Here is a 68,062-nt window from a genome sequence, read left to right as displayed (position 1 = left end):
GCCATACACACTATAATGAGAGTGATCAATTAAGGTGAGCTATTAGCAGCAGGAGAAAAAAACCTTTTTATATGCTGGCTAGTATATATTATGCTGATAATGACTACCTACAGTACACTTGTTTTAAACATTCAAGTGTATATTTTAAGCACAAGCCTAGCAGTAATATAGCCTAGATTGGCCTGCACCTTTACTATATTCCTGAACACTTATGCTAAATATCCCATAACACCTTGCTTCAGTTGACGGAAGCCTGGTCTGGAATAGGTAGGAAAACTGTCAGTATCAGGCCAGATGGGTATTTCTTCATAACAACAGGAAAGGCATTGCCAACACGGGCAGGAGATGCCTTCATCCCCCTTAGTACCTGGGATGTATGTACTGAAAACAAAGACAGTGCATGGGAACCTGGAATGCTTGGGGCACACCATGGTCCCAAAACAAGCAAGGCAAAAAGCTGACTAAGTAAATGATGTATGCCGTACCTTTTTTGCTGGTACAACAAGTATGAAAAGACTACTTTAGGGGTGTAGCTTGCGGGGCATGCCGTCTGCTTGCATGTAACATGGCTGCATGGAACTGGTCTTCGGAGACTGGTGTCATGTCGACCTTTTTTCCCAGTACTGTATTAATAAACCTCACTGACATTGGTTATTTGGTCACTTAAGTATATTTCTTACTGAACCGAAGTGTGATCAGGCAAATGACTATAGAATTTATCAACAACGTAGAGCAATCTGACAAACCTGACAAACCTGAAACTTGCTTAGAAACTGTAAACAGACACTTGAGTGCTGAAAGTCATTATCATGAGACCCTCCCCGAGGCAAGGAGAGAGAACATCTAGGGCAGGCTAAAGAGGGACACATTCCAGCCTACATGCACAAGGTATGGAAAAAGTCAGATCCCAGGAGATGATGCATATGCAGCCAGAGGCGCACGGTGTGATACATGCATGAAATATGGACATTTTGCAGCTGTTTGCTGCGCCAAAGTTGTAAGGGGGTTGACTCATATTACAGACAATTAAAAGCCGTTGTTTGTGGGATCTATCCCTTGTGATGATACAGAGCCTTCCTGGAGGGTGAACCTGAATATTCATGACGTTAAAATTGACCCAGGAGCTGACGGTCACAGTCATCTCAGAAGGACTTGCCTTCAACCCCTCCCAGAGTTGAGGTCACCTGTCACAGCTCTCAGAAGCCCTGAGATATTGTGAACTGCATGGGCCAGTTCACCGCAGAAACAGCTTACAAAGACATGGGATCAAAGGACCACTGGCCAACAGCCTTCTCAGCCGCAGCCTGCCAGCCATGATGAGCCTCGTGGGAAAGGTGGAAGACCTCAGTGGAATATTTGATGACCTACGTTCCCTCTAAGCTGTGTGGCCGCACAGTTGCCTATTAAGTGCTGTGCGGGTGCTCAGGGCTGCAGTGGGGAGAGATGCCTCTGCCCCGGACCTGCCACGGCGCCCTGCCCCGACCCAGCCCAGCCCCAGGCCTGCTGTGACTGGGGGACAGGTGCCCCTCCCCTAGCCCCGGACCTGCCACAGCGCCCCGCCCTGACCCAGCCCAGCCCCAGATCTGCTGTGGCTGGGGGATAGGTGCCCCTTCCCGAGGCCCGGACCTGCCACAGCGCCCTGCCGTGACCCAGTCCAGCCCCAGACCTGCCGCAGCTGGGGGACAGGCACCCCTCCCCCAGCTCCAACTTAGCCTGGCCCTGAACCTGCCGTGGATGGGGAACAGGCACCCCTCCCCCAGCCCTGACAGCCTGGCCTGGACCTGCCGTGGCAGGGAGAGGCGCCTCTCCCTGCCAGCGCAGGTGCTGCTGCAGGGAGAGAGAGTGGGGGGGCCCTCTCTTCCCACAGTAGCCCCAAGGAGCCCTACTGCAGCCCAACCCCTCATCCCCAGCCCCACCCCAGAGCCCGCACCCTCAGCCAGAGTCTTCACCCCCCTCCCACCTCAACCCTCTGCCCAGCCCTAAGCCCCATATCTCTGGCCCCACCCCAGAGTCTGCACCCCCAGCCAGAGCCTTCATCCCCCTCACACCGCAATCCTCTGCCCCAGCCTTGAGCCCCCTCCCACCCTCCAAACCCCTCAGCCCCACCTCCGCCACCTGAATGTTTTATGTGCACCGGTATGGAGGCGATGTGTCACACATCGCCTCCATATTGGTGCACATAATGAAATTCATTCCGCACATGGGTGTGAAAAGTTAGAGGGAACGTTGTTGGTGACACTGGACTTTTGAAAGGACACCCCATACAAATCACCTTACGAGACAATGCTGAACCATACCGTGTACATACACCTCACAGGATTCCTATCCCGTTACTGCATAAAGTGGAACTTGAGTAAGAGAGAATGGAGCGGCCTGGCTTAATCTAGCAGATCTCTGAGCCAGCAGCAGGCTGTGCCTCTGGGGTACCAGTTATAAAGAAAAATACAAATCTGTGTGGATCTTAAAAGACTTAATGAAGCAATTGTGAGAGCAAAATCTATCCTCCCGACGGGGGATGATTTCCTCCCCAAAGTGAAAGGAGCTACAGTATTCACCAAGGTGGACGCCTCGAGTGGATTCTGGCAAATTTCAGTAGCCCAGCGGTACTCAAAGTTTTCTACTGGTGACCCCTTTCACACAGCAACCCCCACCCCCTTATAAATTAAAAACACTTTTTTAGAAATTTAACACCATTATAAATGCTGGAAGCAAAGCGGGTTTTGGGGGGAGGCTGACAGCTCACGACCCCCCACATAATAACCTTGTGACCCCCTGAGAGGTCCTGACCCCCCATTTGAGAACCCCTGCTGTGCCAAAGAAAGAGCTAAACTGACTACATTTACCGCACCCTCAGGGAGAGTCTACTTTTTAAGATGATCTTTTGGGATTACCTGACATTTTCCAAGGAAAGATGGCCAAACTGCACACACAGAGTTGTTGTCTGCATGGACAATATTCTGAGGTATGAACCTTCGATGGAGGACCGCAACAAAACCCTCAACCAAGTCCTAACCCTGATCAGCCAGTCTGGACTGAGCCTAAACAAGGAAAAATGTGTTTTTCGCCTACCCCAAATTGAGTTTTGGGGGCAGACAAAGAAAGATGGAATCAGCTGTGGCCTAAGTGGGGTGTTGTTGCACTAAAACAACTCGGAGTGAAAGCCACTTGCATTTTGCCCTTGCACACTTACAGAAGCAGAAAAACGATATGCACGGATCAAGAAGGCGTGCGTGGGAAGCATACGGGCACGTGAGAACTTCTACAGACAGCTGTGTGGACTCAATTTGTTTACACTGATAACGGACCATAAACCACTTAATGGAAAAGATCGGGATCAAGCACTGCTGAGATGCCAACGTCTACTGCTAAGCTTAATGTGATTTAAGCCAATTGCTAGATATGTTCCTAAGAAAAATCTGGTGGTAACTGATACCCTGTCACGGAGCTGAGTGTTGCACTCAGCTACTCGTGAGCTCGAAGATGACATAAAGGCATATATGGATGCTATGGACACATACAGACAAGTGTGAGAAAGGAAATTACTCCAGCTATGAAAAGCAACCTCGACTGACACTCCACTTCAGGAAGTTCTAAGTTACTTTAGGGGCGGCTGGCCGAAGCGTCTAAAGACCACCAAAGAAGTGAACGGAGACTACCTTGTGGTGCGTGGACAGTTAAGTAAGTCAAATGGGCTCATGGTTAAAGACAATTGCATCGTAATTCCAAACAAAAGGAGAGGAGAAATCCTAAACCTCCTCCATGAAGGACATCCAGGATTAACTAAATGCCTTGAATAAGCCAAGCAGTCAGTGTGGCGGGCCAGGCACCAGCAAGGACATAAAGTATTTGCATGTGAACATTGCAGAACTAACAGACCAACAGGATGCAAAGATTCAGTAACCGCACCTCTACCACACAGCAACGTCTGCTTCCTAAGCAAAGGCAAGAAACAACACGTCATCTCCAGAGGTCTCGCTCGCTATAACCCTCTGAGCACGGCATACCACTCCAAATGCACTGAACAGCTCTGCAGAAAAATTGAGGAACCACTTACTGCACACCCCCATATTCCAGAAGGGACTGTCCCACCTCAAACAAAAAGTCATCCCATGGTCCCACGCCCTGGAAGAGAAAACAACCAAGAAACTTACCTGAAAATCACGCAAGAAACCCAAAACACCTATCAAAAAAAAACCGGACAACAGCCATCCAACAAAATCAAAATGTGGAGCCAACTCCAGCCCAAGAACACCACCTCTGGGAGAGACCGTGGCACCAGGACCCACCACAGGGCCACTAAAAGACACCCCGACATTGTCAGTTTATCAAGACTGCCCCTAACTAGAGCTGAGTTACCTTTACTCCCTAAGGGGACTGACCTTCTGCCCCACCACAGCACCTGATACCATACTAACGTGGAGAACTAGAAAAATTCTTCCGCCGACTCCGCCTCAAGGAATTCTTTCACAACAGTGATGATACAACCGCCGATTACCACGTCCCCACCAACAGTCATAAGCAAAAAGAATGGTCTGACGGGACACCCCACAACGGACAAAAGCACACTCTTGATCATTACGTTGATTGTTTCAGGGAAACAATTGACTGTGAGATCCTTAACAGACATCACATCCAGCACAATCTCTCCACCTCCAAGAGGGCAGCTATGCAGTCCCTGAAATCCAATCACCAGATAGTGATCAAACCTGCTGACAAAGTGGGCACCATCATAGTCCCCAACTGTGATGAGTCAACCAACAAGGCCAAATGACAAACTCTCCGACACCGCCTACTATAAACAACTCAAAGAAGACCCCATGTCACAGTTCATCCAGGAATGTAAGGATATCATCCAATCCTTCCCCAAACCACTCCAAGAGAAACTCTACAAGCTCATCTCTCAAGAACCCACCCCAGGGACCAACTACCTGCTTCCCAAGATACAGAAACAAGGGAACCCAGGCAGACCCATCGTATCTGCCCATGGCACTCTTACAGAAGGAATATCGGGAGTCATTGAAACCATCCTCAAACCACTCACCGCACAAAGGGCCAGCTTCCTCCAGGACACAGCTGACTTCCACCACAAACTCTGCAGCATCAGCAGCCTCCCTCAGAAGAACACCATGGATGTCAAGTTGCAGTGGGGGAGGTTTAGATTGGATATTAGGAAAAACTTTTTCACTAAGAGGGTGGTGAAACACTGGAATGCGTTACCTAGGGAGGTGGTAGAATCTCCTTCCTTAGAGGTTTTTAAGGTCAGGCTTGACAAAGCCCTGGCTGGGATGATTTAACTGGGAATTGGTCCTGCTTCAAGCAGGGGGTTGGACTAGATGACCTTCTGGGGTCCCTTCCAACCCTGATATTCTATGATTCTATGTCACCTCCTTACACACCAACACCCCTCACAATGAGGGCATCGCCACCTGCCTCAAATATCTACAAGACAATGGGACAGTCCTCAGATCTGCACCCTGAGCACATCGCCAAACTCCTCTGTTTCATCCTCACCCGGAACACTTTGTCCAAACCGTGGGAACAGCCGTGGCTACTAGGACGGCTTCCCAATATGCCAACCTCTTCTTGGGCCACCTCAAAGAATTTCTGAACCAGTGCATCACAAAACCAATGATACACCTGAGATACATTGATGATATTGTCCTACTCTGCACAGATGACCTAAACTCCCCCATAGATTTCAACCACAACTTGAACAACCCCCACCTGTCCATTCAACTTGCTGTGGGACACTCCCATGCCAACATCAACTTCTTGGACACCACACTCAGCTTCAGCCATGGAACTCGACTGGCTAGCTAACTATATATAAGAAACCCACAGATCCCAACACCTACCTTCATAGATCCAGTAACCACCCCAAACACACCTAGAAATCTGTTCTCAATAGCCAAGGCCTCAGATACCACAGAATATATTCCGAGGAGAAAGTCCAGGACACCCACCTTAACACACTTGAAAGTGCCTTCACCAAACAAGGACACTCCATGAGAGAAGTAGATCGCATCATGGAGCAGGCCCCCCAAATACTCTGAGAGAACCTGCTTCAGTATGGAAATAAAACCCCCCCGACCGCAAGCCCCTAGTTGTCACCTACCCATATGGAGTATCATCAAACAACTACAACCCATTCTCAATGGGGACCCCATCCGGAAAGAAATCTTTTCCGAACCTCCTGTTCTGGCCTTCAAACAACTTTTCAACCTGGCCAAACTCATCAGAAGCAAGCTCCCCATCTGCCAGGACCCACCAACTCAAAACGGCACCAGGCCCTGCCAGAACAACAGGTGCAAACCCTCCAGACATATCACTACTGCTACGAAGATCAGCACCCCCCCAACGCACCTTTCAAGATCCACGGGTTCTATACATGCCCATCACAACCCATGGTGTGCCTCACCCAGTGCATTAAATGCCCCAATAGCAACAATGTGGGGTGAAACCAGTCACTATGCTCTTGAATGAACTCACCCAGGAAAATGCTCAAAGACAAAAACACGCTGTCACGTGTGGACAGACAAAACGATTGCTCCATATCTGACCTGTCAGGCCTTGTCCTGAAAGGAAACTAGCCCAACACCTTCGAAAGATGCGCCTGGGAGCTTAAATTCATAACTTGGCTAGATACTAAAAATCATAGTCTTGATAGAGACACTGGCTTCATGGCTTCTTACAACAATCTGTAACCCGCTAACCCTCCTTTGTCCTGTGACTGCAGAGGTGTTAACAGGCCACTCTACCTTGAATGGTCCCATACAATATGTGTTAACTCCTTATGCTAAACGATCTGTTCCCCCTTGTATTTGCTGTCACATGCTGAGTACTTTTCCCTGCCCCGAAGAAGAGCTCTGTGTAGCTTGAAAGCTTGTCTCTTCCACCAATAGAAGTTGGTCCATTAACAAATAATACCTCATCCAGCTTGTCTCACAAAGACCTTCAAAGAGATTAGTTGTAGATGTATGTGAATTCAGAGAACATCATTACCTGGTGGCTGTGGACCATTTGTCTAGATACATAGAAATTGTGGACTTGAAAGCCAAGGCATGTCCCAGTGTTCCTGAGAAATTGAAGCACACTTTTGCATTCCAGAACAACTGGTGGCGGGGAACCGCAGCCAAATTCCAAATGAAATACGATTTTGGTCATACTGCTACAGCCCACGTGACCCGCAAGTGAACAGAACGGCTGAGAGAGCCGTCAGACAACCAAGAAAATCCTACAACAGTAATCATAGAATCATAGAATATCAGGGTTGGAAGGGACCTCAGGACGTCATCTAATCCAATCCCCTGCTCAGAGCAGGACCAACCCTAACTAAATCATCCCAGCCAGGGCTTTGTCAAGCCTGATCTTAAAAACCTCTAAGGAAGGAGATTCCACCACATCCCTAGGTAACCCATTCCAGTGCTTTACCAGGGTTACCTAAGAAGATCCAGTCCTTGCTCTTTTGAGTTCCAGACCATCACTAGGAGAGGCTACTGGTTATAGTCCAGCACAACTCCTGATGGGGAGACCAATCAGATTCAGAACTAATGGCCCAACTTTGGGAAAGAATCAATCTCCAACGTAGCCAGACGTGAAGAAAGAGTAGCCAAATCAGAGAAAAAGGCTAATTGACCTTAAGGACACTTTTACAACAGGTGTCAGTCAGAGAATGGCCGAGTCTAGAACCTCGTGACCCTGTTCATGTCAAACTGGGTGGTGGAAAAAGATGGACAACTCCAGCTGTTGTGAAGAAAACTAGTTTGGCACCCAGATTGGAGGTGATCGAGACCGACCGCAGAAAGTTCAATGGAAACATAAGAACATAAGAATGGCCCTACTGGATCAGACCAAGGGTCCATCTAGCCCAGTATCCTGTCCTCCGACAGTGGCCAGTGCCAGGTGCCCCAGAGGAAATGAACAGAACAGGGCAATCATCAAGTGATCCATTCTCTGTCGCCCATTCCCAGCTCCTGGCAAACAGAGGCTAGGGATACCCTCCCTGCCCATCCTGGCTTATAGCCATTGATGGACCGATCCTCCATGAATTTATCTAGTTCTTTTTTGAACCCTGTTATGGTCTTGGCCTTCACAACACCCTTTGGCAAGGAGTTCCCCAGGTTGACAGTGCGTTGTGTGAAGAAATACTTCTTTTTGTTTGTTTTAACCATTGATATCTACAGTTTGTTCCTCAGAAAGAACAATCAACAGAGCAAACTCTACAGATGGCGGATGCAGAACAAGGAGAAGACTCAGGGATTCCAACCCGACCATGGCCGGCAGCTAGTGGCCAGCCAAAGGACCCAGGTGTTATGTGTTCAGGTCATGGAATTAGCAAACCACTACGATTCAGAGACGCTTACATGGTGTAAATATCGTAAATGGCAGGAATGCAGAACTTAAAGGGGGAGACGGCATGGAAAGTTAAACCATTATACAGATAATGTAGGCGAGGCACCTCATCCGCCCGGTTTCTCTAAGGTCCTGGGAGCAACACAGCTACACCAACTCCGCACACAACAGTGTATTTTACCGTTCGGTTGCTAGGGGGCCGGTGTGTAAAATACCTTATATAAACGAACCTCGGCCAGACCTGGCAGAGCATGAAAGGATCTGCTGATGAACACAGCTGGATGTATACACAAGCTCAGCTGCCAACAGAATTCTGGCTTGTCCCCTACAGCAGGGGTTCTCAAACTTTTCTTTTGGCAACCCAGTTAAAGAAAATTGCCGATGCCCACGACCCAACGGAGCTCAGGATGAGGGGTTTGGGGTGTGGGAGGGGCTCTGGGCTGGAGCAGAGGGTTGGGGTGTGGGGGTCAGGGCTGCAGGGAGGAATGAGGGGTTCAGGGAGTGGGAGGGGGATTTGAGCTGGGGCAGGGGGTTGGGATCAGGGCTCTGGGCTGGGGGTGCAGGCTCTGGGATGAAGCCGGGGATGAGGGGTTTGGGGTGCAGGAGGGGGCTCCGGGTTGGGGGGGGGCTCAGGGCTGGGGCAGGGGATTGGGGCACGGGCTTACCTCGGGCGGCTCCCAGTCAGCGGGGCAGCGGGGGTGCAGACGCAGGCTTCCTGCCTGTCCTGGTACCGCAGACCACGCTGCACCCCAAAAGCGGCCAGCAGCAGGTCTGGCTCCTAGGTGGAGGTGTGCAAGTGGCTCCACGTGGCCCTCACCCACAGGCACCGCCTCCCCCATCACCCATTGGCTGAGAACTGGCCAATGGGAGTGCGGAGCCAGTGCTGGGGGCGGAGGCAGCACGCGGAGCCCCATGGCCCCCCCTCCTAGGAGCCGGACCTGCTGCTGGCCGCTTCCGGGGCACAGCGCGGTGTCAGAACAGGCAGGGACTAGCCTGCCTTAGCCAGGCAGCATCGCCAACAGGACTTTTAACGGCCCAGTCGGTGGAGCTGACCAGAGCCGCCGCGACCCAGGGCCTGACATTTCGCGACCCGGTACTGGTCACAACCCGCCGTTTGAAAACCACCGGCCCTACAGGAGCATGACAGGAGTTGTAGTTCACCTGGCCCATGAGCTCCCTGGAAATACATTGAGTCTTGGGGCGCAGGTAGAGGGGGATTGTGTAGGAACTACATTTCCCAGCACACCCTGGCCTGGAGCCTGTTGCATTGTAGGAGTTGTAGTCCAGGAGCCCCCTGCATTTGCACAGATTTCCTTCTGCAGCCATGAGCAGCTGCCCTTTGCCCATGACTCTCTTTGAACGTGAATCCCAGTTGCTGTTGGATTCCTTTAGCTTCCCCCTCCCATTTCTGGCAACCCGCGGTGGACTCAGATGCCTGGTGAACAGCTGGGAGGAAAATACTCTGGGTGAAAAACTGGCATGTCACCCACCCAACCATCCTCTCCTTCCATTCACCCAAAGAACCCACTGGCCCCAGCTAGACTTCACATCTTCTCATGCTGCTGTGGGGACAATTGTGCCTTTAGGGGCTGAGCTTCCCAGCCGGAGAGTCCAGGCGGAGCACTGCACAGACAGTTGGATGCAGGCCCAGAATAAGTCAGAGCTCTTGCAATGATCGGATACGCTGAGCTCCAGATCAGCTAAATACCTCGGAGGAACTGGGCCTGAGAGATCACTGAGCTACCAAGAGCCAGCAAGAATCAGGGATATTTTGGTTCACTGGCAATTTTGAAATATCAGGAACCAAACTATTTCACGTGATGCCGTAAATGAAAAAGTTTCAGCAAATCAAAAAAGTCAAAAAAGATTCGTTTGGGGTTCAATGAAACGTTTTCTGTTGATCCTGAGCTCTTCAAAGCCACTGGGTTTTTTTTCCCCCTGAAACGAAATAAAAGGAAATTATTGATCTGAAGTCATGTTGAATCAAACCCTAAAACAAAACCCCATCAAAATGTTCCGGTTTGATGTCCAGCTTTTTAAAAACGTTTCTGAAATGAGTTTAAAGTAAAATGACAGGACGTTTTTAAACGCAACGGGGTTGCAAACCAAAAAACAAAAACCAAAATGTTTGCTTTGAATTGAGATTTTGTACACAGTTTTGCTTCGCTTTCAGGACAGTTAAAGGAAAGTTCCAAATGGGGAAAATGGTTGCCAACGAAAACTCATATCTTTGCTGGACTGAGATTTTGAAAAAAGTTTTTCATTTTTTGCAGACTAAATGATCGGAAATTGTGACCCATCAAGTCAAACACGGGAGCTGATTTGCTTTGATTCCGGTTGGTTTGGGATTTTTTCCAGATAAAATCACAGGCTCCTTGGAGCCAAAAGGGAGTTTTGAACAGGAACATGGAGGTGATTTTTTCCCAAGTCCCAGCTCTTTAAATGTTTGGGGATTTTTTTTAAATAATAAACTCACAGGAACTCAAACCCAAATGACCCAGAGCCACAGATTCTCAGTTTAGGGGGGACCCCGCCCCAGATCAGTCGATGGCACCTGCAGGACCCAGGGGTGCCCCGAGTTTTCCTGCTTGAGCCAGAGCAGAGCGTTCAGCAAAACCTCCCATCTTGAGGTCAAACTTGACAGTGATGGGGCATCCACCACAGCCCCTGTTATTGTAGGGTCACTGTGGGGCTAGGGGAGCTCACACCCCACCCCTGTACCCTGCCCCCCCTCCCGCCCCGATATCAATTCCCCTTCTGGCCACAGAGGGGTGCTGTTGTCTTGGGTCTCCCATAGAACACACCCTGGCTGGTACATTGACAAGAAAGGGCCAGGAGCCAGGACTCCTGGGTTCCATCCCTGGCTCTGGTTGGGGTGCGGGGTCTAGTGGGTTAGAGCAGGGGGGTTGGGAGCCAGGACTCCTGGGTTCTATCCCCAGCTCTGGGAGGGGAGTGGGGTCTAGTGAGTCAGAGCGTGGGGCCTAGGAGCCAGGATTCCTGGGGTCTCTCCTCAGCGAGGGAAGGGGGGCTCTAGTGGGTTAGAGGGGGTGGGGCTGGGATACCTGGGTTCTACCCCCCTCCTGGGACGAACCACCCCCCCTTTGCTCCCTTCCCCCTTAGCTCCTGGATGAGTCCCCGCTCTGATACCCCTCTTCCCTGAGCCCCTGCTTATGGCAAAGAATGGTGCATGAAACAGGAGTGATGAAATTCACCAGAAACTGAAGTGAAACTGGCCAGACCGTGACTCAACCTGGGGGGAAAAAAGGAAGTGAGAGAAATTACAATCCAGAACTCCTGGCTCCCAGCTCCCCTGCTCTGACCACTAGCCCCCACTCCCCTCCCAGAGCCAGGGAGAGAACCCAGGAGTCCTGGCTCCCAGGCCCCCTGCTCTGACCACTAGCCCCCACTCCCCTCGCAGAGCCGGGAAGGGAACCCAGGAGTCCGGCCTCCCCTCCCCCAAGCTGCTGCCCCAGGGCTGTGGTTAGTTTGAGCCAGTTGCAGGGAGAGGGGCTGGCTCTTTGTTTACAGGGGCGGGGGAATTATCCGGCCAGTGCTAAGTGGACTGAGTTTCACCTGGGGGTGATGTCACGGGGAGTGGGCGGCGGGGGGAGGTCGGTATTTAACCCCCCAGGGAGGTGCCTGCCCGCTGCTTGTTGTTGCAATTTGCGGGACTGCGGCAGGGAGGCCGTGTGCTGGGGCTTGGGGGGGAGCCAGACCTTGGCGAGAGTTACTGCGGAGAGACAGGTTAGTGAGGGTGGGGGCTGGGAGCCGGGACTCCTGGGTTCTCTCCCCAGCTCGGGGGGGGGGGGGCTAATGGGTAGAGCGGGGGGGCTGGGAGCCGGGACTCCTGGGTTCTCTCCCCAACTCGGGGAGGGGAGGGGGGCTAATGGGTAGAGCGGGGGGGTCTGGGAGCCCGGACTCCTGGGTTCTCTCCCCAGCTCGGGGAGGGGAGTGGAGGCTAATGGGTAGAGCGGGGGGGCTGGGAGCCAGGATTCCTGGGTTCTCCCCCCTGGCCTGAAAGGGGAGTGGGGGCTAGTGGGTTGGGGGGGGGGGGCAGGACTCCTATTTCATGCTCTGGCCGAGCAGTGTGTTTGTGGGACCATGGGAGAAGCAGGCGTTAGGATTCCTGGGTTCTACTCCACCTGTGTGCACCAAGCAGTCTCCCGTGCCTCAGTTTCCCCTGCCTAAAACGACCAAATTCTTTCCCCGTACACCGGGGCTTGAGCCTGAGCTGCTGTTTGTGGCCGGGGACACAGAGACCCGCGGGGCTGGCAATGCCCACCCCCTGCCCCCAACCAGCCCACGTGTGCGGCGCGGCTATGGGACAAAGGGGCCGCTCTCGGGGATGGGAGACGGGGAAGGCTGGGATCGCGCTGCTCCCCTCCCCCCTCCTCCGTTTCATCTGAAACTGCCTGCCCAGCGGGGGGGGAGTTTCACAGAAACCTGCGGACAATGGGGCTGAGGTGAGAACAGGGGAGGGTCTTTGTCCCCGGGGGCTGGCCGGGCCCGAGGCGGGGGCGAGGGGGAAGGGGTGATCACTGGGCTGGGGGCGGGGGCAGGAGCTGATTTGTCTCCCCCCCACACACACCTTGCTCTGGGTTTTTACCTGTTCCTGAGCCCCTGGGCTGGTGCCGGGGCCGGGGGCGGTTTGGAAAGGAGCCTTGCGAGGGGCTGGAACAAATGCAGAGAACCCAGGAGTCCAGGCGCCCACCCCCAGCTCTCACCCACCAGACCCCACTCCCAGAGCTGGGAGAGAACCCAGGCGTCCTGGCTCCCACCCCCGACTCCGCTCCTTCTCCCTGCCCACCCCGGGGGCTGGGATGGAACCCAGGCGTCCGGGTGCTTGTGGAAACCCTGCTGCGGGGTCCTGGGACCCCTCACACCCCGCCCCCGTGTGGGAGCAGCTCCGTACCGTGGCGGGGAGAGGGGGGGCCTTGCCTCCGGATTGGGCTTGTCTCTCTTGTCCCCTGGGTAGCCAGGGGCTAACCCAGCCCGCCCAGGGTGCGGCTCACCCCCGCAGCGGAGCTAACCCAGGCCCCGGGGGGGGGTGCCAGGCCCCGGGGGGGGGGCGTCCCTGGCCTGGCAGGAGTTGTGGGCCAGCTCCCCCGCTCACAGCCCGCTGAGCCAGAGGTATGGGCGGGGGCTGGGCGACTTTCTGTCGAAGCCAACTGGGGGGGTGAGAAGGGCCCAAGACGGGGCGGCCCAAGACGGGGCTGCCCCATCCGGGCCCATCTCTTCCCCCCCCCCACGGCTGCATCTCCCCCTTGGGGTCACGTCTGAGCACTTCTCCGTCACACGCTCTACAGCTGCCAGCAGATGGGGGGGGGCCCCCCAAAAGCCTTGCTCAGCCCTGAGCCTGGGGCGCAGACGCAGCTGGCCCTGGGGGGCGCTTGCCCTCCTTGGCTCTCCCTGCCCCCGCTGCGGGTGGGGGAACCCGGGCTGATGAGGCTCAGGCCGGGAGGGGGAAGCCCGGGGTGGGATCAAGGCAGTGGGACAGCGAGATGCCCCATCCCACCCTGGGGCAGGATGGTCCCCACGGCGGGAGCCAGTTGGGTTGTAGAAGCCAAGTTTCGGAGGGAAGTTGCCACGAGTTGATGGAGGTGGGGATCCGGGCCAGGTGGTGACTCACTGAGGAATGGCCAAGGAGGGGAAGGAGAACCGGACTAGTGGCAGGCGTGGGCCGGAGATGTTCCCCTGCCCCCATTGCCACCCACCCCTAAGCCCCCATCTTGGGGTCACTTCAGGGCAGCCGTTGTGGGACGGGGAAATCTTGAAGGGGTGCAAGCCCCTTCCAGTGGGACATGGGGGGCGGGTGAGGGCACCCTTGGGGGTGATCCTGCCCCAGGTGGGGGCGGGTGAGCCCAGACACCTTCAGGAGTAATGGGGGCTGCTGCCCTTCCTGGCTGGTCCAACTGAAGGTCCTTCAGTATCCGCTTCATGCTAGGGCCCAGCCCAAAGTCCCACTGAGGGTGAAATTGCAAAGCAGGGTCTCTTGAATGCTGTGGGGCCAGATCCCCGCAGACCTCCTGGGGGCCCCCCCCCATGTTGAGTTCTTCTTACCTCCTCCCCGCCCCTCTCTCTCCCGGCAGGCGCCTTCCCACCCAATCATGGCTTCAGCGGGTCTCCAGATCTTGGGCATGGCGCTCTCGGTGGTGGGCTGGCTGGGCTCCATCATCTCCTGCGCCCTGCCCACGTGGAAGGTGACGGCCTTCATCGGCAACAACATCGTGACGGCGCAGACCATCTGGGAGGGGCTGTGGATGAACTGCATCGTGCAGAGCACGGGCCAGATGCAGTGCAAGGTCTACGACTCCATGTTGGCGCTGCCCCAGGACCTGCAGGCCGCCCGCGCCCTCACGGTCATCTCGGTGCTGCTGGCCCTGCTGGCCCTGCTGGTGAGCGTCGTGGGCGCCAAGTGCACCAACTGCGTGGAGGACGAGGGCGCCAAGGCGCGGCTCATGATCGTCTCCGGCGCCGTCTTCGTGGTCTCCGGCCTCCTCTGCCTCATCCCCGTGTGCTGGTCGGCCAACACCATCATCCGGGACTTCTACAACCCGCTGGTGTCCGAAGCCCAGAAGCGGGAGCTGGGGGCCTCGCTCTACGTCGGCTGGGCCGCCGCGGCCCTGCTGGCTCTGGGGGGCGCCCTCCTCTGCTGCACCTGTCCCGAGAAGAACCCCAACTACAGCGCCCGCTACACGGCCGCCGCCTCCCAGCCCCGCAGCGACTACCCCAGCAAGAACTACGTCTGAGGGGCCTCTCGGTGGGGGTGGGCAGAGGGTGGGGGCCCCAGCCCCGCAGCGGACTCCCGGGTGCAGAGCTCGCTGGGTGGGTGCTGGGACCGCGTCTGCAGCGTGGAGGGAAGACGGAAGCTAAGCTGCCGGACCCAGGGTCTCCGCCATTCGTGGTGGCTTCGCCTTAGCTTCTGGGCCCCACCACGCTGCAGTGGTCCTCAGCCCACACGGTCCGCCAGCGTCCTGCTGCCTTCCAGCTCTTCTCCCCTCAGATGTGGGTCGTCTCACACCCCAGTCCGGCTCCTCTCCGGCCCCGTTCTCCCCTCCCTAGGCCCAGAACGTCTCCTGATGCCGCCCAGCTCGAGGCCCTGCCCCGTCGAAGGGCTGATCGCTGGAAATTAGAGGGTTATCTTTGGGGGGGGGGTCAAATAGAGCACCCCAAGCCTAGCCTCTGCCTCTAGAGGAGGATGGAAGTTGGGTTGCCTAGTTTTAACCTTTGCATGTGTCCTACATAGTCCTTGGATATTTTTCATAGCATCTGCTTGTTTTTATAGATGACCAATAAAGTATCTTGAGATTTTTTGTACGTAGCAATGGCCTGCGGTGCTCCCTGGAGGGGGGATCTGTCTGAAGCCCGCTGCAGGGACTGGTTTTTCCGCTCCCTTCACCCCCTCACCATTAGTGCTTTCAAATGCATCTCTCCATCTGCTCCAGGCCCGATCTTCTACGGCTTGTAGCTGCTGACGGGAGGGTGCTGGAGTGGAGGGAAGTGACTGGCTGATAACTGGGAGGGCCGCCCTGGGAAGTAGCGTCTCCTCCCCTTCCCCCTGCTCTGACCCACCAGACCCCACTCCCCTGCCAAAGCTGGGGCTGGAACCCAGGGGTCCTGGCTCCCAGCCCCCCTGCTCTAACCCTCTGGTTCTGGGAGGGGAGGAATGAAACCCAGGAGTTGTGGCTCCTCTGTCCCCTGCTTGGGTTTTAACCTCAGGATAATGTGGCGGGCGGTTCCCCAGGCAGCGGATCAGACCAAGCCCATGCTGTTAAGGGAGGCATTGGCAGGGTCTGAATGGGCCCAGGGTGACCAGGGCTTTGCCCTCGGCTGGGTGGAAAGTGGTGGGGGGCGCTCTCGCCAGCTGCAGGCGGGGCCCTCTGCTGCATGGTGAGGGGGTGCTCTTTCCACAGTGTTATGCACCTGCTCTGCCCCAGAGGTGGCTGCATCTCGGCAGCAGAGAAGTGGGTTTATTTCGGGGGCGGGGAATTTGGTAGCTGTTTCCCTGCTCCATTGCAAAGCTGCCTGGAGGTGAGGAATCCCTCCCCCTGCCCAGAGCTTTGAAGGGGGAACAGCCTGCTGGGGGGAGGGCAGCAACTCAGCGGCATGGGGTCTAGTGGTTAGAGCCCCCGCTGGGAGCGTGGTGTGTGAACAAGGGGCTTAGTATATGAGCGAACAGGCCTAGAGTTGGGGTGGGGGGGGGCTGTGCGCCTGGCTTTCAGGCTGTGCTGACCCCTCTCCCTCCCTGCTGAACGAACCCCCCCCCAGCATCGCCCCGACCTGTGGGGGGGAGAGGATGGGAGATGTCTCTCCTGGTGCCAGCCGCCCCCAGCTCCAGGGAAGGTTCAGCTGGCACAGGAATGTGCTGGTACCCATCCAGCTCGGGGGGGGGGGGGGGGGAGAGAGGCCGGGCGGGCGGGCTGGGATCCAGGGAAACAGCAGCGCCGAAATGCCGGCCCGGGGTGGGGCAGAGCCAGTGCCCCCCCACAGGGGCAAGGCCCCAAGTCCCATCGCTGGAGCCAGCTATTCCCCTGCCCCAGGGCTAGTTGGAGCCAGTGCCCCCCCAAAGGGGCAAGGCCCCGAGTCCTATTGCTGGAGCCAGCTAGTCCCCTGCCCCAGGGCTGGTCAGAGCCAGCGCCCCCCAGAGGGGCAAGACCACATGTCCTGTCCCTTGCCCCAGGGCTGGTCAGAGCCAGCGCCCCCGCGAGGGGAAAGGCCCCTTGTCCCATCCCCTGAGCCAGCTAGTCCCCTGCCCTGGGGTGGGGCAGAGCCCCCTGGAGGGGAAAGGCCCCATGTCCTGTTCCTTGCCCCCCTGAGCCAGCCAGGTGGGGTTGGGTGAAGCTGAGGGGAATTCTGGGAAGGCTTTTCATTCCCCTGCTAGTGGGGGAGATGGGCTGGCAACCCCCCAATCTCATGATGGGAAGGGGGATGGACAAAGATTGGGGAGAGGAGGGACATACAGCACCCCCCATTCAACCCCTAAAGCCATACCCTGCCCCCCTCCCACATACCTGAGCGCTTCCCTCTCTCTGGGGGGGCCCTGGTTGCTAGCATTCTCCTCCCACAAGCTACACCCCCACTATGCTTGCCCCAATTTACCCCCTCATAAACCACACCCCCATTCTTTCCCATAAGCCTCCCTCCCTCCCGCAATTTACCCTATCTTCATAAACCAAGCACCCAATCTATTTCCTCCCATCAGCTGTGCCCCCACCTTTTCCTTCCCCATTCATACCGCAACTCAGCCTCCCCCCCACACCCCAAAATGAGAAGCAGGAGGCGTGGGCGGAGTGTCCTAGTCTGGTTCTTTTATCCCCATAACATCCTCAGAAACATGGGCCGAGCCCCCTCCCTAGAGGGGTCAGGAAATGGGGGTTCAGCGTCCTCAAAGAACCACACCCAGGGATCATAAGACCCACTCCCTGTGAACCCCTCAAATCCCACTCAGTGATGACCGAATAAGCCCTGGATCTATCCCCAGTGAGGGGTGAGACCCCCAAAATCTTGGGGCCCCTGGATTTGGATAGAGGGGCCCCTGAGGTTGGGGGTTCCAGGTGGTCCCCGTGTTCAGGGGGTGGTTTAGCAGGTCTCAGTCCAGGGAGCTGGGACAATTATTAACCTTCGAGCAAACAAAGCCAGGGTGAGGTCCAGCCGGGCTCCATGGGGTCAGGGCTCCCTGGCTGAGCCCCCTCAATCTCTCCCAACGCCCCCATCTGTTCATTCGCTGGGGATCGGCCGCTTATTCCTTCCTTCCTTGGCACAGTGTCTTTCCCGTCCCTCCTTGGTCCATTAGCCCTTTGTTCATTCCTTCACTGACGGTGCCGTTCGCGCCTTTCCTCTGTGGTTTCAACCTTCCTTCTGTTTGGTCCCCCACGTGTCTGCTCTCTGCCCCCACCCCGTCTTTTATTTATTTAATTCGTTCCCTCCTTCCTTCCTCACTTTTTCATTTTTCCATCCATTGTCTCATTCACTCACTCCTTCCCGCATCCATTTGCTCGCTTCGTTGCTCCTCCCTTCACTCATTTGCCCGCTCGTTCATTTGTTCGCACCCTCATCTGTCCCTTCAGCCGTGCTTTTGTTCACTCGTTTTTTCCTCTACTCCTTATCCATCAGTCCTTGTTCATCCACCCACTTGTCCATTTCTTCATTCCCTCATTCATCTCCTCCCACATTCATTCTCTCCCTCCTTCACTTGTTTATTCATTCCCTCAGCCACTAGCTCATTCCCTCATTCATCCATTCACCTCTTCACACCTTCATCCATTCACTCCCTCATTCACTTCATCTCTTCACACCTTCATCCATTCACTCTCTTGTTCATTCGCTCGTTCTCTCACTCTTCACACATTCATCCATCCATTCGTTCACTCGTTCATCTGTTCACCCACCCACGTGCTCATCCATCCATCCATCCATCCCCTCCTCTGCTCCCCTCACACATAGTCCCTCTTGTCCACCCCGCTGCCCACCCCGGACCTCGCAGCCGCCATGTACCCAACCCGGGGTGGGTATCTCTCGGAGCGGGGCGGGCAGGAGCAGCAAAGCAGAGCCCCCCCGAGAACCAGCAGGGCCGCGGCGGCCCACCCCACATAGAGCGCTGCCCCCAGCTCCCGCTTCAGGGCTTCGGACACCAGCGGGTTGTAGAAGTCCCGGATGATGGTGTTGGCCGACCAGCACACGGGGATGAGGCAGAGGAGGCCGGAGACCACGAAGACGGCGCCGGAGATGATCATGAGCCGCGCCTTGGCGCCCTCGTCCTCCACGCAGTTGGTGCACTTGGCGCCCACGACGCTCACCAGCAGGGCCAGCAGGGCCAGCAGCACCGAGATGACCGTGAGGGCGCGGGCGGCCTGCAGGTCCTGGGGCAGCGCCAACATGGAGTCGTAGACCTTGCACTGCATCTGGCCCGTGCTCTGCACGATGCAGTTCATCCACAGCCCCTCCCAGATGATCTGCGCCGTCACGATGTTGTTGCCGATGAAGGCCGTCACCTTCCACGTGGGCAGGGCACAGGAGATGATGGAGCCCAGCCAGCCGAAGATGCATAGCCCCATGCCCAAGATCTCCAGCCCTGCAGAAGCCATTGCTGGAGGAGGAGGAAGCCAAGGGGAGCGAAGCAGGGATCTTAGTGGGGACGCGAGGGCGTCTGAGCAGAGAGAGAAACCCAGGAAATAATTCTGTGTGGGGATCGGCTGGAGACACCAGGGCAAGGAAGGTCGTAGTGGAGAGAGAAGGCCAGAAGGCAGTTCTTTGTGGGATCAGCTGGGGACAGGATCCCTATGCGAGGTGCGTGAATGTGAGATCCAGATAGTCCCCTCTGACGGATATGGCTCTGGGAGACGGATCCCGATGGAACCAGCCAGGGAGACGTGTGTGAGAGACGGACCCTAAAGGAACCAGTCAGGGAGACGCGTCTGGGAGAGGGATCCTGGTGGAACTAGAGAGAGGTGTCTGAGAGGCGGATCCCGATGGAACCACCGGGGAGACGCGTCCGGGAGACGGCTCTCGATGGAACCAGCCAGGGAGATGCGTGTGAGAGACGGATCCTAAAGGAACCAGCCGGGCAGACGCATCCAGGGGACAGATTCTGATGGAAGCGTCCGGGGAGACACGTCCGGGAGAAGGATCCTGATGAGAATGGCTGGGGAGGCAGGTCCAGCGGTGCCGGTGTCTCTCTCCAAAGCACTTCCACCCCGGAGAGGCCAAGCCTCTTCTTTATCACCAGGGCTCGCTCTCCCAGCCGTCAGCACCTCTCGCTGGACGGATCCTGTGAGCTGGGGAGGCGGGGGTGGGGGTGGGTATATGAGGCCTCCACAGGTGAGTGGGCGGGACGGGGGAGGCGTGGGAGGGCACTGGGCTCTCTATGGCGACCAGGGCATGAGCGGCGCTGGTGAATGAACAATCATGTTGTTAGCTTGTGCCTGGACACCGCCCGCCCCCAGGCTGGAGGGGGAGGAGGTGGGCTCTGGAGGGGGCGAATCACCAGCGTCTTGTTCCTCCAGGCCACGGGAAAACAGATTATAATAAACACACGCCTGGCTGCAGCAGACTCCCCCTTCCGAAGGCTGCTGCGGGGGGGCTGGCTGCCTGTGTGGCAGGGCAGCTGGGGACCGGTGACACTCCCTGCAGCACCGCGCCCCCTAGCCCCACGCTGGGGCCCTGGGGTCAGGGGGAAGGCCAGCTAACGGGATTCCTGTGTCCCTTTAGCAACCGGTCAGGTCCCTGGGCTGATAAGGGGGGAGCTGAGCACACACGGCTCAGACCTGCGGATAAGAAATTAACCACCGAGCAAACAGACTCCAGACAGGGGGCCAGGGGGACACGGACTGGCTGGCTCTGGGGGGTGGGGAATGGGACATGGGGCCTCTCCCCTCTGGGGGGCGCTGGCTCCCATCCAGCCCCAAGGCAGGGACTGGCTGGCTCAGGGGGGCAAGGAATGGGACACAGGACCTCTCCCCTCCAGGGGGTGCTGGCTCCAATCCAGCCCCCAGGACTGGCTGGCTCAGGGGGTAACTTGAAACCGCCAAACCCAGGCATGGGGGGGAAGGGAAACCACCACCAGTGGCTGCTTTTCTAGGTCGTTGCTATGTGTGACCATGGCCCAGGCCGATCCAGCGGGGAGATAGGAGCCCGTTGCCAGGGGAACAGTTGGCTGGGAGACGGGGGTGGGGGGCACCTGGGAACAGAGCAGTCACTGAGCCCAATCTGGAGCTCTGGGCTCTCACCTGGTATCAGGTATCCCACCGCCTCCCCCAGCACACCCGCAGGTACGCAGCACTGCCACCAGGTGGCCACTATGGGGAACAGCATCCAATGGGGCCCTCAGCTATCCCAGCCCAAGGCCCGACCCACAGCGTGCTGCTGCCCCTCACTGCCGGCCCACAGCCCCCTGCTATCGGTGCCCTGGGACCCCCCCAGCTCTGCCAGTGCCCCTCAATCTTGACCCACAGCCCCCTGCTAGCCCAGCCCTGCCCCCCAGCTCTGTTGGTGCCCCTCACTCCCGACCTGCAGCCCCCTGCTAGCCCATCTCTGTGGGTCGCAGGCATTGTGCATATCTCCAAAGTTATGCAGGAATCCTGAGGCCTCCCATCTGCCTGGGGGGCAGGGCGGCAGGAGCCACCCGTTAATAGGCCCAAACCTCTGAGGACAGGGGCTGGAAGTCGGGAGTGGGGGCACCGGCGGGGCGGGGGGCAGAGCTGGGCTAGCAGGGGCTATAGGTCGGGAGTGAGGGGCACCGGCAGAGCTGGGGGCCCAGGGCTGGCCTGGCAGGGGGATGCGGGTCGGGAGTGAGGGGCACCGGCAGAGCTGGGGGCCCAGGGCTGGCCTGGCAGGGGGATGCGGGTCGGGAGTGAGGGGCACGGGCAGAGCTGGGAGGCAGGGCTGGGCTAGCGGGGGGCTGCAGGTCGGGAGTGAGGGGCACCGGCAGGGTTAGGGGGCAGGGCTGGGCTAGCGGGGGGGGGCTGTGGGTCGTGAGTGAGGGGCACCGGCAGAGCTGGGGGGGCAGGGCTGGGCTAGCAGGGGCTATAGGTCGGGAGTGAGGGGCACCGGCAGAGCTGGGTGGGGGGCAGGGCTGGGATAGCAGGGGCTAGCTATAGGTCGGGAGTGAGGGGCACCGGCAGAGCTGGGGGCCCAGGGCTGGCCTGGCAGGGGGATGTGGGTCGGGAGTGAGGGGCACGGGCAGGGCTGGGGGGGCAGGGCTGGGCTAGCGGGGGGCTACAGGTCGGGAGTGAGGGGCACTGGCAGAGCTGGGGGGGCAGGGCTGGGCTAGCGGGGGGGCTGCGGGTTGTGAGTGAGGGGCACCGGCAGAGCTGGGGGGGCAGGGCTGGGCTAGCGGGGGGCTGCGGGTAGGGAGTGAGGGGCCCGGCAGAGCTGTGGGGGGCAGGGCTGGGCTAGCGGGGGGGCTGCGGGTCGGGAGTGAGGGGCCCGGCAGGGTTGGGGGGCAGGGCTGGGCTAGCGAGGGGCTGCGGGTCGGGAGTGAGGGGCCCGGCAGGGTTGGGGGGCAGGGCTGGGCTAGCGGGGGGCTGCGGGTCGGGAGTGAGGGGCCCGGCAGGGTTGGGGGGCAGGGCTGGGCTAGCGGGGGGGCTGCGGGTCGGGAGTGAGGGGCCCGGCAGGGCTGCGTTCTGTTCCTTTGGTGTCTGGCGCCCTCTCCTGGCCATTCCCATGCAGTGCGCAGACTGGTTGGGCCGATAGGAGGGGTGGGGGACAGGCTCTGTGTGCCTGAGGGAGTCTCCTGGGCTGTTAGCAGTGCAGGGCCCATGACACACAGCAGGGAGCAGAGTTCCCCCCCCAAACACACATGTCCATCATCCAAGCCCACCCCGCTCACAGCACAGATCGCTGGGACACAGAAATGCACGGGACGCCCCAATGCCGCATGACTCGAGAGCAGGGAGGGGCGGCCAGTGAGGAGGGAGCCCTGTATGCAGGGATTAAATGATCCTACCTGCAGCCCCCTGCTAGCCCAGCCCTGGGCTCCCCCAATCCCCAGCTCTCCCGGTGCCCCACACTCCCAACTCGCAGCCCCTGCTCGCCCAGGCCTGCCCCCTCTACCCGCATTGAATCAGGGACTGTGGAAGGGTAACCGCACTGGCATCCCCTTTTTCCCCTGCCCCCCACCCCCCCCGCCTGGGACTCCTCTTTAACTACCCCGGCCCACCCTGCAAGAGCCACCGATGTCATGTTTGGCCGCTCCGGCCCATGTGAACCCTTTCACCGCTTGTGTGGGGCAGACACGCTGTGACATGGAGCAAAGGAGGGGGGTTTCTGTGTGGGGAGCCAGTGGAACTACCTGCTACAAGATCATCCAAGATTCAGGGGGAACAGAAAAGAAGGATCCAAACTCTCCTGTACCCTGACGTCCAAGTAATAAAGGGAGGGAGGATACTGGGCCCATTGGTGTGAACGGGGCTGGGGGGGCAGGCACATGGGTCCCCCACAACACTGGATCTTACGTTCTCAACCGCCCTCCTCTCCCTACCCCCAGCTGGGGAGAAAGCCTTGGGAGGTGATAAATTGTCCTTGGGATCCGCAAAGCCAGGGACAGCAGAGCCGGCCCCCTCTCCCTTTTCCCCCCCTGCAGTGGAAATTCGGCTGTGGATCCTGGACCCCGAAGGGGCAGTTATAGTGCCTGGCCTGGGGAGAGTCCCGGGGAGATGCAGGGGGGAGGGGCATACATCTAGCAGCCAACAGCGGTTGGCGGGCTCCTGTTTTGCTTCGGATGGGCTGGGAGCCAGGACTCCTGGGTTCTGTCCCCACCTCTGGGAGGGAAGTGGGAGCTGGTGGGTTAGAACAGGGGGGGGCTGGGAGCCAGGACTCCTGGGTTCTGTCCCCACCTCTGGGAGGGAAGTGGGAGCTGGTGGGTTAGAGCAGGGGGGGCTGGGAGCCAGGACTCCTGGGTTCTAGCCCAGCTCTGGGAGGGAAGTGGGAGCTGGTGGGTTAGAGCAGGGGGGGCTGGGAGCCAGGACTCCTGGGTTCTAGCCCAGCTCTGGGAGGGAAGTGGGAGCTGGTGGGTTAGAGCAGGGGGGGCTGGGAGCCAGGACTCCTGGGTTCTAGCCCAGCTCTGGGAGGGAAGTGGGAGCTGGTGGGTTAGAGCAGGGGGGGCTGGGAGCCAGGACTCCTGGGTTCTAGCCCAGCTCTGGGAGGGAAGTGGGAGCTGGGGGGTTAGAGCAGGGGGGGCTGGGAGCCAGGACTCCTGGGTTCTAGCCCAGCTCTGGGAGGGAAGTGGGAGCTGGTGGGATAGCACAAGCGGCTGTGGCTGTCTCTCTCTCGCCCCCCCCCCTTTGCACCCCTCAATGTTTCCATCCACCCCCCTCCGTGTATCTCCGCAGGGATTAGGATTAGCTGATGCTGGGATTAGACCCAGGAGCAGGCCAGGAGTGGATAAGCCAGCCCAGGTTGCTAGCCCGCCAGCAGCGCCATGAGGCAGGACCCACACCCTGGCGGCAGAACAGCGCCCCCCACAGCTGCAACAACACCCAAACCCTTCCTGCAGTCTAGCCTGGACCTCGGTGAGCCCTTCCGTCTCTCCTTTTCTTCCCATCCCAGAGTCAGCCAAGGCCCCTGGCAGGAGAACAAAGGGGCTTGGAGATGTTCCCGTCACGCTTCCAGCCCCGATTCCTCCTCTGACTTGTCCCCCCGCCACCCTCAAGCAAACGGCCCAGCACGGCTTTGTCCCCCAAGGGCCAGTCATGGAGCCAGGAGATGGGGAAATTTACTGCACCAAGCCAAGAACCACCCAAAGTCAATATCACAAGGCTGGGCTCAGAGCTGCGGAGGGGCCGAAATCAGCCGGGAGATCTTAACCCGTTGGGGGGCTGTGGGTCGGGCGTGAGGGGCACTGGCAGAGCTGGGGGGGCAGGGCTGGGCTACCAGGGGCTGCGGTTCGGGAGTGAGGGGAACCGGCAGAGCTTGGGGGGAGCCCAGCCCTTGGCAGGACAGCCAGACAGGCAGGACGAGGGGCGGCCAGGACTCCGTTGCCAGACAGGGCGCGGTGGTGGAGCCGCCAGCCAAGGGACATTTCTTCTCCCTTCAGCATACTGGGCCCCCTGCGAAGGTTCCTGAATCCCGGATGGGCCCGATCCGGGAATCCGAGGGCCCAATCCGTCCTTCCAGACAGAAGGGATGTGGGAATGGGATAGATCAGGACTCCTGGGTTCTCAGGGAGGGGAATGGGGTCTGATGGGCTAGTCCAGCAGGGCTGGGAGCCAGGACTCCTGGGTTCTCTCCAGCTGCCACTCCCCGTATCCTCACAGTGTAAAATACTACAGGGCAGTGTTTAAAAGGAAGGCCTGTGAGTTATGGGGCAGGGGGTCACCTGGGGTCACCCCCCTTTGGGCTCCCCCCTCACAGATAGCCGGAGAGGCTGATGGGAAAGGCAAATAGTGGCTGGGTGGGGAGAATTTGGCAGGGGGCTGTGATGTCTGGGGCAGGGGTTCAGTTGGGGAATAGGAAGAAGGGGGTCAGGGGGCAGACAGGAGGAATGTGTCAGGAGAAGGAAGGAAAAAGAGAGCAATGTGATAAGAGCGTGGGGGCAGACCTGGGAGTCAGGACTCCTGGATTCTCTCCCCAGCTCTGGGAGGGGACTGTGGTCTAGTGGGTTAGAGCAGTGGGGGCTGGGAGCCAGGACTCCTGGGTCCCTCAGTCTCAGTCTCTTCCCCAGCTCCCGGGGTCAGGGAAGTGCTCCAGAGTCAGTTTCCAGCCTTTGCATGCTGGGGACAAAAGGGGGAGACGTGTCCCCTGATGGCAGGACAGCGCCCCTGGGCTCTGCCGTGCCGGGTGGGGAGAGTGGGGGACAGCTGGGCCTGGGGGAGTGGGGCATTCGTCCCCTTGCCCAGGGAGGAAGCCACTGCTTTCTCAGTCCCGCCTTCCCCCGCCCCATGTGACATTCCCTGACAGTGCCAGCGTTTGTCCTCCCTGCATCTGACCCCCATAGCCTCCCTCCATCTGACCCACCCCCAATCCCCCACCCCACAGAGGTAGGGAATGGATCATGCACCCGAAATGTGCCGGGGCAGGGTGAGAGCCCCAAAGATCTACACAGCAGGCACCGTGCCGCCAGGGGTCCCTACCCCATATCCCAGCCTGGTGCTAGGGGGGTGCCGTGCCCCCAGGAGTCCCGGCCCCATATCTCAGTCTGGTGCTAGGGGGCGCCATACTATACATAGTCCCTTCAGCAGGGGGCAGTGCAGCTCACATACACACCAATTCTCTCCCTGCCCCTTCCATTTCCCATCTCTGACTTCCATCCTAACAGAGGTCCCCCCATAGGGCAGGATCTGGGGGTCAGTCCTCCCCCCCCCGACACACGATCCCCCTTGCCTCCAGACTCCTCAGACACAGCTGGGTCGGACTCATTGCTGAGCTGGCTGGAGGGCTGTTTGCCGACCGCAGGGATCGGTGTTTTACCAGCCGGGCCAGGGGCCCAGCGTTTACCTTGGACAGTGACAACAGACAGAGCAAATTACCCTGCGGCTTTATGGCTTACTCAGCGGGGCGCGTGCCGGCGTTAGCTTCCAGCACGGCAGCCAGCTGCCAGGGCACTGCTGGGAGGAAGCACACAGCATGGGAGGCCCTTAAAAATTCTGTATAGCAAGAGGCTGAGGCTAGCCCAGCCCTGAGCTCCTCTGCCAGCCCTGCCGGTGCCCCTCACTCCTGACCCGCAGCCCCCTGCTAGCCCAGCCCTGACCCCCCCCAGCCCTGCCGGTGCCCCTCACTCCTGACCCGCAGCCCCCTACTAGTCCAGCCCTGGGCTCCCCACAGCTCTGCCGGTGCCCCTCACTCCCGATCCGCAGCCCCCTGATAGCCCACCCTTGCGTCCCCCCCCCAGCTCTGCTGGTACCCCTCGCTCCCGACCCACAGCCCCACTCCCACACTGCACAGTCAGAAGTGAGACACAATTACATAATCATACACCTGGTTTTGACAAGCTGCAGTGAACAAGGTTTGTGTGTCTATGCGGGGGTGTCCCTGCCACCTCCTGCTTGAGGGGTTGACCCCTGCTCCGTGGGCGCACATAGCTGTGTTGTGTGACTGTTTGCAACTGTGTGCCTGCCTGTGGGATATGAGTGTGTGGGTTAGTGTATCGGTGTATGGTGTGTGCACAATGTGGGGTGTATGCAGCAGTGTGTGTTGGGGTGTGTGTATCAGTGTGTGTTTGTGTGGGTGGATGAGTGTGAGTTTCTGTGGATCAGTGTGTGTCTCCGGCTGTGTTTGCACGTATCAGTGTATGTGTGGGGGTATCAATGTGTGTGTGTGGATGGGTGTCTATCAATGTGTGTATCAGTGTGTGTGTGGAACAGGGTGTGGGGGGGGAGCAGTATGTGTGCCTATGGGGGTGTATATGTGTGTGTGGATCAGGATGTGTTTCAAGGTGTGTCTGTATCAGGGTAACAGTGTGAACATCTGTATATGTGTGGATATCAGTGTGTGTTTCATTGCGAGCGTACCACTGACTGTGTGTGTGTGTATCACTGCGAGCAACAGAGTGTGTCTACTGGTGTGCGGGTGTATCACACACATTCCCTTGCCCCCTCCTTGCAGGGGCTCCCCCCTCCTGGCAAGTGGGTCATTGGGGGCGGGGCCAGGGGTAGAACCGTTCCCTGGGGGGGCGGGGCCATGGGTATATAGGGGGCTCACGGCTTGAGGGGGAGCTCACATCGCCATGGGGCTGGGGACCCTGTACGCTGGGCTGCTTTTGCTGCTGTGCCTGGCCAGGGGCAGCCTGCAGGGGGGTGAGCAGGGCAGGGGGGCTGGGACTGGGGTTTGCGGGGCTGGGCTGGGACAGGATAGTGGTGGGGGCCAGGGCTGCCTCATATGATTGCACTGCCCCTGTGGGGTGCTGCAGGTGCTGGGGGGCAGAGGGGACACTTGGGGACAGCTCTGCTGTTTGTGGGGGTGTGTGTGGGGGGGGACCTAACCCCTGGCAGAGGGGAGAGAAACTGAGAAGGGGATTCAATTAAGGGGTAGATTAGGTTGATTCCCCTCCCAGAGCCGGGATAGAACCCAGGAGTCCTGGCTTCCAGCCCCCCCTGCTCTAACCCACTAGACCCCACTCCCTCCCGGAGCTGAGGAGAGAACCCAGGAGTCCTGGATTGGTTCACAAAATCCCAGTTCGAGTGCCACCAGCCACCCTTGTCCACGCCCACCCATGGGGCTGGGAGCCAGGACTCCTGGGTTCTACCCGCTGCTTTGGAGTTGCCCCCAACCCCCCCTTTCATGGGTCTCTGCCCCAAAGCACCCCCATCCTCAGTGCCCCCCTCTGCCAGGGACACCAACTCTCCAGCCCATTCTTGCAGGGACCCTCAGCCCACAGTCCTCTCATATCTCCCAGGAACCCCAGTCCCTTGGTGTCCCCTGATCACACTGCCCCCCAGCGCTTCTCTAGAGATACCTCATCTCTGACAGCTCCCCTATGACCCCCCCCCCCGTACTCCCTCCCAGGAGTGAAACCGCAGGCAAACGGAGCCCTAAGGCGTCTCTACCTCCCGTCGCTGATCCGGGGTAAGTGGCACCCCAGCCGGGAACAGGGGGAGCTGTTCCTGAGTGGGCAGACTGGGCTTGGAGAGACAGGGAGAGGGAAGGGGTGTGTGCGAGGCTGGACGAAGGATGCAGAGGGGGGCTGGAGGAAAGGAGGCAGGGCTGCCCAGGGAGGGGTCCCTGGCTGGATGACTGGCTGAGCTGGACCCAGCATTCTCAGGGGAGGGGGGTGGTCTCGCAGCAGGAGAGCAGGTTGGGGGGATTCAGGGGGCTGGCTCACTCCATGTGCTATATGGGTTGCAGGTGTAGGGGGATTTCACCCTGGAGCTGGGCTGGGACCAGCTGGAGCCAAGGCAGGTTGGTGACAACCAGCCCCTACCCCAGACTCCACTTCCCTCCCAGAGCTGGGATAGAACCCAGGAGTCCTGGCTCCCAGCCAACCTCTGCTCTGACCCACTAGTCCCCACTCCCCTCCCAGAGCTGTGAATAAATCCCAGGAGTCCTGGCTCCCAGCCCTGCCTGCTTTAACCTACCAATCCCCTCCCCGAGCAATGGATAGATCCCAGGAGTCCTGGCTCCCAGCCCCGCCTGCTTTAACCCACCAACCCCCAATGCCCTCCCTGAGTCGTGGATAGAACCCAGGAGTTCTGGCTCCCAGCCCTGCCTGCTCTGACCCACTAGATCCAACTTCCCTGTAGCGAACTGTGATGGTGCATTTGCTGCATTCTTCAATCCTAGTGTCTGCTCCTTCTTTCCAGGACCACACACCGGCTATGGACCCCAAGGACTGCAGCCGGGACCAGGTGAGCGCTGGGAGTGCGGTTGGGGCGGGGAATGAGAGGCTAGGGGTGGAAGTTGCTGGGTGGTTTGGGTGCTGCCCATGGTGCTCGTGACATCTGGTCTCAGCTCCTTCCCAAACTGTGCTGGCCGGGAGCAGGGACAGTTGGGTGGTGGGATTCCAGAAGATGTGTCCTCCAGCCATGAGACTCCACACCCCAGATCTGTGCCGCCCAGGGCAGAGACCTGGCCAGCTCTGTTTGAGAAGGACTGTTCCCCCGGCAGAGATGGAGCCCATCTCGTCCGCTGCGCCTCCCAGCTAACCCCTTTCCTCTCTGTTCCCGGCAGGAGCTCCGAATGGGTTTGGAGTGGCAACAGGTGTACGGGTGAAGCCAGGAAAAGCAGGTGAGTGGGGATCAGCTGCCCCACTGAGGGCAAAGGCTCCTTTCTCTGCCCACCTTGGCAGGGTGAATCCCTGACTCGCCAGCCACAGAAATACTGGAGTCCTCTCTGGGGAGTGTGGCGCTAAAGGAGAATCCCTGTTAGCTTGGAGCACTATAGGGCACCTGCCACACACACAGAGTCCCGATCCCCTCCAGTAGTGGGCAGCGCTGTGCACTCTCCCACAAACACATCTGGCTCTAACCCCTCTCTCCTTCTTTCTGCACAGGCTATGGGGTCCCCGCTGGTTATGGTGCAGGTAGGAGCACCCCCATCTCACCATGCAGTCCTCGCTGCCCCGGAGTCCCAAACCTGAGTGAAAAAGGGTGGGGGTTCTGGCGTGTGGGAGACCTCACGACTCTCTCCCACCAGCTGATCAGAATCCAAAGCATGGCGATTTGGCACAGGCTGGACGCAGGGGTCATGGCTTTCCCCGCAGAGCTGGGGGAGACTGCTCCCTTGTGCGATCTCACGACTAGAGACATCCCAGGGCACTACAGATGGGGGGAATCTTGTCCGCCCCCAGCCTGCCCCCATCTGGCTGTTGGCGAGGGGACGTCCATAGTGAGCCTCGAGTATGGAAGGGGAAACTGAGGCACGGGGCTGGGGCTTGGCAAGGGATAGAACCAGGAGTCCTGACATCCAGGACTGCTGAGCCCTGCGCAGACACAAACAGCTGCGCAGGGCACCACACAGCAGTGACAGGGCTGAGTCAAGCCTCTGCCTCCCACATACCCCCACCTGCCCTGCCCCACACACCTCCTGCCCACTCCGGGCTGGGGGCTGCCTCCGGGGCACGGTGTGCAGCGCCATCTTCCTGAGTGGCTCGGACACCCCCACGCCCGCCCACAGACCCACCGGGACGTACTCTGCTCACAGCGCCCGCCACTCGGGAGTTTAAAGTACACCCACGCCTTGTTCAAAATAGCGCATGGTGCACTCCCCTCGGGCCGAGCCAGCTGGGGACTATAACTCCCAGGATGCTCTGTGGGACAGGATCACGCGCTGCTGCTGCGGGATGGAGAGCGCGGGGCTGGATTCGGAGCCCGAGGGCTGGTCGGGAGAGCGCGGCGCGGGTACAACATCCGTGTCCGCAGCCCAGCTGCCAGCCACAAAAATGGGCAGTGGGTATCCATGGTGCTACCTCTCTGCTAAACCCACTAGAACCTACTCCTGTCCCGGAGCATGGGAGAGAACCCAGGAGTCCGGGCTCCCAGCCCCCCTGCTCCAACCCACCAGCCCCCACTCCCCTCCCAGAGCCAAGCATGGAACCCAGGAGCCCTGGCTCCCAGCCTCTCCTGCTCTAACCATTTGACCCCACTCCTCTCCCAGCATCCTCATAGATTCCCATTATCCTTTTTCCAGGATTAGGTGGTTATCCCCAGGGTGCAAAACAAAAGCCAGGTGAGTATAAACAGAGTGGCTGTGGGTCAGGATTGAGGGACATCGGCAGAGCTGTGGGGGCAGGGCTGGGCTAGCAGGGGGCTGTGGGTCAGGATTGAGGGACACCAGCAGAGCTGTGGGGGCAGGGCTAGGATAGCAGGCAGCTGTGGGTCAGGATTGAGAGCACCCCCTGTGCCCTGTGTGTCTATTTCAGGGTACTTCCATGCTGCGCTGCCCCTGGGAGGTGAGTCAGACCCCACTGCCCCTTATATTCCCATACCCACTCTACCCCTCCAACTGCCCCTTCTCAGGAAGGTCAGTGCCTGGCCCTCCACTACACCCCCCGCACCCTGACCCCTCTGCTTTTCCTCCCCAACAGGCCTTGGGGTGGGTGGCAAAGCCCCCAAAGCAGGGAATCCCTCCCATGCACCCCCCATCTGTGTCCCCTGCGATGTCTCCATCCCTCTTTATGTGCGCCCCATGCTGTGTCCTCTTCCCCATCCCCCACCACCTTTCTTCACCTTCTCGCTGGAGATCCCACAGCTCACACCAATGACACCTTGAGGAGAGCCCAGCTGGCCATGTCCCTTCCAGCTCCCTGGGGGGAGAAGGGCTCATTGGGCTGCAGGGGGGGGCCCTGAAGGGTTGAAAGCCCTCCCTGCACAGGTGCCAACCCCCTGCTAACCATCCCCCACCATTACTCTATCCCTGATTCCCCCCTTTCCCCCCCGATGATGCCACCCCCCAGGGCCAGAGCCCACACTGTGGAAGCCAGATTCTTCAGGGTCTGGGTTGGTCTCATTCTGGGTTCTCCTCCCCGCAGGTTTTGGGGCAGGACCCAGAGCCGGCAGCTACCCCACAGCTCAAGAAGGTAAGGGGCATAAGCTAAGCACAGCGTCCCCTGCAGGGAGAGGCCGGGGCTGGAATAGGGCAGAGCTCCCCCACAGCCAGCGTCCTGCCCCACTCCCCACAGCACTCCCTGCTGGCAGAGGCCCGGGCTGGTGCAATGCACCCCAATTTGTGGGCTGATCTGGATTCTCTTTGCTCCGTAGGATATGCCGGAGTAGGTGGTGGGTACCTAGTCAATGGAGCACAGCCTGGATACGGGAATGGTAAGGGGACCCCAAATTATACTTAATTCCCCCACACACCTAGGCTGAGCGGGTCTGATCTCCCATCTCTCTTCTAGGCTATGGTGGAGGAGGGAACAGTCACCCTGGGGCCGGACTCCAGTCAGGATACGGCAACGGTGTGTGCAATGACAAGAGGGATGGGAGTGAGGAGCACCGGCAGAGCTGGGGGGTAGGGCTGGGCTGGCAGGGGGCTGCGGGTTGGGAGTGAGGGGCACCGGCAGAGCTGGGAGGGGAGCCCAGGGCTGGGCTGGCAGGGGCTGCGGGTCAGGAGTGAGGGGCACTGGCAGAGCTGGCGGGTGGGGGACCACAGGGCTGGGCTAGCAGGGGCTGTGGGTTGGGAGTGAGGGGCACTGGCCAAGCTAACTGCCTTATTTTATCCCATCCCCAGGTGCCCAGGCCGCATACCTAGGGCGTTTCGCTGGCCCTGGCAGAGATCTCTCAGCTGCTAAATTTGGTGAGCCCTTCTGACCGCAGGGCTCTGGGGGATAGGAAATGGGACGCGGGGCCTTTTGCTCCAATCCATCCCCAGTGTGGGGAACTGGCTGGCTCAAGGGGGACACAAAGGGGAATTATCCCCCATCCTGACACCCTGTCTATGTTGCAGGCCTGGGCCAGCTCCCATACAATGGGCAGCCCCAACAGGCCATGCCCACCGGTCTGAGGGGAGACTATGGCGGTGGGAAATACGGTAGGTGTGGGTAGGGGCTCTGGGCTCATATGGGTGGTGGAATTTATCCAGAGGGTTGTTACAGAGGGGACTGTAGGGGGCAGTCACCCCCCAAGGCGTTTATTTGGGGCACAGCGGTCTGTGCTAGGCCGCCCAATATCTTAGCCCCCCTGCACCCTGCGCAGAGATGTGGGGCAGGGGGCTGGGATGCCCCCCGCTAACCTTGCTTTGCCTAAAATAACCTTGCCCCCCGCCCCGACAGGAGACCCCAGGCATTTCCCCTATGGCCTGCAGCGCCCCGGGCTGGGTGCAGACAGGAAGCTGTGTGAGTGCTGCAGCCCCACTGTGATATCTACTCCCATCCCTGCCCGCAGTGGATGAGGGCCACCTGGCCGCCAGGGTCCCAGCGTCCCAGGAAAAGCTCCCTGGGGTCCCAGCACACTCCCCTTCCCAGCCCTTGGTGGGATCTCCCGCTCCCCTGCTGATCTCCCACCACCACCGTGTTTCCTCCTCCAGGTGGCGCAGGGCAGCTGATGTATGGGGCACAACCGGCTGGGCTCAGTGCCCTGGATGGTAAGAAATGGAGAGGGGCTGCCCAGAGAGGTCCCCGCTCTCCTCCCGCGTCTGGACACACGGGTGCCCATTCCCAGGGGCTCAAAGCCCCTTCCCTTTGCTAATTTCCTCCTCCCACCGCTGCAGGCAACGGGAACGGACGGGGCTATGCGAACGGAGGGGACCTGCAGGCTAACGGACTGGCTGCTGGTAAGAGTCCCCCACACATAGCATCTGCTCCTGGGACTGGAGTAGCGGGAGCTCCCCCCACAGCCAGCGCTCCTGCCCCACTCCCCTCAGTGCCCCATGCTAACTCTTGTCTCTGTTGCAGGGGGATACGGGCCACTCACAGTAGGGCAAGCTCCCGGGGGCTATGGACTAACCCCAGCAGCATACGGTAGGAGTGTGTGGGGGCGAGATTTCACATTGTAACCTATTGTCTAGTGATGCAACCGAAACTGCTCTTGCGTGTGTGTCCTATGCCCTCTAGTGCTGTCCTCAGAGAGTGATTCTCCTTTGGGTAGCAGAGACCGGGACGGCCTGTGACTGGTTCTCATCTGCTCTCATCCCCTTTTAGGAGGCAAGGAGGCCAAGTATGGCCTGAACAGCTTTCTGGGGAATGGATACAGAGGTAAGAATTGGGGAAGGCATGTGTATCAGTGGGGTGTGAATCTCGGAGATGGGGGAGAGGTGTGAATCTTGGAGGGGGTTTTCTGGGGGGAGGGCATAGGCTAGAGGAGCCAAATCTCTGCAGTTTGGCTAAGGAAGTGGCTGCAAAAGTCACAGCAGTGTGAACTTCAGGGGGGTTATTTTGGGGAAGGGGGTCATGCAGCAAGTAAGATATATGATGATATGTCCCAGGCAGAATCCATGCCCTGTTTTCTAATGGAGGTGGGAGGCAGGGGCTATGGGAGGGAATGGCCGTCTACCACTGTGTGTGGCTGTCCCTTATAGATGCACCAGCCTCCACTCACCCTTGGAGATGTGCTGCTCTCTTGAAGCTCTGACCCCATGCCTCTCTTTATTCCAGGTCGCTGCCTTCCCGGGAAGTGCTGAATGCCAGACCTTCACCTGAGGAACTCCAGGCCACAGGATGGCATGAGCCTGCCGCTTCTGGTGCTAAAAAAAACAAAGAATTTCTCCTGATCTAAATTATCATCTCTTTCTCTTTTTTTTCCCCACTTTATTTTTAATGGCTAGAGATCTGTCTTTTTAAAGGAAAAACAAATGGTGACTGTCAATTTAACTTGGTTTTTCAAAAGTGAGGCTGTGACGTATCTGGTCACCCTAGTCAGGGGTCACCAGAAAGCAAGTATGAAAAATCAGGACAGGGATGGGGGTAATTGGCACCTGTATAAGAAAAAGCCCCAATTATCGGGACTGTCCCTATAAAACCGAGACATCTGGTCACCCTACCCCTGACTTCCCTGCCTCTTTGGTCTTGGCCAGTGAGGTGAGAGGGATTTTAAGGGTAGGTCAGTATAGGAATATGGGATGCACAGAGGGGGGTGACTGAATTGTTAACTCCCCTTCACTGGATAGGCAGCGAATACTCGTTTGTATCCGGACAGTGGGGTGTGGGAGTGTTTGTAATAAAGGTCCCCCACAAAGCTGAAGTCTCCAGATCTTTGTATGCTGTATCCTGGGGGCAGTTCACACCTCTCCCAGCAATTGGCTCCGGCTCTCGGAAGACTCAGGCAGACGTTGGTTCTCCTCCAGTCGCGTTTTGAAGCTTTTCTTTGACATCATAGCGGCTGGAGTCTTCATTTAAAAGAAAAAAAAATTAAAGCTGAGTCTCTGGGGAACAACGTGGGGGTGGGGGGCGCTGTCCAGGCAACCATGGCTAGTCCTACCTACCCCAGACAAGGGGTATTTTCTCTGGGGTATTTAACACATGGGAGGGATCCTCCACCCCGAACGAAATGTGGGGCCTTGGTTTTCAGCCCCCCCACATGCAAACCACCCATGCGGCTTGTCTCTCCACTCCCCAGGCTGCTGGCTTGCCCAGTGGCGGGGCGGGGGGAGGGGACTGGATATGGGAAACCCTGGGGTCATGCACTGGGGAGCTTCTGGATCTCCCCCCACCACCCAAGGGTGGGGGCGAGGGTCGTTATTGGGGCTGCCCCCGTACATGGGGGGGCTGTTTGAGGCGGGGGAGGGGAACTGCTATCCCTGGAGGTTGGGGGGGGGCTGTCCCTGTGGAGGGCTGGGGGTTTCCAGGGGGGCGTTGTCCCCTGTGGGTGGTGGCTGGGGCTTGGGAGGTTGTGGGGTGGGGGTTGGGTGGCGAGGGGGGCTGCGCCTGAGGGGGGCTGGGGGTTTCTGGGGGGCGTTGTCCCCTGTGAGGGGTGGCTGGGGCTGGGGAGGCTGGGGGGTGGGGGTTTGGTGGCAGAGGGGGCTGCCACGGGGGGGGCTGTCCCTCAGGGGGGCTGGGGGTTTCTGGGGGGGGTGTTGTCCCCTGTGGGGTGGGGCTGTGGAGGCTGTGGGGTGGGGGTTGGGTGGCAGAGGGGGATGCCATGGTGGGGGGGCTGTCCCTAAGGGAGCCTGGGGGTTTCCGGGGGAGCGTTGTCCCCTGTGGGTGGAGGCTGTGGGGTGGGGTTTGGGCGGCAGAGGGGGCTGCCATGGGGCGGGGGGGGCTGCGCCTGAGGGGGGCTGGGGGTTTCCGGGGGGGGTGCTGTCCCCTGTGGGGTGGGGCTGGGGAGGCTGTGGGGTGGGGGCTGGGCGGCAGAGGGGGCTGCCATGGGGCGGGGGGGCTGCCCCGAGGGAGCCGGGGGGCGAGGCGGGGGGGGGGGGGGGTTAGCCAGACTTTGGTTGCCCCAGTGCATGGTGGGCGGGAGCGTCACTTGTCGGCGCTTCCCCCATCGCGGCGCGAGAGTGGGCGGGGCGAACGAGCGGGGGAGGCGGGGCCATGCCGGCCTCTCGCCTCTGATTGGCTGAGGAGGTGTTGGCGGGAGGCGGTTGGCGGCTCGCGCCGGGCCGGGGGCGATTTTGGCGCCAGGCGGAGCGGCGGTTGGGCTGGCTCGGGGCGCGCGCGCGGGAAGGGGCTGCCGGGGGGCCCGTCACATCCGGGTACCTGGAGGGGAGCGAGCGCGGCGCCCCCCGCCCCGCGGGGACCGGGGAGGAGGTGAGGCCCCCGCCCCGCCCCCAGGGGCCCCCGCCGGCCCCGCCCCCTGCGGCACCCCGCCCACAGGCCCCCTCGCTGAGGCCAAGGGGGGGGGCTGAGCGGGGCCCCCCCCCCAGCCGGACCCCTCCTGCCGCCCCCTCTAGCGGCCCCCCCCAGCCAGACCCCTCCTGCCGCCCCCTCTAGCGGCCCCCCCCTCACCGGACCCCCCCCCGCCGGACCCCTCCCCCCCTCTAGCGGCCCCCCCCCAGCCAGACCCCTCCTGCCGCCCCCTCTAGCGGCCCCCCCCTCGCCGGACCCCCCCCAGCCGGACCCCTCCCCCCCTCTAGCGGCCCCCCCCAGCCAGATCCCGCCCCTCTTCCAGCACCCCCCACATCGCTGGACCTCTCCCACCCCCTCCCCCGGCCAGCCCCCCCCCCACACCACCGCCTCCCGACGGACCCCTTCCCCCCCATCGGACTCCTCCCCCTACACCAGGGCCCCCTCCCACACACACCCCCTCCCCCTATGCCAGCACACCCCCTCACCGGACCCCCCCCCCACCAGACCCTCCCAATGCCCCCCCTCCACCTGCTGCCGCCATGGCCCCCTCTCCCCCTGCCAAGGGACCCCCCCCCCGACCCCTCCGCCACCCCATGGGGTAACAGCCTGAGCTCTCCCCTTCAGGCCAAGGCGGGAGCGCTGCAGGGGTGACCCCATCCCATGCTCGTGCCACGGGGCCCGGGCCTGGAGAGTCCCCCCCTCCCCCCCGCTCATGCCAATAGGTGCTGACCGGGAAACCCCCCCGCATCACCAGCCCCTGGGTGCTCTCCCTAGCTGTGCCCAGCCACGCTGCTGACCCTGGGGGGCTGTTTTTCTCTCTCCCTGCAGCGCCTCCCTCTGGCAGAGCCGGCCATGCCGCTGCCCCTGGACTGCGCGGGGGCCGAGTCCCAGCTGAGCCGCACGCCCCTGCCGGCGCCTGTGCCGGCCTTCTTCCAGGAGGCCGAGCGCAGCTTCTCGGTGAAGAGGCCAGGCCGGCCGCTCAGCTACACCCTCCCGCCCCGACCGCGCCACAAGGGCACCTTGACTGTCAGCCGGGTCTTCGCTGGCCGCCAACCGCAGCCCTGGAGCCAGCCCCGGCCGCGCAGCGTCTCCTTCCGCGGCTCCCAGGTCCGGGCGCTGGCCCCCCGCAGCCGCCTCTACAACCCTGCCCGCAGAGAGCCCTTCTTCAGCCAGTGCTTCCAGCTACTGGGCCACCTGGGGCGCGGCTCCTTCGGGGAGGTGTATAAGGTAAGGGGGGACGGACACCTGGGGTGGGAGATCCTAGCTGGAAGGGGTGTGGGGGTTGGGGGATGAGCATGATTGTCCACCTGAGCCTGTCCCCACTGGGGGCTGATCCGTCCCCTCCAGGTGCGCAGCAAGGAGAGCGAGCCTGGAGCTATTCTGTGGGGCTGAGTTGTGGGGAAAGGAGGGAGTCTGTCGGGGGGGGTCCTGGCCCTACCGTCTACGTCTGATCTGTCCCCCACAGGTGCGCAGCAAGGAGGACGGGCGGCTGTACGCAGTGAAGCGCTCGGTGGAGCCGTTCCGGGGCGCCGGCGACCGGCAGCGCAAGCTGGCCGAGGTGCGGAAGCACGAGCGGGTGGGGCGCCACCCCAACTGTGTGAGCTTCGTGCGGGCCTGGGAGGAGCGGGGTCAGCTGTACATCCAGACGGAGTTGTGCCCGGCCAGCCTGCTGCAGCATTGCGAGGGGCGCGGGACGCTGCCCGAGGGCCAGGTGCGGGCCTGCCTCTGGGACCTGCTGCAGGCCCTGCACCACCTGCACGCCTGCGGGCTGCTGCACATGGACGTCAAGCCGGCCAACGTCTTCCTCACCGAGCGCCGTGTCTGCAAGCTGGGCGACTTTGGCCTGGTGCTGGAATTGGACCGTGGAGACCTGAGTGACGCCCAGGAGGGTGACCCGCGCTACATGGCGCCCGAGCTGCTGCGGGGGGAGTACAGTGAGGCGGCTGATGTCTTCAGGTGGGCCCACTAGAGCCAGGGATAGAATCCAGGAGTCCTGACTCCCAGCCTAACCCCTCTATCCACTAGACCCATCTCCTGGCCTTCATGCCGTGCCCCCCCCTCCCCCCGCTTCCTTGACCACCACCCCCTCGCTGCCCCATGTGCTCTAAGTCCAGTCACCCTGGCGTGTGGCAGGGAGCAGAGGATTCTGGGAGGCTGGCTCCTGGCTGACCCAGCGTGCGCATCTCTCTTCCAGCCTTGGCATGACTATCCTGGAAATCGCCTGCAATATGGAGCTACCCAATGGAGGGGAGGGCTGGCAGCAGCTCCGGCAGGGCTACTTGCCCCCCGAATTCACTGCCGGTAAGTGGAGGTCACCTCTCCTGGCACAGATGGAGCTGCTGGGTCTGCTGATGGCTACCCAGTGTGTCATGGACCCTGCTTCACACAGAAAAACCTGCTGGAATTGGCATTCAGTCTGGTGGTCAGAGCTGGGGGGGGGCCCGGAGCCAGGACTCCTGGGTTCCAGCCCAACAGAGTGGTATCTGTCTAGTGCAGTGATACTCAGACTGAGGCTTGCAAGCAGCAAGTGGCTCTTTAACGTGTCTCTTTGCAACGCATGACATTAAAACACTGATTTAATTATTAACCAGTCGGGATGCTTTTACAATGCTATTAACCGATTGGAGTTGATAAAATAATAATACTTGATCAGTCATTTTGCTAACTAATTAGTAAACCACACACCTCATTTGGAACTGGAAGTACAAATCAGGCAGCAGCAGAGACGGGGGAAAAAAGTAAATACAATAGAGTGTTAAATGTAAACTACTTAAAAAGGGAAAGTAGCATTTTTCTTGTGCATCATGAAGTTTCAAGCTGCATTAAGTCAATGTTCAGTTATAAACTTTTGAAAGAACAACCATAACGTTTTGTTCAGAGTTATGAACAACCTCCATTCCCAAGATGTTTGTAACTCTGAGGTTCTACTTTGTGTGTGTGTGTGTGTAAAAACTAAATATTTCCCCTGTCACACTGTTTAAATATGAATCTATAGTAAATGAAACAATGAATTCTCACGACTGTGGCTCTTTTGGGTAATATTGATTGCTAATTTGGCTCCTGAACCACTGAGGTCTGAGTATCACTGGTCTAGTGCAATGGCTCTCAATGTTTCAAGACTACTGTACCCCTTTCAGGAGTCTGATTTGTCTTGCCTACCCCCAAGATTCACCTCACTTAAAAATTACTTACTTACAAAATCAGACACAAAAATAACAAAGTTTCACAGCACACTATTCCTGAAATTGCTGACTTTCTCATTTATACCATATATTTATAGAATAAATCAACTGGAATTAAGGCTGTCAAGCAATTAAAAAATTTAATCGCGATTAATCGCACTGTTAACAAATGATAGAATATCATTTATTTCAATATTTGTGAATGCTTTCTACATTTTCAAATATATTTCAATTGCCACACCCTGCTACAAAGTGTACAGTGCTCACTATTATTATTTTTATTACAAATATTTGCACAGTAAAAAAACAAAAGAAATAGTATTTTTCAATTCACCTAATACAAATAATGTAGTGCAATCTCTTTATCAAGAAAGTTGAACTTACTTTTTGTACATAATTCTACATTTGTAACTGCACTCAAAAACAAAACAATGTAAAACTTTAAGCCTACAAGTCCACTCAGTCCTACTTCTTGTTCAGACAAACAAGTTTGTTTACATTTACGGGAGATAATGCTGCCCACTTCTTATTTACAATGTCACCTGAAAGTGAGAACAGGTGTTTGCATGACACTTTTGTAGCCGGTATCGCAAGATATTTACGTACCAAATGCACTAAAGATTTGTATGTCCCTTTGTGCTTCAACCACCATTCCAGAGGACAGGCGTCCATTCTGAGGACGCTTGTTTAAAAAAAAGCATTAATTAAATTTGTGACTGAGAATTGGGGGAGAGTTGTTGGTCTCCTGCTCTATTTTACCCGCATTCTGCCATAGATTTCATGTTAAAGCAGTCTTGGATGATGACCCAGCACACGTTGTTCGTTTTAAGAACACTTCCACTTCAGATTTGACAAAAAACACAAAGAAGGTACCAATGTGAGATTTCTAAAGATAGCTACAGCACTCGACCCAAGGTTTAAGAATCTGAAGTGCCTTCCAAAATCTGATGGGGACAAGGTGCAGAGCATGCTTTCAGAAGTCTTAGAAGAGCAACACTCTGATGTGGAAACTAAGAACTGAACCCCCCAAAAGAAAATCAACCTTCTGCTGGTGTCATCTGACTCAGATGATGAAAATAAACATGCGTTTGTCTGCACTGCTTTGGATTGTTATCGAACAGAACCATCATCAGCATGAATCCATGTCCTCTGGAATGGTGGTTGAAGAATGAAGGGACATGAATCTTTAGCGCATCTGGCACGTAAGTGTCTTGCAACACCGGCTACAACAATGCCATGTGAACACCTGCTGTCACTTTCAGGTGATATTGTAAATAAGTAGGACTGAGTGGACTTGTAGGCTTAAAGTTTTACATTTGTTTTGTTTTTGAGTGCAGTTATGTAACAAAAAAAAAATCTACATTTGTAAGTTGCCCTTTCACAATAAAGGGATTGCACTATGGTACTTGTATGAGGTGCACTGAAAATACTATTTATCATTTTTACAGTGCAAATATTTGTAATAAAAATAATATAAAGTCAGCCCTGTACACTTTTGTATTCTGTGCTTTTGTAATTGAAATCGATGTATTTCAAAATGGAGAAAAATGTTAAAATAGTTAATACATTTCAATTGGTATTCCATTGTTTAACAGTGTGATTAATCGCGATTCATTTTTTTGAGTTAATCGTGTGAGTTAACTGCGATTAATCAACAGCCCTAACTGGAATATAAATATTGTCCTTGCATTTCAGTGTACAGTATATAGAGCAGAAGAAACGCGTCACTGTATGACATTTTAGTTTGGACCGACTTTGCTAGTGCTTTTTATGTAGCCTGTTAAACCAGGTAAATATCTGTATGAGTTGATGAACCCCCGGAAGACCTCTGTGTACACCTGGTTGAGAACCACTGGCATAGTGGTTAACCAAGGCAGGCCTGGAAGTGAAGTGCACTAGGGGGCACTATGCAGCAGGGCGATGGGTGGGGCTCAGTCAGGGGTCTGACATCTCTCCCTGGCCCAGGTCTCTCCTCAGAGCTGCGGGCTTTGCTGGCTGCCATGCTGGAGCCTGATCCCCGGCTCCGGCCCTCGGTGGAGACGCTGCTCAACTCCAGCCTCATGCGCAAGACTGAGAAATGGCGCAAGCTGACACTGCTGGTGCGGGACGGACTCTTGAGAGCTGCCTCTTTGTGCCAGGTGAGTCCTGGGGGGTGGGGGAGCCCCTCACTCCTGATCCGCAGCCCCCTGCTAGCCCGGCTCTGGGCTCCCCCCATAGCTCTGCCGGAGTCCCTCAATCCCAACCTACGACCCCCTGCCAGCCCGGCTCTGGGCTCCCCACCACAGCTCTGCCAGAGCCCCTCACTCCTGACCCGTAGCCCCCTGCTAGCCCAGCCCTGGGCTCCCCCCCACAACTCTGCCAGAGCCCCTCACTCCTGAGCCGCAGCCCCCTGCTAGCCCGGCTCTGGGCTACCCCCATAGCTCTGCCAGAGTCCCTCAATCCCAACCTACGACCCCCTGCTAGCCCAGCCCTGGGCTCCCCCCCACAGCTCTGCCAGAGCCCCTCACTCCTGACCCGCATCCCCCTGCTAGCCCAGCCCTGGTCTCCCCCCACAGCTCTGCTGATGCAATTCAGTCCTGTTGGTTGAAGTTTCTCTTCTCTCTCCCCCACTCAGGGTGTTGGGAGTTTTGTGCGTTGGCTGTGGGCTGCCCTGTGCCTGCCGGCACGCTGGCTCTCCAGCTGGCGTTGCAGCGTGCCCGTCACCCCGCCCTGCTCCCCGCTACTTGCCACCCTGCTGGATAGCAGCTTCTCCTGGGACGAAGAGGAAGAGGAGGAGGAGGATGGGAGCCTCGGGGAGGATGTGTTCGAGGTATCTGGGGTCTGCGGGCGGCATAACCGCACCTGCCCCGGGGAGCTGCTATTGCAGGACAAGTGAGTGGAGGGGACAACACACCCACATCTACCCATGGGGCCCCCATCCCCTCCAGTAAGGGGCAGCACTGCCCAGGTGTGCGCTCTCACACAGGACAGGAAGAGACTTCTGTGGTGCAGGGAGGATATGGGGGTGAATCTAGGAATACGGAGTGGGCAGTGGGGACTGGGAGTGTATGAAGGTGGGGGAACAAAATGTGAGATGTGGAGGAGTTAGGAGGGATAGTATCTGGGGCAGGTAGGAATGCAGGAGGATACTGGGGTGGGGCACTTGGAGGCTAGGAATATGGGGTAATCCATATGGGGGGGTAAGTGGACATAAGGGGATGCATGGGGGCAGGGGTATGTGGTTCTCTTCCCTTTGGGGTGTAATAGGGATGATGGGGCGTGGGAGAGTACCCAACTTACCTGAGCAAGGAGGTGCATGGAGGTCCCTCGATGGAGTACTCCTGGGGTGGGATATCTGGGGTGGCCCCTTGGCAGAGTGGGGGGCCATGGTGGTTGGGAAATGGACTCCCCAAGCTTTGTCTGATGGATGTATGGGAATGCTGGGTCCCAGGGCGAGCCCCTCCTGCACCCACAGGGGCTTCCCCTCACATCTCTGCTTCCCTCGCAGGCCCCTGAGCTCCCCGCCGCTGAACCTGCGTCCCTCCATGGGCAGCACATCCACCCCACGCCACCCTTCTCCACCAGAGACTGGCAGCAGGAGGACAAGGTGAGACGTTGGGTGTCAGGCAGGGCTGCAGCATATCCTGTGGGCCTTTTCCCTTGCTCCTGCACACTTGAGAACCCAGGAGTCCTGGCTTCCACCCCCCGCTCAAACCCACTAGATCCCATTCCCCTCCCAGAACCTCGGAGAGAACCCAGGAGTCCTAGCTTCCAGCCCCCACTACTCTAACTCACTTGATCTTACTCTCCTCCCAGAGCTAACTGGGGCATCTCAGCTGGGGGACAGACTGTCGGGGACAATCCTGCCCTGGGTGGGGATGGCTAGATGAGCCCCCATGGGGTGTCTCCATCTCCCACTGCCCTGATCCCACCCTGGTTCCCCCCTCCTAGGTCCTCAGCCCTCCAGGGCAGCCCCAACATGAGTCGCATCAGCCCGGATTCCCCCCCCAGCAGCCCCGGCTCCCCCAACGGGGGCAGCCTCCGCCGCACCCTGGCCTTCGAGGAGGAGGACGAGCCAAGGGAGGAGAGCGCCCCCCAGGGTGCAGGCCAGCATTGCTCCTTCGAACCCAGAAACCTCCTGAGCATGTTTGAGGATGCCACGGCGGAGCAGAAGTGACAGGCCTCCAAAGATCAGCTGCTCGCAGCTTGATCATTCCTGGGGCGGGGAGGATGAGTGTACCTCACTGGGGTTATGACCCCCCATGCTCCCAGCTGAGGCTACTTGGGCCTCCGTTCTCCACACCGCTGGGGGGTGGGGGGAGAGCTCTGCTCCCCTGAGGCAGCTTCTGGTCCTGTTGCTGGCAGCGGTGGGGGGGGCTGCTGGGAGGAGCAGTTGGGGGTTGAATCTCAATGTACTTTTTTTTTTTTTTTTTTAAGCTTTTTAACCTCTTCATGAAATGGTGGGAGGGACACAGGTGCTGCCATCCCCTCCCACCAGGGGTCGCTGTGGCTCTGCCCCAGGGCAAAGGCTCAGGGCTGTTCAGCCCCAGGCCAGGACCCAATGGGGTTTGTGGATCTTTTTTTTGTTTTGTTTTTTTCTGTTTTTAAGGGAAGGCAACAGCTATGAAAAGTGTTAATAAAAAGTGCTTTGAAATGATCATGAGGCTGAGGCACAGCTGGGGGTGGGAAATAGATTGTCAGGGTCAATCCTGTCTCTGGGGTGTGGGCAGCACTGCCCCTGGCTGGAGGGAATGGGGATCCCCTGGGTGCATGGGGTGATCTGTGCCACTCTACCACCACCTTGACCACTAGCACCACTAACTCCCCCCCGACCTCAGCAGGGCTGACAAGCTGGGATCTTCTTCGCACCCTACCAACCTTGATTATGTAACAAGGGCTGCTCACCACACAGCAGCCCACAAGCCACACCATGGGGTGATGCAGCAGTTAGGGTGTCATACCACACAAGAATTGGGAGTGGCAGTCATACACCTTTCTCTGCTCTTACTGGGTTTCTCTTATGCAGAGGTCTTGTGTTCTTTGTGAGCTGACTCCCCTACTGCCCCTTCCCCCACAGTAAACTGAGGCACAGCAAAGGGAATTTAATTGCAGTCTGATCACACAGTAAGTTTAGGACAGAACCCAGGAGTCTTGGCTTCCAGCTCCCCTGCTCTAACCCCCTGGACCCCATTCCCCTTCCAGAGCTGGGGCTAGAACCCAAAGGGCCCAAAATGAAATTATTGGGGTAGGGACCTGCTCTTGGTTTTGTTTGTATAGTGCCTGGCACTGTGGGGTGTGATCAGTGACTAAGGCTCCACAGAACTAGTGCCACACAGATTATAATAGACCGCTCTCTGTCTGCAAAGCTGCCCAATTTTAACCAGTCTGACTTTAAAACCAGATCTAGTTAAAACAGTGTAGACGCTCTTAATCTAAACTAAATTTAGGGCCAGGAATCTGTTTAAAACAAAGAGCTAGAAACTAGGCTTCAATTTGAATTAAGATAGTCTGCACTGGTGTGTCTGTCTAGCTAAGATACTTATCTGGCCCCCATCACCCTAGCATCAGACCACCTCACAATCTCTGTGCTTATCCTCACACACCCCAGTGAGGAGGGAAAATGCTATTATCTAATTTTTCAGTTGGGGAAACAGAGGCACAGACTAAATATATGAGCTGAGGGAGTTTGTGGAAGAGTAGGGACTTGGGCCCAGGCCTCTCATGTCCTAGGATAACACTCTAGCCACTGGGCCATCCTCTCAATATGTTTCCATAACTGGAGTGACTCTGAACGCAGACAAATCCTCATGTTTGGAGGAGTGGGTGGTTGACAGAGGAAAGAATGTGTTCTTTTAGAGACGTTGAGGATGGGGGAGGTAGTGGAAGGCTTGAGGAGCACAGAACAATCCAGTTCTTAATTCTAGTGGGGTGACAGCTATTGAGTAGGGAGGGGTGGGACATCACTGGAGAAAATCCACGGCCAACAGGGGTGGAAGAACATTGAAGATCCTCCAGTACTGGATGTGGGACATCAGTGGAGAAGACTCGTGGCCATGGGGGGCAGAGGATGGTTGAAGATCCCAGGGTGGAAGCACGCAGCAGAACCATCCTTGCTTGTTCCTCAAGAGGTCTCACATCTTCTTCTACCATCTCTGCAGCAGATGCCTAGCCTTCAACGGAGCAAAGCAACTCTTCTGCCAGTGGAAACAGAGGTCCTGGAGCCAGCTATGGCCGGGGGACCAAGAACCACACTCACATGAGCTCTGTCTCTGCTTTATTGAAGCCTAGAGCTACCATCTAACAGGACGCTGGTGGGAGGCTGTGGCCCATAAGAACCTCCATCCCCCTGCTCCCCCCACCCCTGCACAATGTGGATGTTAGCCTCTTACTTTTCAGTTTTGCATTTTTAATTTAAAAAGATATGTTGCTTCGGCACGAAGCCACGAACACTACCTGTGTTCATGTGCCCTGAGATAACGAAGACTGGATTTTGGTGGGGCAGGGAAGAGCAGAACCCACCCAACAGCACCCCTCTGAGGGAGGCCAGAGAAATACAGCCATCCCTTCAACGTGAGAGAACAGTTCACAACCTACAACTCCCTTCCTAGGTTTCCTTTTGGCCTCATTTACAGGGTGGGACAGCAGGGGCACAGAATCCAGAAGGCCTGATCTCTCCTCTCCCCACGTCCCAAACCATTTGACCCTATCCCCTTCCTAGAGCTGGGGACAGAACCTAGGAGTCCTAACTCCTAGGCCTCCAACACTAACCCTTAGAACCTGCATGCCTCCCAGAGCAGAGATCGAACCAGGAGTCCTAGCTTTCATCTCTCCCTGCTGTAATCCACATCATGCTATGTGGCTGGTTACCCTTTGATGCTTGACTCTTAGCACAGCTGTCTCAGTTGCCCATTTTGTCCACCCATGGTCCTCCTCGACCTCTGCTACCCTTTGTACTGCTTCCTTAAGTTTGTCTACATGGCAAGTCAAAGCAAATTTCTAATACTGAACTGGTTTCTAAACCAATGTGGCTGCCTACCAGGAATGAGGTTGAGAGGGCCCCATTTACAGTGAGCAAAACAATCAGAACAAGATGGAATTTAAGAACTGCTTATGTACATTGGCCTCCAACTTCAGAACCAGCTTGGCCCCATATACGTTTCCTGGCAAAACCAGATTAGAATCTGGATTAAAAATTCAATTTGGCTATATTGACACATGGCCTCCCACCTGGAATCCCAATTGAGAAACCCTTTAGCTATATTCACACATACAGCCTCATGACTGGAATCAGGACTGAGAATGAGTTTAGTTACATTACACATGGCCAGCTGGAATCCAAATTGAGAACCAGTGTAGCTTCATTCACACTTGGGCAATTGGAATCCAGATTAAGAACAATTTTAGCTACATTCACACCGAGCCTCTGGACAGGAATCCAGACTGAGAATGAGTTTAGCTATGTATGCATGTGGCCAACTAGAATCCAGATTGAGAACTAGTTTAGCTACTTCCACACCTGTGGCTTCTGAATCCAGATTAGCTCCATTCACACACACACACCTCCCTGCTCAGGATCCAGATTAGCTATTCAGGGCCCAGTGAACAGGAATTGGAAAACAATGATCCAGAGCTGCCTCTGTGTTTAGTGGCCCTAAATTACGGAAGGGGAAGGGGAACAGTAGGCACACCCCAATGCCAGCAGAGGGTGGAAGGGGAGCCCTGGCGCTCTTAATCCCGGGGCTCCCGCTGAGCACCATGGGGTTAGCAGCAGATGGGACGTGTAGTATAAAAACAGGTTGATGGGGACACAGTCCCCCGCTGGCTGTTACTGCACCAGGAGCCGTGACTGCTGCAGAAAGGGGAATACCTGTTCCTCCCTCTGCAGGAGGAGAGCGTGCAGACCAGGACTCAGTAACAGGAAACACCCCCCACCCCACCCTCACAGCAGGGAGCAACAGGAAACTGAGGCACAAGCAGCTGAAGCCGCTTGGCCCAAGGATGATGGCAACAGGAGAGAAGAGGAGAGAACCCAGGAGTCCTGCTGTAGCTCCTAGATTCCACTGCCTCCCTCCCAGGCCAGCTCATTAGTGTTGGGAGTCAACTAAGACACTGATACCTCCCTCTTATCTCCCACCCAACACACAGCTTCTCCTGGGCTGCCTTCCCCTATCCCTAGTCAGTGCAAACCCCAGCATCCAGGCACCTCGTCAGCCCTTTAAAAAGTAGAAAGTATTGCATGGTGTCTGAAAGTCTGTAGGATACCTGGATAAAAGGTCTAAAGCGGGAGAGGGGCTGCTCCACCCCCTATCTCCTCAAAATAATGCCCCCTTGCAGCCCCCACCCTGCCCCAGTCCCTATGGATGAGCACTGCTGGTGATCCAGAAGAATCCAAAGGACCGCAGCCAATAGAAATCCATCCCTAGTGGTCCAGAATGACCCACAAACAGTGGGCATCTGGCTGGAGCTTTGATAATGGGAGTCTGTGGCTAGTGACCCAGAAGAATCCTCATCAGCCAAAGGGAGTCTATCCAGAGTCTAGCCAATGGAAGTGCATTGCTGGCAACAGAGAAGAGCCCTCAACCATGGAAATCCAACCCTGGTGATCCACAATGACGCTCAGCCAGTGGGAGCCCTGCTCTGGTGATTCAGAAGACCCCTTAGCCAATGGGAGTTAATCCAGAAGACCCCAAGACTACCAGAAATCCATCAATGGCCATCCAGAAGACCTCTTGGCCAAAAGGACTGTAGAAGGTGCCTTGGCCAAGGGGAATCCATTCTTGGCCAACGTGAGTGGATCAAGAAGACAACTTGGCCAATGAGAATCCATCACCGGCCACCCAGAAGACACCGCAGCAAACGGGAGTGGATCCAGAAGACCCCTTGGCCAACGGGAATTCATCATGCGGTGACCTGGAGGGGTGCAGCCATAAGACCACACCATCCCCCGCTGGCTGGCGGGCCCGGTCAGTTCTGGGGGCAGGCATAGCTGGTGACCCACAGCAAGTCGGCCACCACCCCCCAGTGGAGGTAGAGGATGCTGACCACCACCAGCACGTGCATGATCTGGTGGCTGTTGAACCAGTAGTCGAAGCAGCCAGGTTGCCAGCGCTCAGGCACGCGGGAGATGTTGATGACGCCCCCCAGCAGGGCCAGGCCGTCCATGATGAGGTACGAGCGCAGCGAGGAGGGGTGGCCCGTGCCCAGGCCCACCCAGCGCAGGTAGAAGAAGAAGAAGCGGAAGAGGGCCTGCCAGGCGAAGGACCGCAGGCGCCGCACGTTGGAGTGGGCCGTCACCGCGCAGATGATGGCGTAGCTGGACAGTGCCGTGTAGGCCAGCAGGGCGGCGGTGCGGGGAAGCGGGGAGCAGGCCAGGGTGCAGTAGATGATGGGAAGGGCACCTGCAGGAGGGGGGGCAAAGAGGTTAGAGGTCGGGGGCAACCAGCCCTTTCTCAGCCCCATCCAGCCCACCTGGTCCCTGCACTGCCCCACAATGCCACTGCCCTCCCCTCCCCCCTGGGATCCTCTACCCTTCTACCAGACCTACCCTAGCCCCAGTTCTGCCCTTGCATAACCCCCAACCAGTCCCCCCAAGCCCTTTGGCTCTGCCCCAACCAGTTCCCCCCAGCTCTACTCCCCATAACTCCCAACCAGTCCTGCCATGCCCCCTAGCTCTGCTCCCAACCAGTCCCCCCCAGCTCTGCCCCTCCATAACCCCCCCAACCAGCTCCCCAGCCCCCCACTCACCCAGCGTGTTGACCATGCAGACCCCGCACATGTCGAGGGTCAGCAGGGTGTGGTAGACGGCCGGCCCCCCCTCGTGGTTCATGAAGAGATGGTAGAGTACACTGCCCAGCTGGGGCACCACGCAGGCCAGGTAGTGCACCACGGCCAGCCAGCCCACCGAGATCCGCGCCCACGGGATGGACAGGGGCAGCAGGAAGACGAAGCCCAACAGGGGGATGCCTGAGACCGAGACGGGGAGGCTCAGCTGCAGTGATCGGCCATGGGGCACCCCGCTCCCCTCGGACAACCCAATCCAGACAGCACCCCCCCCCAAGTGCCACAAACTAGCTCCTTCTCGTGGAGTCACCCCAGAACCAGAGTCCCCTCTGCACAGACACTGCACCCCTCCCCCAGGCTGCAACTTAGGGTCTCCCAGGATGATCCCCGTTGTCTTAGTATCCCTGGGTTCTATCCCAGCTCTGGGAGGGGAGTGGGGACTGGTGATTAGAGCACGGGGGCTGGGAGCCAGGACTCCTGGGTTCGATCCCCAGCTCTGGGAGGGGAGTGGGGTCTAGTGGGTAGAGTGGAGGGGGCTGGGAGCCAGGACTCCTGGGTTCTCCCCACAGCTCTACAACAAGCAGAGATGGGAAGAGCTGTAGGCAGCCCCCTCCCCCCAATCCCAAAAGTCCTTAGAGGGCAGAGAGGAAGGAGCAAAGATGCACCTGGCATCACTTTATCAGCTATTTGCTCTGGGGTTGGATGGAAGGGACAGCCCCAAGGACAGCGACCTGACCTGACCTGACCTACAGCCCCCTGCCCTGACCTACAGCTCTGCCGGTGCCTCTCGCTCCTGGCCCCCCCCTGCTCTAATCTACCACACCCCGCTCCCCTTCCAGAGCTGGGGATAGAACCCAGGAGTGCTGGCTCCCAACTCTCTGCCCCCCCCCCGCCCTCCCCGGCTCCAACCCACTAGACCTCACTCTCCTGCTGATCGTGGCCGGACAGTTAAAATCGATAAGTCCTTTGCAGATAACGATAGTGTATTAATACATTCCCACCCTCTTGAGATTTTCCAGCCCTTCTACCCCACACCCCTACTTTAAGCCTCTCTGAAGGGCCTGGGGCATCCTGGATCTGAGGGCAGGAGTCTCCCAACTCCTGCTGGAAAGGGCTATCCAACCCCACAGTGCCAGGCCCAGCTGCCTAGAGGTGACCCCCCCCCTCCCCAGCGCCAAGGGCACCAGGAGCAGAATCAGCAAAGAAATCAGATGCTGCGCTGTTCTTCTGACAGCTGAGAGCACCGAGCCCGTGGCACCAGCTTGCCAGCAGCTGCAGAGGGAATATGAACCAGCAGAGATGCAGCCAGCTCTGGGGCGGGACAGCTGGAGAACAGCCACACACAATGCCGCAGGGGGATGGCTCGCCTGGTAGAGGCAGCCAGCTCTGGGGCAGGGCACAGAGGAATCCCCACAGCTCTCTCATGAGTGGTGCCACACTCAGGTAACAACCTCAGCTTGTGAGGCCAAGTGAGATGTTAAATAATCATGATTTACACTCCAGAGACACTTCCCAACACCAACTTCACATAGAACTCAGGAGTCCTGGCTCCCAGCCCCCCTGCTCCAACCCTTAGACCCCACTCCCCTCCCAGAGCTGGGGACAGAACCCAGGAGTCCTGGCTCCCAGCCCCCCCTGCTCTAACCCACCAGACCCCACTCACCTCCCAGAGCTGGGGAGAGAACCCAGGAGTCCTAGCTCCCAGCCCCCCTGCTCTAACCCACCAGCTCTCACTCCCCCCCCAGAGCTGGGGACAGAACCTAGGAGTCCTGGCTCCCAGCCCCCCACCCGCTCTAACCCACCAGCTCCCACTCCCCTCCCAGAGCTGGGGACAGAACCTAGGAGTCCTGGCTCCCAGCCCCACCTGCTCTAACCCCTAGACCCCACTCTCGTCCCAGAGCTGGGAACAGAACCCAGAAGTCCTGGCTCCCAGCCCCCCCCGGCTCTAACCCACCAGCTCCCACTCCCCTCCCAGAGCTGAGTACAGAACCTAGGAGTCCTGGTTCCCAGCCCCGCCTGCTCTAACCCCTAGACCCCACTCTCCTCCCAGAGCTGGGGACAGAACCCAGGAGTCCAAGCCTTCAGCCTCCCTGCTCTAACCCACTAGACCCCACTCCCTCCCAGAGCCTGGACAGAACCCAGGAATCCTGGAGACTGGGAGGGATGGAGGGACTGGGTTCTCTCCCTGGCTCTGGGCTGGAGTATATGGGGGTCCCCATTCCCGGGTGAAGATCAGGGGCTGTGTCATTAGAAGAGATTGGCCGGTTGAATCCTCTGGTTTGATCCCTGCCTTGTTCATAGCCCTCAGGCCCTTTCCTCCAGAGTCAGGGCATGAACCCTGGTGTCCGGGCCAAACCCCAGCTCCTCTCTATGTCCCTCAATCAGATTAAATTGGATACAGGCTTCTCCACTTCCTGCCCCATACACTGTGGTGTTGTGTGTGGCTTTTACTAGTTGCCCTGTCCCAGAGGTGGCTGCATCTCAGGTTCGGGGATCCCTTCACTGAAGAAGGGGGATGGCTCAAGGCCAGGAGCCAGTTCCCTGGCGGCAGATCCTGCCACTGTTCTCTGCCTGGCAGTGCCAGGATCAATGCTTCCTGCCATGCGAGGGGCCGGGGAACTGCCCCCTGGACACAGAAGTTGGGGGGGGAAGGGATGGATTGATCCTGCTGGGGTGGTTTGAGCATTGGCCTGCTAAACCCAGGGTTGTGAGTTCAATCCTTGAGGGGGCCATTTAGGGATCTGGGGAAAAAAAAGTTGGGGATTGGTCCTGCTTTGAGCAGGGGTTGGACTAGATGACCTCCTGAGGTCCCTTCCAACCCTGATATTCTAAGTCTCCGGAGCCCTGGTGTCTGCCTAGTTGCTACGCAGAGAACCAGACAACTTGTGTCAGCCATGGGTGATACAGGATGGGCTTGGTCCTGCCAGGGGCACCTGTAGGGCAGGACATAGGGTCAGGCACCCAGGTCTAAGCCACTTAGGCAGGGAGCTAAGTGGGGGAGGCAGCCATTGGCCCCTGACGTCAGGGCCCCAGGTCAGCCCTGAGCCCTTAATGAGATCATCGTTAGCAGGGAGCTAAAAGCTGAGGGAGGATCTGCCAGGGGGCGCGGTGCTGCAGAGAGTGCCCCACCCCAGAGGGGCTGCATCTCAGCACCGGGTGACGGGTCCCTGTATGAACAGCCCCAGAGGGGCCATGTCTTAAGTGCCAGGCAAGAGGACCTTGTATAACCAGCCCCCGCGGCCCACCCTAGAGGTCGCCGCATCACAGCACCAGGGAAGGGGAGACAATTTCCCCTCATGGAAATGTGCCCAGGGCTCCGTCTGGGCTCCCGACTCTCAAGAGCCCAAGAGACAAGAGAGATGGGCTCGGTTCACATGATGCCCTCCTGCATGTCTCCCCCCACAATTCCTTCTGGCATCCACTCCCAACCTCCCTACAGGGCTCCCCCAGGCAGGATCCCACTTCCCCGCGCAGGGCCCACAGCCCCCCAAATCTCCAGTTCCCCCTCACCCAAATTATCAGCCCCTTCCATATAGCCCCAGCCCTCACTTTCCTCTGATCCCCCCATGTGGCCCCACATTTCCAGCACCCCACACATTCCAAGCCCCCTCCCCCGATATCCCTTCTCTCCCTGACCCACCCACCCCAGCAGGATCAATCCATCCCTCCCCCCCCCAACTTCTGTGTCCAGGGGGCAGTTCCCCGGCCCCTCGCATGGCAGGAAGCATTGATCCTGGCACTGCCAGGCAGAGAACAGTGGCAGGATCTGCCGCCAGGGAACTGGCTCCTGGCCTTGAGCCATCCCCCTTCTTCAGTGAAGGGATCCCCGAACCTGAGATGCAGCCACCTCTGGGACAGGGCAACTAGTAAAAGCCACACACAACACCACAGTGTATGGGGCAGGAAGTGGAGAAGCCTGTATCCAATTTAATCTGAGGGACATAGAGAGGAGCTGGGGTTTGGCCCGGACACCAGGGTTCATGCCCTGACTCTGGAGGAAAGGGCCTGAGGGCTATGAACATGGCAGGGATCTAACCAGAGGATTCAACCGGCCAATCCCTTCTAATGACACAGCTCCCGACTTTCACCCGGGAATGGGGACCCCCATATACTCCAGCCCAGAGCCAAGGAGAGAACCCAGGAGTCCTGGCTCCCAGCCCCCCACAACCCACTAGATCCCCCTCCCCTCCCAGAACTGGAGATAGAACCCAGGAGTCCTGATCTGACCTCTAAACCATCTGGCTGCCTCTGCCACTTCAGGTGAATCTGCCCCCTGAGCTGAGCTGATCCCAGCTAATCCCAGGAGATGTCTCGGGCACCAGGAAGGGGGGGCTGCGGGAATGCTGGAGGAGGCAGAGAAGGTCACGGCTCAACAGGGATTCACTGTCACTCCTGCCCCAGCCAGCGTTTCCCACCGTCCCCCCGACCCCGTAGACTCTAAGACCAAGGTCCCTGAAGGCCAGGGGTGAGCTCACCAGGGGATGCAGAACAGAGGGACCCAGCTGGGGATAGAACCCAGGCATCCTGGCTCCCAGCCCCCCTGCTCTAACCCACTAGAATATGGAACCCAGGAGTCCTAGGAAGCTATTAACCGTAGCTGATCTGGGGCGTCCCCAGCGCATTTCTCTGCCACCGACTATGAGGTGGGGTTGCGGGGTAACAGGATGGAACTGCCCAAACTCATCTCCTAGTACCAGGGATGCCCCACCCACACCCCATTCCCCGGGGGCTGGGAGCCAGGACTCCTGGGTTCCATCCCTGGCTCTGGGAGGGGAGTGGGGTCTGGTGGGGCAGAGCAGGGGGGGCTGGGTAGGAGCCAGGCCTCCTGGATCCCAATGGCACCTTGCGGGGGATTTTGTGCTCAGCTCAGCAGATCGAGGGGAAGCCTCTCCTGGAGCCAGGTGTCACATTCCTGCGCACTCTGGGGGGGACCCAGGAAGCAGCGCTGCTCATGAACTTGGGACTCACTTGGCATGGTTGCAGTCAAGAGCCTTATCACAAATCAGAGGGGCCCTGCGCATCCCCGGAGCTGGGAATAGAACCCAGGTCCTGGCTCCCAGCCCCAGCATAGCCCATCTCCCGGCTTCTCCTGCCGGTGCGGGAACCCCCATGCTCTCCGGAGTCCGGTGGGGATTGGCTGCTGGGGCGCCCAGGAGAGGGAACAGATCAGCGCAGGGGCCCGGTGCAAAGGCGGGGAATTGGGGGCAGGGGTCCAGGGGGGTCTCAGTGCATGGGCAGGGAATTGGGGTAGGGAGTCTCGGTGCTTTGGGTTGTAGGAGCTGGTGAATTGGGGGATTGGGGTTGAGTCCATGGGGCTCAGGGGCTGGTGTACATAGGAGCGTGGCACACTCAATGGGTCGGGGAGTGAGTATGGAGTCAGTGCACAGGGTCTCGGGGGGCAGGAGGCCAGCGCATGGGGGGGATGAGCCTGCAGGGCATGTAGAGAGCCGGTGCAGGAGGGATCAAGGTGCAGGGGAACCGGGGGGCAGGGGGTGTAGGTGGCTGGTGCAGTGGGGGGGGAATCAGGGGGGATCAGGGTGCCTGGGGGGCACAGCCCAGGGCTGGGGGGGGGATCAGGGTGCACGGACGGGCACTGCCAGGGGCCGGGTGGGGGATCAGGGTACCTGGGGGAGATCAGACCGGGGGGGGGGGGATCAGGGCATTGGGGCACTGGCCAGGGGGTCAGGGTGCACAGGAGGGCACTGCCAAGGGCTGGGGGGGGATCAGGGTGCACGGGGGGTCAGATCAGGGGGTCCGGGGGGGATCAGGGTACATGCGGGCACTGCCCGGGGGGGATCGGGGGGCCCGGGGGGCATCGGGGCACATGTGGGCACTGCCCGGGGGGGGATCGGGGCCCTGGAGGTGGGATCAGAGGGTCCGGGGGCGGGATTGGGGGGCACCGGGTACATGTGGGCACTGCCCGGGGTGGGGAATCGAAGGGTCCGGGGGCGGGATCGGGGCCCCGGAGGCGGGGGGATCGGAGGGTCCGGGGGCGGGATCGGGGCCCCGGAGGCGGGGGGATCGGAGGGTCCGGGGGCGGGATCGGGGCCCCGGAGGCGGGGGGATCGGAGGGTCCGGGGGCGGGATCGGGGTGCACTGCCCGGGGGGGCCGGCGGGATCGGGGCCCCGGGATCGGGGCCGGGCTCACCGTGCGTGTAGATGTTGCCCAGCTCGTTGTGCAGGTAGAAGAGGCTCCGCAGGCAGCCCGAGCCCGAGCTCGCCGGCCGGTAGCCCGTCAGCACGAAGCGGTTGAACTGCAGGTGGGGGGGGGAGCTGGCCCAGTCCAGCAGCCGGGGCCCCCCCAGGTAGGCCATGGCCCGGGGCCCCCCCCCCGCGGTCAGCTCCGCCGCATCCCGGGGCCGCTGCCTCCCTCCGCCCGCCCGGCCAGCGGCAGCCGCGCCCCGCCCCCGCCCGCTGTGAGCTCACACTGGGCCCCGCCCCCGAGCGGCCCCGCCCCGCCTCTCCGTGCGTCCGGGCTTCCCCGCCTTCCCCGGAGCAGCGACGTGAAGGTTCCGCCATTTGCATAATACGCGCCGCACTCTCATTTGCATGGTGATGCACCGACCCTTCATTTGCATAGATTTGGCATCGACTCGCCCCCCCCTCCCGGCCACCCCAGGTCAGTTGCAGGGAAAGTGGCCGCGCGCGCGGGCTGCAAGGTCTCCCGGGAGCGTTGGTCATTTACATAATGTGTGCACGCCCCCTCCTTTCCATAAACAGGCCCCGCCCCGCCTCCCTGAGTAGCAGAGAAAGTGGCCGCTCGCGGAGCCCGCAAGGCTCCGAGTTCCCTTATTTGCGTAATATATGCAGGCCGCGCCCACAGCCTCCGCCCGGCAGCCCTTCCGGCCAAACGGAGTCCTTGTCATTAGCATAAAGCCTGCCGGCCGCTGCCTATTGGACAACAGCGGCGCCCTCTTTTGCTTGACGCTGCCAGCCATGTTGTAGCGGCCCGATCGCAGGAATTCGATACTTTGCCTAATATATGCGGACCACGCCCACGAAGTTTCTCAGGCACGCGACGAAATTCCCCTGTATGAGCAGAAAATGTGCCCCGCCCCCTCAGCGGGTGGCGGTCTTAGAAGCCAAGAGTTCGATTATTTGCATATTCCATACAGGCCACGCCTATAGCTTCAACCGAAGGTCCCTCATTAGCATAATATAGTATTTGCTGCCTATTGGGCCGGGGGGGGGCTCGGGAATTCGCTCATTTGCATAGTGCGTATAGGCCACGCCCCAAGAGACCTGCCCAGAGCCTTGCCGCAAATAGGCCGGCCCCGTTCCCCTCCTCAGCGGACTCTCACCCTGGCAGGTGGTGGCCTTTGCCTTTCAGCAGCAGGCCACGCCCCCTTATTAGCATAATGTATGCAAATGTCCGAGGCAGAGAGAGCCTACTTAGCTCTTCAGGAAGCCTGTCAAGGTCCCACCCCGAGGGCTCTCAAGCCGAGTGAGCTGCAAGGGCCTCTCCTGGATCGGGAGCTGGTCAACAGGAAACAAAGGGTGGCAATAGGTGGTCAGCCTTCAGAGTGGGGAGCGGTAGCTAGCGGGGTCCCTGGGGGCCTGTGCTGGGCCCCGTCCTGTTCAGCGTATTCATCCATGAGTTGGGAAAAGAGGCAAACAGGGAGGTGGCAACCTTTGCAGGTGGCCGCAAACCACTCGAGACAGTTAAGTCCCAGGCAGGCGGTGAAGAGCTGCAAAGGGCTCTCGCAAAACTGCGGGACGGGGCAACAAACTGGCCGATGACATTCAATGATGATCAATGCAAAGTAATGCACGTCGGAAAACATCATCCCAGCTATGTGTGTAAAATGGTGGGGTCTGAATGAGCTGTTCCCACCCAGGAAAGAGATCTCGGAGTCACTGGGGAGCGTTCTCTGAGAACAGCCGCGCAATGTGCAGCCGCGTCAAAAAAGCGAACCGAATGTTGGGACCATTAGGAAAGGGAGAGAGATAATCAGACAGAAAATATCATATTGCCCTATATAAATCCATGGTACACCCACACTTTGAATACTGCGTGCAGATTAGGTCACCCCATCTCAGAAAAGATATGTTGGAATTGGAAAAGGTTCAGAAAAGGGCAACAAAAATGATTAGGGTCTGGAACGGCTGCCGTATGAGGAGAGATTAATGAGACTGGGACTTTTCAGCTTGGAAAAGAAATGACGAAGGGGAGATATGACTGAGGTCTATAAAATCATGACTGGTGTGGAGAAAGTAGATAACCAAGTATTGTTTACTACTTCTCATAACACAAGAACTAGGGGTCACCCAATGAAATAAACAGGCAGCAGGTTTAAAACAAACAAAAGGAAGTATTTCTTCACACAACGCACAGTCGACCTGTGGAACTCCTTGCCAGAGGATGTTGTGAAGGCCAAGACTATAACAGGGCTCAAAAAAGCACTAGATAAATTCATGGGGAATCGGTCCATCAATGGCTATTAGCCAGGATGGGCAGGGAGGGTGTCCCCAGCCTCTGTTTGCCAGAAGCTGGGGATGGATCACTTGAGGATTCCCTGGTCTGTTCATTCCCTGTGGGGCACCTGGCACCAGCCGCTGTCGGGAGACAGGACACTGGGTAGATGGACCCTTGGTCTGACCCAGCAGGGCCGTTCTTATGTTCTTGTGTAACATCTGGTTCACTAGCATAATAAATGCACCTCCCAGTGGAAGAGCAGCTTATACAACCAACTGCCTCTGGTCACCTCAGCATAAATTATTTACACAAAGCAGATCATTAGCATAAAACCTCCACTCAGCCCACAATAAACTGTGCCCAACCTAAACTCCCCTCAACGTGCCAACAGGAGTCAGGACCCAGGAGTTCTGGCTCCCAGCCCCTGCCCTCCCCCCACCCCGCCAACCAACCCCACTGCCCTCCTAGAGCCAGGAGAGAACTCAGGCATCCTGGCTCCCAGCCCCCTCCCCCCAATGCTAATGAAGAGACATTCCCATATGTAAAATAATTTAATCTGGCTCATTCTCATATCATCTTTCTTGCTGGTTCAGGGCATGTCGCTGCGGATCCCCGGGGGGGGGTTATTCGTGCATCTTACATGGGTCACAGCACCCCCTACAGGGGAGCTACACCCCGTCCACAGATCCCCAGTGTCTGTGCAAGCCAGTCCCTCCCTGCTACTCCCCATATGTGTCCATAGGTGCCCCATGGCATGGGGCTACACTTCTACGGCTGCGGGAGGGCAAGGCCCTGTGTCTCATCCCATGCCCCCCTGAGCCAGCCAGTCCCCTGCCTTGGGGCTGGATTGGAGCCACTTCTTTCAGTGGGTCAAACCAGCAGCATCGTCGAGGGGTGGCCATAGCATTAGGCACTGGTGGGGGGGCACAAAGCCCATTTTGGGGTACATCCGTGGGGCCCGGGGAAGAGCATTAGACAGGGCCACCCATCCCAACTCGGATGACGTCTCCAGGGATTTGGCAAGGCTGCAGAAGTTGTTTCAGACACTGAGTCAGACACCCCATTTTGGGGGGGGGGTCCATTCGTAGGGCAGTGGAGCTCCAGGGCAGCATGAGACACTGGGGAGCGTGATCCCCATTTCTGGGGTCTCTGTGGAGTTGGGGGCTGCAGGGGGCAGCAGACACTGGGGGCATGAATGCACGTTTTGGGGGTCCCCCCAGCTCTCCTCCGAAGCAGTCGTTCCGGAGTTGCCCCCTGGCTCTGGAGGGGTGTCCTGCGGGGGTCCGCCCACCCCCCAGCTCAGCTTGGGGACAGGAGCGACTTGAGGGAGGACTGGCTGGTGGGCGCCAGGTTCTCGTAGCTCTGACACAGGCAGGCGCAGTCGGAGGCAGCCTCGTCGTCCGAGCCGGGGAGCGGAGGCGGGTGCCGGGAGCTGTGGCCGGTGCAGATCAGCACCCCCGTGTGCCGGTAGGCCACAGCCCAGGCCTCCCCCGCCAGGCACTGGCATCGGCATCGGGGGCCCGCGGCGGAGGAGAAGGAGCCGGGCAGCCCCCCGCTCTTCTTCTGCACAAACAGGCAGGTCCTGCAGGGAGAGACCCGGAGCAGGTGGGACAGGCTGCTGCAGTGTTGGCTACAGCCACAAGAGGGCAGTGCATCAAGCACTAGACCCCACTCCCCTCCCAGAGCTGGGGACAGAACCCAGGAGTCCTGGCTCCCAGACCCCCCCAACCACTAGACCCCACTTCCCTCCCAGAGTCAGGGACAGAACCCAGGAGTCCTGGCTCCCTTCCCCCCTGTTCTAACCCACCAGACCCCACTTCCCTCCCAGAGTCAGGGACAGAACCCAGCTCCCAGCCCCCCCCGCTCTAACCCACCATGCCCGTCCCATGATCTCACCTCTTCCGCAGGTGGTATGAGATGATGAGGAGCATGAGGAGGAAGGCCCCTGAAGCTGTGTACATCATCCAGCCTGAAAAAGAAGGAAAAGGTAGAGATTATGTAGGACCTACAAAAATGGCTGACAAAGCACAGTGTTGGTGAGTAAGGGCAGTTGAATGCTAGCTGGTGGGGGAGACCCCTGGCAGGATGTGGAAGTTCAGCAAGGCCGGAATTGGGGTCAGTGGAGGGGAGAGGCCCCGTGTCCCATTCCTCACCCCCCAGAGCCAGCCAGTCCCCCACCCTGGGTCCGGATCGGAGCCGGCGCCCCCTGGAGGGGAGAGGCCCCGTGCCCCATTCCCCACCTCCTGCCCCGATGGCTATGTCATCGGCTCTGCGGGTCCAGCTGGAGTTGAATTGGTCCGTGAAGGTTGGCTGCAGCAGGTCACTGGGCAACGTCTGGGAGTCACCCTCCGAGGTCTCCAGCATGGGGCCCTTCACCCCTGGACAGAGAGAGAGTAAGCCGTGAGCCCCCTAGTGCCGCCCCGGGGAGTCCCAACAGGAGTCAGGACCCAGGAGTTCTGGCTCCCAGCCCCCGCCCTCCCCCCACCCAGCCAACGAACCCCACTGTGCCTCCTATGGAGCCCCCCTGCCCCACACCCTCCCGCACGGCGCCCCCTAGCGCCGCACTGGGGCCAGCCCTGACAGCCAGGGGAGAGCGCCCCCGAGGGAGCCCCCCGCCCTGGCGCTCGGCGGGAGGATTAGACAGGAGGGGATTCCCTGGAGGGAATTTTCCCAGGTCCGACCGCATACCTGCTGCCAAGGAGTGACATCCCCGCCCCAGCCCCCCCCCCGCCCCCACGCAGGTGTTCAGGTGCCTAATTACAGACCCCGGCTCCAGCCCCCAGGGCATCATTAGCAGCACCTGGGACGAGGATCCGAGTTCAAAGGCAGCCCCCCCCCCCCCCCTCCGCCTCCAAATCCAGGGAGGCTGAGGTGGCTGCAGCTTCCGAACCCTCTGTGGGCGTTACCCAGCCGCCCCACCCCGGAGGGGCCGCATCTCAGCGCCCATATGAACAGTCCCCACCCCCCAGATTCAGCCACATCGCTCACCCCGGTAGGCCACTGCGAACCCCTGGGCCTGCAGGAGCGGGTCGGAGCGGAAGCTGAGGACAAGGACGTCGGTGGGGAGGAGGAGGCCGGGGCCGGGGCGGTGATGCCCGTCAAACTGCGCCAGGAGGCGGCGGCTGTGCCCATCCTGCAGCTCCAGCCGGTCGTTGGGGTCCCGGATCTCAAAGATCTGGAAGCGGAGCTCCACGGCGCTGGAGCCCGGCGGGCGCAGGACCCAGGAACAATTGCTGTCGGGGCCGTAGTCGTCTGGGAAATCCGGGGAGTAGATGACCCCGGAGGGGGCACTGAAGTTCCCCTGGCAGGCCCCCACAGACACTGGAGCGGGGGGAGAGCAGGGGTCAGCAGCGGAGGGGAGGCCAACAGGGCTGAGGTGCAGAAAGGGTTAATGATCTGGGATATGGTGATCTGCAGCACAGCGCCCCCTAGTGCTGCACTGGGGCGTTGGGGCCGGCCCTGACTGCCTGGGGAGAGCGCCCCCTGCTGAGCCCCTGCTCCCTGTAGCACAGCGCCCCCTAGCGCCGCACTGGGGCGTGGGGGCCGGCCCTGGCTGCCCGGGGAGAGCGCCCCCTGCTGATCCCCCGTTCCCTGCAGCACAGCGCCCCCTAGCGCCGCACTGGGGCGTCAGGGCCGGCCCTGGCTGCCCGGGGAGAGCGCCCCCTGCTGATCCCCCGTTCCCTGCAGCACAGCGCCCCCTAGCGCCGCACTGGGGCGTGGGGGCCGGCCCTGACTGCCTGGGGAGAGCGCCCCCTGCTGAGCCCCCGCTCCCTGCAGCACAGCGCCCCCTAGCGCCGCACTGGGGCGTGGGGGCCGGCCCTGACTGCCTGGGGAGAGCGCCCCCTGCTGAGCCCCCGCTCCCTGCAGCACAGCGCCCCCTAGCGCCGCACTGGGGCGTGGGGGCCGGCCCTGGCTGCCCGGGGAGAGCGCCCCCTGCTGAGCCCCCGCTCCCTGCAGCACAGCGCCCCCTAGCGCCGCACTGGGGCGTGGGGGCCGGCCCTGACTGCCTGGGGAGAGCGCCCCCTGCTGATCCCCCACTCCCTGCAGCACAGCGCCCCCTAGCGCCGCACTGGGGCGTCAGGGCCGGCCCTGGCTGCCCGGGGAGAGCGCCCCCTGCTGATCCCCCGCCCCCTGCAGCACAGCGCCCCCTAGTGCCACACTGGGGCGTGGGGGCCGGCCCTGGCTGCCCGGGGAGAGCGCCCCCTGCTGATCCCCCGCTCCCTGCAGCACAGCGCCCCCTAGCGCCGCACTGGGGCGTCGGGGCCGGCCCTGACTGCCCGGGGAGAGCGCCCCCTGCTGATCCCCCGCTCCCTGCAGCACAGCGCCCCCTAGTGCCGCACTGGGGCGTCAGGGCCGGCCCTGGCTGCCCGGGGAGAGCGCCCCCTGCTGATCCCCCGTTCCCTGCAGCACAGCGCCCCCTAGCGCCGCACTGGGGCGTCAGGGCCGGCCCTGGCTGCCCGGGGAGAGCGCCCCCTGCTGAGCCCCCGCTCCCTGCAGCACAGCCCCATACCCATCTTCCCTAGATTCCCCCCCCACACACTTCTCTCACCTCCCCAGACCCCACTCACCGTCGTAGACCCCGATGCGGCCGTCCCCCCCGCACAGCTCGCTGGCCTTGCCGAAGCAGACCTGGTCGCACTCCACGGCCCCTGCGGGCTGGGCCCACCGCAGGTCCCCCTCGCTGCCACAGAAGCAGGCGCACCCGGCCTCCACACCGGCGAACTGCGGGGAGCAAAGGGTTCAATCCCCCTGCCACCCGGCCCCAGGGCAGGGGGACTGGCTGGCTCGGGGGGGGGGTTACCTTGTACCCTCTCTTCCGGCAATAGCGGATGCAGACTTGGATGGTCAGTTTGCTGGAGGTGCCGCTGCTTCCACTCAGTGCCGGGGGGTTGCCTGAGTCCAGGAAGCAGCCGATGTACCCGGGCACTGAGGGGAGGACAGACAGGGTTAGGGTGTAACGAGTCCCCCCACCTCCCCCGCAGCCCGGCACCCCTGCCACTCCCTCCCGCCGGAGCTCACTGTGGCAGCTGGGGATGTCGCAGTATTTCCAGTAGATCCCCTCCTCGGTCTCAAGGACGTAACACCAGGGCTGGACGTCCCCGTCCGGGTTCCGGCAGGCGTTGTGGCTGCCCAGGCCCCACTCCCCGTTGGGGTACTTGGCCGTGTTGTAGGCGTGCTTCTGGGTCTGGTTCCAGTAGAGGCAGGGCTGGCCCCGGCCGTCGGGGGACGTGTGGTTCTGGGCCCCCCGGTAATCGGCGCCATTCACCGTGAAGCACTCGGAGGGCGCTGGGGGAGGAAAGAGAGCTGGGTTAGCGAACCCAGGAGTCCTGATGCCCAGCCCTCTCACACTAGCCCACCAGATCCCAGAGAGAACCCAGGAGTCCTGGCTCCCAGCCCCCCACATCTCTTCCCAGAGCCGGGGAGGGAACCCAGGAGTTCTGACTCCCACCCCTCTCACTGTAGCCCACCAGACCCCAGAGAGAACCCAGGAGTCCTAGCTCCCAGCCTTCCCACTCTAACCACACTCCTCCCACAGCCGGGGAAAGAAACCAGGAGTCCTGCCATCTGGAAGCCAACCAAGCTATGCTGGTTTACACCAGCTGAGGACTGCAGGACTCCTGGGTTCTTTAACTGGACGCCTTCTGGCTTGTTGCTCCGCACTGGGAGGTTGGAGTAGGTGGGTCGATGTAGTGAGGAAGACGCTGGAGGAATATTTTGGTCGTGAAGCCGCAAGGAACGAAGGACCAAGTGCTGTCTCCTACCCCAGACAACTCCAACTGGAGGAGAAAGCCAGGGGTTGAGCGATGGATGGAGTCAACCAGCCGCGTCTCCTTCCCAACCCCAGGACAAACAGATGGCCATTCTTGGAACAAGCTTTGAGGAGCCACCGACAATTGCAAGACTGTCCTACACCCACATGGGATCCAGCAAAGGAGGGTGGGCCTTGGGAGAAGACCACATTGGGTGAGAGCACCAGAGAAGATGCCAGGGAAAGATGAAGCATCTGAGAAGACACCGATGGCAAGCAGGTGGCATGCGACCCTTGGGCGTATCACCAGGGCAGTAGCGAGTGGGAGCCGGGAGGTGACTTTACACCAGTGGTGAGGCCGGCACCAGAACATTGCGCCCACTGCTGGGGTGCACATTTTATAGAGAAGGTTGGAAGACTGGAGAGGGGGCAGGGAAGAGCCAGGAAAATGATCCGACGGCTGGAGAAAATGCCTGAGAGCGAGAGACTTAACGAGCTCAGTCTGTTGAGCGTCTTGAAGAGATCCAGAGGTGACTTGAGCATGATGGATAAAGCACCTTCACGGGGAGAAAATCCAGACTATTAAAAAGCTCTTCAGATCGAGTGGAGGAAGGCAGAGAAAGAACCAATGGCTGGTCGTTGAAGCCAGACAAAATCAGACTAGAAATGAACCACCCGATTTTTAACAGCGCGGGTGATTATCCATTGGGACAACCTCTCCAGGGAAATGGTGGATTCTCCATTGCTTGGTGGCGTCACGTCAAGACTGGAGGTCTTCCTGGTGGAAGATACTTTAGTCAACACACACGTTATTAGGTTCAATACAGGGGGTCACTGGGCGAACGTCTCCTACCTGGGTTATCTGGGAGGTCAGATGCGATGGTGCCTTCTGGCTTTAAGATATTTGAAATCAATGGAAGATGAGGGTTTGCATGGAGAATGGACGATGGGGAAGATGGAGGGATGGAGGAGGGGATGAAGACGTTGAGATGCTGGAGGGATGAACGATGTTGGAAGCTGGAGGGAAGGATGGACCGTCGGTGAAGAGGTTCATCCCATAAAGGACACCTGAAGGGTCTGGAGAGTGGAGGGATGGACAAGCTGGAGACACGCTCCTGTCTCCGGGCGGCGCTTTTGGAAAACCCAGCCGAGGGCCTGGCATCAGCCCCGGAGCCCTTCCAAGGCGTGAGAAGTTGCGGGGGGCCTTCCCGGGGAGGTTATACTTAACGACTGAGCGTGATGACGCTGCCCAGCAGAGAGCCATGGCTCAGAGCTCCGGCTCGCCCCAAGATGAATCAGGAGACGCATCTAGCTGCAGGGCGGTGAAGGGGTGGAGGAGTTAGGTGTGACGGGACCGGATTACAGAGCAGTTTGTCAGGGAGGATCCAGCCCCGGGTGGGAACAGGCGAGCTAGGCCCTGATGGGGTGGCTCCATCTCTGCTGGGAGAACAGACAGTCTGGATGATCCTATCCTGATAGCAAACCGGTAGATCAGCATATGAACAGCAGGTGATTACAAGGTAATGGTTAGAGCAGGGGGAGCTGGGAGTCGGGATTCCTGGGTTCTCTCCCCATCTCTGGCAAGGGAGTGGGGTCGAGTGGGTTAGAGTGTGTGGGGGGTGGGGGGAGCTGGGACACCTGGGTTCTATCTCTGGCTCTGGGAGGGGAGTGGGGTCTAGTGGCTAGAGCAGGGCAGGTGTCTGCCTTTTTCAGACTCCTGATAGCAGAGCTGTGGCAGGGTGGGGCGGGATCCGGGCCCATTTCATGGCCTGCCACATCTGGAAGGGCTGTGACAGCTGGAAGAGCTGGAGTGCCTCCCCTCCCGAGAGATGCTGGTCTGGGAGGGTGTGGGGGCGGGCAGCCCTGCCACACACCACGTCACCAGCACAGGAAACAGGATGGGAGCCATGAAAGCCCTAAAAGCACAGGGAGAAGAAGACCCCATTCCCCTCCCAGAGCTGGGGAGAGAACCCAGGAGTCCTGGCTCCCAGCCGCCCTACCCCGCTCTACCCACTCGACCCCACTCCCCTCCCAGAGCTGGGAATTCTGTCCTCAGCTCTGGGAGGGGAGAAGGGTCTTGTGAGTTTGAGCAGGGAGAGGTGGGGGGCTGGGAGCCAGGACTCCTGGGTTCTATCAACAGTCTATTCCCCAGCAAAGATGGAGATGCCCCATCAGGGCCCATCTAGCCCATTCTTCCTCCCCTCCAGGGCAGGAGCTTCCCCCCAAAAAACCTGTAACCAGACCCCCCCACACACACACACCTCCCCGTTTCAGAGCCCCCACAGCAGACGCGGGGCTCTGGGGACCGGCCCCACCTGTTGTCATGCATGAAAATAGCCGGTGTTATGATGGACAGGTGGTTGGGAGGGGGAGTGGCGCCGTGGGGGGCTCTGATCCCTCACAAGGGGCTTTGTGGGGCGGGCGCGGAGCCTGCCACAGGAGGCGATAGGTTTCCTGGCGCCTGGCAGCTGGTCCATGCAGCTGTCTGCAGCCTTAACTCCCAGCAGGGAGCAGGGTAGTGGTAAGAAATGGGGTTCACCCTGGAGGGGAGGGGAGGGGAAAAGAGGAAGGGGGAGGCAGGACTCCTGGGTTCTCTCCCTGGCTCTGGGAGGGAAGTGGGGGTTGGTGGGTTAGAGCAGGGGGGCTGGGAGCCAGGACTCCTGGGTTCTCTCCCTGGCTTTGGGAGGGGAGTAGGGTCAAGTGGGTTAGAGCAGGGGGGGCTGGGAGGCAAAACTCCCGGGTTCTCTCCCTGGCTGTGGGAGGGGATTGCGGGTCTGGTGGTCAGAGCTGGGAGCAGGGTGGGGAGCCAGGACTCCTGGGTTCTATCCCCAGCTCATGGCTTAGAGCAGCCAGCTCCGGTCTGTGCCAAGCAGTGATTCCCCAAACTGGGCACAGGTTCCAGACATTGGTTCTGGGTTATAAAATGTGGCATCTCCTGGATCATAGGATGCCCTCTCCCCGGGGTGGCTGGAATCTGAGTTTCCATTGCCTTGGCTGCCTGAGAAATAGATTTGTGGGGACTCCCCATACCCCGCCAGCCCCCCACTCCCTTGGGGTACAGGGTGGGCCGGAGCTGCTGCTCACACAGAGAGCTGGAGGGGGGGGCTGCTGGCAGAGAGACCCGCGGTTCAGATTGGAGAGATGGAGGGTGTGTGAGGATGGATGGATGGAGGAGTGGGGGGGATGGACACATGGCAGTCCCCCCCCCGACCCCCACTTCCTGTGACACGGCACCCACTGCCAAGCCCTCTGCCCTGCTCCCTGCTCATGGCACCCCCTGCCGAGCCCCAGCCCCATGGTGCTCCCTGCCAAGGCCCCCGCCCCCCTGCTCCCTGCCACACAGCGCCCCCCGCCGCATCCCCTCCCCTGCTCCCTGGAGCACGGCACCCCCTTCCCAGCCCCACAGCACTGTGTATTTCCCCCTCTGTCTGCCAAGCTGTAACCCCACCTAGCCCCGTTTAGCCTGTTTCTTTCGCGCCGGCATATGGTGCCTTGGCCCTCGGCTAAACCCTCTCCAAAGCGTGTATTGTCTGGTCTCGTCGGGCCCCAAGGCAGGGACTGGCTGGCTCAGGGGGCTGGGGCCTGTCCCCTCTGGGGGGCCTGGCAGCCATGTGGGGAGGAGGGGAAATTGGCTGGTGTCTGGCTGGTGGGAGGTTGGCAGGCCAGGGATCCTCCTTCCACAGCTGACAGCCCTCTGCCCAGCCCTGCCCTCCACCTCCCGAGGCGCCCACACAGGGGGTGGATCTCTGGGGCGAGGGATGTTATGGCCCCCACCTCCCAATGCCCCCCTACAGGGTGTAACTCTACCCCCCTGCCCTTCATATACACCCCCAGATCAACCCCTGCATGGGACACTGAAGCACAGAGATCTCCAGGGACAGAACCCAGGAGTCCTGTTTCCCAGCCTCCCCTGCCCTCTAACCACCAGACCCCACTCCCCTCCCAGAGCCAGGGACAGAACCCAGGAGTCCTGGCTCCCACCCACCCTGCTCTAACCACAAGACCCCACTCCCCTCCTAGAGCCAGGGATGGAACCCAGGAGTCCTGACTCCCAGTCCCCCTATTCTAGCCCACTAAACCCCACTCCCCTCCCAGAGCTGGGGAGAGAACCCAGGAGTCCTGGGATCAGAGGCAGGGACTCACCTTCTCCCTGAAGCCCGGTCGAGCTCCCTAGGAACAGAAGAAGGAATCCACGAATCCAGAACATCTCGACTCCAGGCGGCCCCACCAGAAGGGGGAGCCAGCGCAGGGATCTGCCCCCTTATCCAATGGGGCCGCCAGCGCGGGGGCAGGGCAGATCCAGTGCTCCTGGGATCCCAACAGATCTGGTGACCCCTGGGGAGCCTCTCCCAGGTCAGTGCAGGGAGGGCGAGGAAGCAGATTCCCAGGGCAGATCCTGTAGCCGGGGAAGGGGAAGGATCTATGACCCCCGGGGTGGCAATCCTGTCGTCCCGGGAAATCCAGGATCCCAGTGGATCCCAAGTCCTGACCAGGCTGTGGTCCCAGTGGATCCTGTG

General features: G+C 59.2%; 5 protein-coding genes across 6 annotated transcripts; 2 read left to right on the top strand and 3 right to left on the bottom strand.

Annotated features, from left to right (window-relative positions):
* Positions 1-12,051: 12,051 nt before the first annotated feature.
* On the top strand, positions 12,052-15,101 carry LOC144266301 (claudin-4-like). The gene is made up of 2 exons (XM_077819744.1): positions 12,052-12,096; positions 14,442-15,101. The coding sequence occupies exon 2, from the start codon at positions 14,460-14,462 to the stop codon at positions 15,099-15,101; it is 642 nt and encodes a 213-aa protein (XP_077675870.1). The 5' UTR covers positions 12,052-12,096; positions 14,442-14,459.
* Positions 15,102-18,785: 3,684 nt separating this feature from the next.
* LOC144266300 (claudin-9-like) lies at positions 18,786-19,436 on the bottom strand. Its single transcript, XM_077819743.1, has one exon. It carries the CDS (start codon positions 19,434-19,436, stop codon positions 18,786-18,788), a length of 651 nt encoding a protein of 216 aa, XP_077675869.1.
* Positions 19,437-36,274: 16,838 nt separating this feature from the next.
* PKMYT1 (protein kinase, membrane associated tyrosine/threonine 1) lies at positions 36,275-44,257 on the top strand. 2 transcript variants are annotated; one of them, XM_077820461.1, is made up of 8 exons: positions 36,275-36,400; positions 37,268-37,666; positions 37,905-38,395; positions 38,634-38,740; positions 41,587-41,759; positions 42,236-42,492; positions 43,109-43,207; positions 44,038-44,257. In XM_077820461.1, exons 2-8 carry the CDS (start codon positions 37,292-37,294, stop codon positions 44,054-44,056), a joined length of 1,521 nt encoding a protein of 506 aa, XP_077676587.1. In that variant the 5' UTR covers positions 36,275-36,400; positions 37,268-37,291; the 3' UTR covers positions 44,057-44,257. The 2 variants fall into 2 exon arrangements, with proteins under 2 accessions (XP_077676587.1, XP_077676586.1); XM_077820460.1 differs by having other exon boundaries at positions 43,552-44,257.
* Positions 44,258-45,857: 1,600 nt separating this feature from the next.
* Positions 45,858-55,748, bottom strand: PAQR4 (progestin and adipoQ receptor family member 4). Its single transcript, XM_077820459.1, has 3 exons — positions 55,529-55,748; positions 49,345-49,563; positions 45,858-48,998 (listed from the first exon to the last, which is right to left on the bottom strand). The coding sequence occupies exons 1-3, from the start codon at positions 55,692-55,694 to the stop codon at positions 48,565-48,567; spliced, it is 819 nt and encodes a 272-aa protein (XP_077676585.1). The 5' UTR covers positions 55,695-55,748; the 3' UTR covers positions 45,858-48,564.
* A 3,347-nt stretch (positions 55,749-59,095) lies between these two features.
* On the bottom strand, positions 59,096-67,752 carry KREMEN2 (kringle containing transmembrane protein 2). The gene is made up of 8 exons (XM_077820462.1): positions 67,689-67,752; positions 62,816-63,082; positions 62,598-62,722; positions 62,365-62,518; positions 60,785-61,117; positions 60,037-60,174; positions 59,693-59,765; positions 59,096-59,378 (listed from the first exon to the last, which is right to left on the bottom strand). Exons 1-8 carry the CDS (start codon positions 67,750-67,752, stop codon positions 59,096-59,098), a joined length of 1,437 nt encoding a protein of 478 aa, XP_077676588.1.
* Positions 67,753-68,062: the final 310 nt, after the last annotated feature.

The sequence above is a fragment of the Eretmochelys imbricata genome, chromosome 6 (assembly GCF_965152235.1).
Source record: "Eretmochelys imbricata isolate rEreImb1 chromosome 6, rEreImb1.hap1, whole genome shotgun sequence".
In the NCBI taxonomy this organism is placed as follows: domain Eukaryota; kingdom Metazoa; phylum Chordata; order Testudines; family Cheloniidae; genus Eretmochelys; species Eretmochelys imbricata.
The sequence above is the reverse complement of the archived record's forward strand: the minus strand, read 5'-3'. Positions and strand labels throughout refer to the sequence as shown.

Bases quoted from the DNA above. Each gene is read 5' to 3' on its own strand.
- PKMYT1 (XM_077820460.1), top strand. From the start codon at position 37,292: ATGCCGCTGCCCCTGGACTGCGCGGGGGCCGAGTCCCAGCTGAGCCGC. The intron at 38,396-38,633 runs GTGGGCCCACTA...TCTCTCTTCCAG, and splicing joins GAGGCGGCTGATGTCTTCAG to CCTTGGCATGACTATCCTGG. The intron at 41,760-42,235 runs GTGAGTCCTGGG...TCCCCCACTCAG, and splicing joins GAGCTGCCTCTTTGTGCCAG to GGTGTTGGGAGTTTTGTGCG.
- PAQR4 (XM_077820459.1), bottom strand. From the start codon at position 55,694: ATGGCCTACCTGGGGGGGCCCCGGCTGCTGGACTGGGCCAGCTCCCCC. The intron at 49,564-55,528 runs GTGAGCCCGGCC...TCTCGGTCTCAG, and splicing joins GGGCAACATCTACACGCACG to GCATCCCCCTGTTGGGCTTC. The intron at 48,999-49,344 runs GTGAGTGGGGGG...CCCCTCCTGCAG, and splicing joins CTGCATGGTCAACACGCTGG to GTGCCCTTCCCATCATCTAC.
- LOC144266300 (XM_077819743.1), bottom strand. From the start codon at position 19,436: ATGGCTTCTGCAGGGCTGGAGATCTTGGGCATGGGGCTATGCATCTTC.
- KREMEN2 (XM_077820462.1), bottom strand. From the start codon at position 67,752: ATGTTCTGGATTCGTGGATTCCTTCTTCTGTTCCTAGGGAGCTCGACC. The intron at 61,118-62,364 runs GTGAGTGGGGTC...CCCCCGCTCCAG, and splicing joins CCGCATCGGGGTCTACGACG to TGTCTGTGGGGGCCTGCCAG. The intron at 59,379-59,692 runs GTGAGATCATGG...CTCTCCCTGCAG, and splicing joins TCATACCACCTGCGGAAGAG to GACCTGCCTGTTTGTGCAGA.
- LOC144266301 (XM_077819744.1), top strand. From the start codon at position 14,460: ATGGCTTCAGCGGGTCTCCAGATCTTGGGCATGGCGCTCTCGGTGGTG.